Genomic DNA, 72089 nt, shown 5'->3' on the forward strand with positions numbered 1-72089 from the left:
TTACCTTTTATGTTTGTTCATAAAACCAGGTTCGTAGGCTTTTATAATGTCATATTTTGCATCATTCAGATTGAGTAATTTAAGACTCTCCAGATATTTTTGTTTGAGCTCATCTGTCTCATGTCTGTCTTCTCCAGTAATGGCATATTTCCCAGGGTTTTGGTGAGTGTCGTCATATCTCTTCTGAAGCCGGAGTATTTGTGTGTAAGTTTAGCTTAACGTTAAAAAAAAACACATATGGAATCACAATTACAATGCTATATCGTATAATCAGAAATTTATGGTTGTTTTTGTTGACCCTGACACAAACTGTTTTCTCTAGTGATATTTAATGAATATAGGAATGATTGAGTTGGAAAGACTTGCAACCACTAAAATACATATAACATCTTCCGAGCACTTGTGGTGTAAATTGAAACAAGATATTGCAAGGGTGCATGAATTTATAAGTCATTGAAAATATTGTTAAAATTGTAGTCAAACGAGACAAAACCACTCATCAAACTAACACTGAAATGCAGATTACATAACACTTCAAATTACAAGAGTAGTTCTTCCAATCAAAGACCAATGACAATACAATGCTTTTATGTGTGGATGATAATATCAAGGACTCTGAGTAAAAAGACACAGATGTACCTAAATTATACATATAAATGCAGACCTAAACACCTAATATTTTAATGCACAAAATTATATTCCATGAATGTACAGAGAAAGGGGTCAATTTTAGTGGTAAAATACACCAAACTGTGCATTCTAGATGCATGTAGATAGATTACAGTGGTTTGCCCATTAATCCAGTCTAGTTTTCTCATCATGTGATAGATTAGAAGAGATGAAAATTGTGTCATGGATTAGAAGAAATGAAGATTATGTCTAACTATAAAATAAGAGACCACAGTAGTTTTATCCTTATCTCATAGTCAAGGACAATTTAGTGAAATGCCACTTTTACCTTATGCACCTAAAGCAATACTACTACAGCAGAGCTTATGAAGTAGGGCTGTGTAACTACATAAATATAAAATTTGCAGATATTTTTATAGACAGCCTTAATTGTAGATACTGCTATAAAACAGACCGAGAAATGTACATCATTTTTTACTTTCTCGAGCAGCTTCACTGCCTCTTGTTTGACATCCTCTGGGTTGTTGCTTGTGGCCAAAACAACAGCATGACAGAGGCTGAACATTCCTCTGAGAAGCGACGTCCATGATTGTCACACACAATTAATCAGATTCCTTTCCCCTGGATCAGACTGCTTTTTGTGAGGACATAAATGTCAAAAGCTGTGGCTGGGTGGTTTATGTTGCTAATGTCCTCAAAGTAACTCTTCAGCTCCTTCTCCTCTGACTCTGACAGAGTCTTATCTTTCTTGTGACTAGCTGATTTCATGTTGTGCTTATGCCTCTGATCAACAAAAAAGCTTTGTGTTTTATATCTGTCCAGAACATCTTCCATAGCTTTTCCAGTAGCTTTGTTCAACTTTCCTTTACATGTTTTTGTCACAGTCTTAGTCATATGCCTGGAGCAAGATTCAATAAATGCTTGGGAAACTTTTCCAGCAATGATGCTTAGGAGATCATCTTTCAGGTATTTCACTTCTGATAGATTGCATCTTCCATCCTGTCTGGACACACCCATCTCCTCCTGCAACTCGTTAATGTTCTTCAATAATTTTGAAGCAAATCTCTCATCAGCAAACACCGGTAACTGACTCTCAATGTATTTCTTCAAAAATGATGGGATCACAATGAATTTTTGGGTTTCATCTTTGGAAGTACTAGAGTACTTGATTTTTTTTTGAGCTCATCAACTGCTTGACTGATTTTTCAGACATGATTTCACAAGCTTGCCCATTTTCAAGGAGCAACATTGAGATTTTAACATCACTGTCCTCCTTCTGTGTTCCAAAGAGTCGGGCCTTGTTGTTCTCTACTGAATAGCACTCAAATGACACCTTGTTCTCCATGACTGATTCAAATACCATCAGAAGGTTGTACTGTTGTGAAACCCCAATTTTGCTCATTATGCTCTCAATTGCTTTCCATTTGTCATCCTGGAAGTCTGAAGCCTCGTCTTTTGTCTCTTCCTTGTTTTCAGCTTGTTTTAACATGTCAATGTCCTCTTCTGCATAGAACCCCAACTGTAAACCAGGAAGCAAAATATCATATGCTGAAAATTGTCCTGATGTTTCAGACCCTAAAAAAGCCGCCATGGTAGCTTTGTGAAAGTGCTGCAGCCTGGTTACCCGTTTAATCTTCCTGTTTCCAGCATTTCAATTCACTGACCAAATACTTGCCAGGACTTGTTCCACATGCCTCAGGCCACTGGAATCATGAGACAGAAATGTTACTTGAACTCCATTATCCAGAGTCATGTAGTCCACTTCATCTACTTTTACCAACTCAAATGTCCTGTTGCCTTAAGCAGTTTGTGTAGAAGGATAGAAATACAAGCAGTTCATAAAGCAAAACATGTTTGGAAAATGTATGCAAGATAAAAAGCAATTATCTAGAAAAAAAGCCATTCCAATTTTTAAAATTTATTTTATTTCATTAAAATAAGAAGTGAATTTAAATTCTTTAGTGTTTGCTGGGTTCTTGCTGTTCAAACAGACCACTAGATGGCGCTTTGCCTTGGGGGGAGTTAAGATACCTGTTTGAGGCACGTACCGAAGAATAAATCCTGCGGTAAAGCCAAACGCAAGTTCATGTTGTGTGCCTCTTCTGTTTATAACTACAGTCAGGAAAGTAACATTTGCTTCTCAAACTCTTGTTTAAATATGTCTGCTGCGAAGGCTCCAACGGTACCATATACTATTTGTTTATTGTATGCTTGCTGTAGCAAGCTTTCACATTCCTCTGGAGTGTTGGCTTTTGAAAAGGGTGGAGGCACAACAGATGATGTAACACCAAACATATCTGTGGTAGGGTGAAGCCGAACAAGGGTTGCCCAAAACGCACCAAAAACAAACAAAAAAAATGGCTCCGCCGCAAATAGCACGTAAGTGCAAGATGTTTTATTTACAGTGCAAAAAAATGGTCTCAACCAAAGTGAAGAAAAGTGAAAAAAATGTCCAAAATAGCAAATATTTACAGTGAAAGAATATGTATATATATATTTACAAGAAAAAAAAAACAAACAAAAAAATAAACAAATAAACAAATAAACAAATTGCTACTATCAATTTCTCAAAACCAATTCAATTCACTACACCACAGCTACACTCTGTTCACCTGACTCCCTCAACCTACAATGATGAAAAACCCCCTTTTGTACTGTAAGCACCTCCCCTTGGAACATACCAGCTTCCTTTTGTAGACTTAAAATAAGATGGCAATTAATTATCCACTCCAATACATACACATAATCACAAACACAAATATACACTCTACATGAAAAGGAGGGTGACTGAGAGTGCAGTGTGAGGTGTGCTGCTCCCTGTGTCACTGTGCCTTTGCACTGTTTCAGGGACCTTGCTGTCACCGTGGGGTGTCGGTCAGAACACAATCCAAGCATCCAATTTGGGTTTTTTATATTTATTAAAACGCACAGCACGACATGAGCACACTTGAATTACAAAAAGGGGGTTTGGTTGATATGGTCAGGTTTGGGTGTAGGTATGTGGATGTATGTGTGTGTGTGGAATCGTCACTGACGCACACCCCATAAACGTAAACTGTCCAGGTTCTGACTTTTTCTCGCCAGAGTTGGGGTTGATCTGACCATCGGGGAGGGTGCGAGTCTTATATATGCTGACCTGTATCTTTAACCCTATTGGTCGTAAGGTCAGAGGGCAGCCTGGATGGACAGGTCAGCTGGCTAATCCTGACCTGGACGAGAAGTTTATGGGTGCGGCCTTTGGTGTACGTGCAACTTGTTGACTTTAGGGTGCATCGGGGGGAGGGGGAGCTCTGCCAGCCTGATGGAAAAACACAGAACTTGCACAGTGCATTGGTTATCTAACATGTTGAAACTGGTAGTGTGAAATGATTAAACTGACTGAAAGGACTTGTGTTTAATATGAAAAATACTGAGAGGGTTAACTGACTAAATATAGATGGTGATGTTAAATGATTACTTTATGAAATTATGTAAGTGTATGTAAATCTGAGTTATACTTCCTTGGACAACCATTTAAGCACTGTCTTCTGAGGCAGAGATTCCCAACTGATGGCCCTTTTATACACTACAGTAATGTTTTAACTTGTACCATTTGTGGCTAGTAACAGCCGATCATTACATTTTAGCGTAAAAACCCCTTTTTCCTGGAGTGGCCCCTTCCCCGTGTGCATCACGCAGGCGCCACTCCAGCTAAACCAAATAAATGAACTCGCGTTCCTGCGGTTCTGTTTGGTCCTCCCCTGCACCGGTAGTCCCATACTACTGTAACCAAACAGATAACCAAACAGACGGACAAACAGAGAAAACAGAGGGAGACACGACAATCCAACAAACACTACAACGCAATACGAACATTCAAACAAAGCGATATGTATATAAAGACGGGACAAACATTTAACTGGGTAATTGTGTGTGAGTGTAACATGATAGGGACGATAACGGTAAAACAAACAGTAAAGACGCTAACAAACATTTAAGTGTAATTGGGGGTGTTTGTGGGGTGTTTTAAACTGTAAGATTGTGAACGTGAATTGGAAATGTTTGTGTGTATGAAACCGGGTAACCTGCTGTGTGCTTCGAGTGTGCACCCTCGAAGCTAACGCAATATGTTATTGGAATATGTGCATTATAGATATGTATGAATGACGTACACGTAACAGGACACAAACACGAACTAACACTGTACAATTACGGAAAAGTGGTTAGTTTGGGGGGGAAAAGGCGCCGCTCGCGGCCTGAGACAGAGCCCTCTGTCACATTACCTCCCTCCTCTTCTGGATTGCCGAAGGTCGGCAATCTGGAAAGGTAATCAGCCATTAGATTTTGCTTTCCTGCCTTATGCCTGATGACGAATTTGTAGGGCTGCAGTGCCAGGTACGATCTAGTCACCCATGCATTATGATCTTTCATGGTCTGGATCCAAGTCAGTGCTCGGTGGTCTGTGTCTAGGTCAAACTCCCTCCCCAGCAGATAATAACGGAGGCTGTCTAGGGCCCACTTTATGGCAAGGCACTCCTTTTCAATGGTAGAATACCTCTGCTCTCTGGGCAGCAGCTTCCGGCTGAGGTATAGGACGGGACGCTCTTCTCCTGGCTTGCCCTGTGCCAGAACTGCCCCAACGCCCACAGCTGAGGCATCCACCCGCACCAGGAACCGCTTACCAAAGTCTGGACTCTGGAGCACTGGGGACGCACACAATTGTCTCTTTAGGGTACCAAATGCCACCTCACACTCCTCTGTCCATTTGACTGGGTTCTTGGCTGTCTTACTGGTGAGATTGGTCAGGGGTGCAGCAATTGTGGAGAAATTGGGAATGAACCGTCGGTACCAACCTACAAGACCCAGGAATGACCTGACCTGTTTTCTGGTGCGGGGACGAGGGCTGTACTGGATCGCCTCAACCTTATCCACTTGAGGCTGGACTGCTCCTCTGCCCACCAGGTACCCCAGGTATTTGGTTTCCGGCCTTGCCCGCTCACACTTCTGCACATTCAGGGTGAGTCCTGCTTCCTGAATGCGCTGTAGAACCTTGTGGAGGTGCCGGAGATGGTCATCCCAAGAACTACTAAAGATGACCACATCGTCCAAGTAAGCTGCACAGCAGTCTTCACAGTTCCGCAGCACACGGTCCATCAGTCGCTGGAAGATGGCCGGCGCTCCATAGGCGCTTTCGCACCGAACAGTTCTAGGGTCTAATTCGATAGGAACTACCCCCTGTGGAGCTTCCCCTAGAACTACATTCGTTCTAGGGCCTTTTTTCTGTTTGCTTTCGCACCGCCAGTAGGAACGCTGAAGTGACGTAAGCCGGCCGATGGTATAGCAGCTAAGAGCTGTTGTTTACGACTAACCAGGATAGCTGCACATTTTGAAGTACAAATTTAATGACTTTTAAGACCTTTTAAATACCTCCAAAAGGAAAAAAAGAACCATTACTGCGGCAAAAGAAATCGACAAACTAGACTACAGTATACGCAGTTTATTGAGTTTTATTGAATTTGAATGACAGAAATATTGATTGCACATTAGATAACCTATAACTGCCTTCTCATTAACGAAAATGAAACTGTATGGCGATAGACCCAGTCCAATGGAGAAAATAATTTCCCAATGCATTTATGCATTTACCACCGCAGTAGCAGTGAATGACTTGATGGGCATAGTACTTTTCGGGTGCTAGCACAGCGCTTGTGCCTGACCCTTGCTCGCGGCATCGTGTTTTTTTTTTTCCCCCTTTTTCCCCGCCGCAGCCCTAAAATCGTAAGCTGGATAAACACATTCTTATTTTAGGTTAAAATGCGGATCACAGCCACACAAGCGGACACACAAGCACCTACCGAAGCGGAGTGTACGCTACCTCTTCAATGTACAAATATACATTGGATGTTGCAAAATGGTCATTGTTGGGGGATATAAAATACCGGTAAAATAAAACATAAAAACTATGTGCCCCCTCCTACAATTCCAGACATTTTGAGACATTAACATCAAAAGCTAAATGAAATACGTTCTAAGACTTTATATTTTGCACGGATCTTTAAAAATGGCGGTTGCAATCATCGTATACCTGCGTCTGGACCAATGGCTGTACACCAACGTCACAAGGTTCCTATTGTGCTGCAAAAGTACCTACCCTGGAGTAGGGGCTAAAAAAGCCCCTCAAAACGGCGTTCTTAGAACTAAAATCGTTCTAAGTTCCTGCGGTGCGAACACGCCAAAAAGGGGGTACTTTCTCCAATAGTTCTAAGAACTATGAAAAGTTCCTCCGGTGCGAAAGTGCCTCATGTAACCCAAACGGCATCACCGTGAACTGGAACAGGCCCATGGGGGTCCTGAAGGCAGTGTACTCCCGTGACTTCTTTTCCAGTGGCACCTGCCAGTACCCTTTACAGAGGTCCAGGGTGGTAATAAACCTGGCCTTACCAATCTTCTCTAGAAGGTCGTCAACCTGTGGCATTGGATAAGCATCAAACTGGGACACGGCATTCAACGAATGTCATCTCTTTTCACTAATCCACAGTGTTATGCAGCCTGTGCATCACTTGCTGCCGGTCCGATATCCCCCAGGTCTGGAGTCGGTAACACAAGCTGTGAAAGGTGCAGCAAAATACCCAAACCAAAACCAAAGTGAATCAACTGCATTATCACTGCACAATTTTGCCTTGATTTGTTAGTTGTCAATTAATAATTATTTTAATAGGGAAAGAAAGATAAAATTTGAATGTAAATGTACTATAAAAGCATCAATTTTGATTTGAATTTGTAAAAGCATCAATTTCGATTTGAATTTGAACTGGGCTTCAACATGATGATAAGAATGTTTTGTTCTGAAACTGGCTCAGGGTGTTTTTTTTCTGTCAGAGGATCTGTATGTTCCCTAGTTTGACAGTTACAGTCTTTGTCAAAAGCTGTATCCACAGTGATTGTTCTGATGTGGACCAAAAGTGTAAGATTATAATAATGAGACCAAGTCTGAAAGCAGCATTGGTAAGGACATTCAGTTCCACTTCATAGTTTCTGTCTCTAATACCTGTCTTATCTACATAATTAAGTTAGATGAAACTACTATAAAGTGTACGCTAATCTATAAGAATTATAGTTCAAGAGATGGTTAAAATAATGTTGAATAAATAATAAGAGGTTGGGCTGTGCTTCTCAAGAAAAACTGCTTAAGGACACAGAGCTCAAGGACCTTTATTGGTCAGTATAGTCACATGACACATCTTTTGACTTTGAGGCCTCACGTGAGTTAATCTAAAAGTCAAAATTTATAATCAGCAATTTTCTTTCAGCTGGACAAGTAGTAAAACCATTCTCAAAATGCACCCACGTTGCACCTCATCTCTCTCAACTGCAGCCGCGTCGTCCTCTATGACCTGATGAAGGCTATGTATATGCTGATGGTGACGCTCCTGGCCTTTATAACTGTTTCTGTCTCAGCTTCTCCCTTGCTTTAGATAGCTTCTCTCTGGAGATATCACTCTCTCTGCTGATTGCCTTCTGGATCCTTCTCCTTCACTGAAGTTTTTCAAAGTGCCTCTTCTTCTTGTTGTCCACGCTGTTCCTCTTGTCAACGTCGCTCCTGTTCCCTTTGGTCATCCTCTTCAATTTTTCCTGTTTCAAAGATCAAAGACAAAGGACCTTGTCTGTGAGGTGGTGTGTGTGTGTGTATGTGTGTGTTGATGCATGAATACGAATGTAGATTCGTAGCTGGTGCCTCAGTTGTTTAAATTGAGAACTGAGATAAAAGACTATTGAACTCTATTAATAAAAAAATAAATAGAAAAAAAAATTATAGGACGTACCATGGTTGGGGCACTGAGCAACATTGTTCTCCGTACTACAGTGAAGCTGAATCAGAGAGCGGTCAAAACTTTCTCTTAAAGTAAAGACAATGTTGCCACTTTTGAAAGAGTTGAATTCATAACCAAACGAATTTGAGTCGTGATATTGATATCTCAGATAGATATGGCAAATGATTGCTTTACTTTGCTTGTATTCAGCATTGGAGTGGGGATTAACAGGCTGAAATCCCTGAGGAACAACAGAGGAACAGAAAACTTTCATTATGTGCATTTAAGCTTTCTTTTCACAGCAAGTGGAAATATTTCCCACCATCCTCAAATTTGCTTAAATGTAGAAAAATGCATGGGTATCTTGACAACTTAAAATATGCAGAATAAAAGAGCTGGTTTAAAAAACTCAATTTTCACATTTATGTATAACTAACTTCTGCAGTTTATCAACCTTTTTCCGTGTCTACGGAACCATCTTCCTCACCATGTGTGGATATACATGTAGCCTCTATTAGGCAAGCATATTACTGTTCTGAAGGTCATAAGCCTCTTAATGTTCTATGTGGCTTTTTAAAGCCTTCATTACCGATTCATGAAGGTTATCAGCCATATGTCTCATTTCATGAGTGAATTCCTTTCCAGTTTCCTTAGTGATAGCTGAAATATGGATTTTCCATTTCTGTTTTGTATAACCCAGTGAAAAGGAAGTCACAAAACGCTCCCTTAAGACTATGGGTTAAACTGTAATTTGGAAGGTGGTGAAGCTCTTGACCATGAATCAGGAAGGTGGGTAGAGGATGCATGAATAGGCAGCTTATGTCAAAAAAGCTTCCAGAGGAGTGCCTAGGAAGAGCTTTAGACATACTTTAATCTGAATGATCCCAGAGGAGCGCCTAGGAAGAGCTTTAGACAGAGTTTAATCTGAGTGATCCCAGAGGAGCGCCTAGGAAGAGCTTTAGACTGAGTTTCATCTAAAAGATCTGAATTGTTCCTGCTTTGTGTTCCCTATCGGGACAAACTGTGTAATTTGTTGTTCACTTGAGAAAGTTCATCTATTTAATCCTTTTCAGTGAGTTCCATGAGACATGGTGTCTTTGCAAACAGAGCAATTCTGCTTAAGATTTGCTGTATACATAAATGGATGGGTTTCCTTAAAGTTCTCGTAATGAGAAAGACTCTACCCACTGGTAAAATTATTTTCTGTGGCTTTTGAGCTCTAAGTTGTGCTGCTGCTATGGCCTGTGCAGCTGTTCTGATTTTGAGCTGTTCAACCTGAAAACAAACTTAAAGTTTATAGCAGATATTAGACCCAGTTCCACATACCATATCCCATAATTAAATTTGAAATATGTTTGTATTTGGGTCATTCCAGAATTGGAAGACATTTTCTGTCCCACTCATGAAAATTCAAGTAATCCATGCACAAATCACTAAAATATGCACTTGTTGTGTAAATAATACTTGTCCTGAGACAAAATGTTTATAGTCATAGAAAAAAGTGGTTTATTTAAAATACCAAATAGCTCTTGACCACCCCCTAAAATGGCATTTTTCTCTTGTCCCACCTTCTTGATGACCAACTTGCATATCAAATATAACAGTTAAAATAAGTTTTAAATCCACATTTTGGCATGATTTTGTTGATATATGTATCTTGTTATTGTTTAAACAATTTGTTTAATCATCAACATATGTTAAATCATAATAGTTATGCACTAAAGTTGTGTCCCACAACATGCGCGTAACCCTGTTACTGAAACCTATTTAGCCTGGCAGAGGAAGAGAAAAAACAGGGAGTTACATGACACGGAGGAAATGTCATCATCAAGCTATTTGCTAACACTATGGGTAGACCAAAGGTAAGTCCTCTCCTCTATTTCTCATATTTTTCCAATCTTTTCAGCCTTGACTGAGTGTGTCACTTTAACTGATGCAACCCTGTTACTAAAATGATCAGAATAAGACAAAGTTTTCTTTCTTTATTTATATAACTAAGCTTGTCCTTGACCTTCACAGTAATGTTTAGTGGTGTAACGGTACACAGAAGTCACACCACGGTTTGGACATTATGGTTCGGTACGAGTGCAGTACAACAGGAAAAAAACAAAAAAACAAAAAAAGCATATGGCTAGGTTTCTTTCATTTATTTTGAACAGACAGTAGTGCAAGTTACAGTTTGTTCCACCTTATGTTGTGTAGTCCCCCCGAGATACTTGGTAGAGCCTGTTGTGCGTTATAGGTGCCACAGAATGGAAATCACGATTTTCCGTGCCCTTTTGAATTCACTGAGATGAATGTGCTATGGAAACATTGTCAAAGTATGAAAACATGCATTTTCCTCCTACAGCCATATGATCTATGTGCAAAAAAAAACAAGCTTTTCTATAGCCCGTTCTGAATTCCACGTTTGTGACGTCACAACTGCACATGGTCGCCTACAGCTGCGTTGTAGCCATCATAGGCTATTGACAGCCAGCACTGCTATCTATTATTCATTAGGAAATGCAGTCTACTCCTTACAACAATGTACTGGTAAACAAGGACATAAGGTCCTTGTAAACTTTTGTTGTCAATTGTTTGCACCACAGTCAGATCCCAAATCTTAGAGAGAACAGATCTAACCAACAAGAGAGTGAAATGAGTGACTCGCACTAGTGAAATTTGGTTCATCAAACCTTGCACACAGGCTTTGCGTATTCTTCGTACAACTGCATGTGTCGAACCGTAACGCAACCCTGTTATTTTAACTTGCAACCCTGTTACTGTTACCCTTGCATTCCTAATGATCCCTCAGAGATACATAAGATATTATTAAAAACATTCATGTGGTCCTGAGTATTTATTTGTCACATTTATTTCACGATGTACACTCAAGTAATGTATCTATTCAATTGTTTTACTTTGCGCAACCCTGTTACTCCAATTTCAACCCTGTTACCATATCATTTTTATTAAAATAATCTTAAATGATTTTCTCAGCTCATGCAGGTTTAACCTATTAACCCATCCTTTTAATAGTTTGAATGATTATATGCATAATGTATCTGAGCAAATATTTGAAAATAAATACTGAAATTATTAAAAAAAAAACCCACACACATTAGCACACAACAAATACTCTAACAAATACTCTCAAATAAAACATCTCATAAAAAGTGTACCTTTGATGTCTGAGCTGGACAAAGCAAATTATTTGACAGTTTATGACCTGTTTTTCTCAAATACATAACAGAAAATGATAAAATGAAAGGTCAATTTTTTGAAAGGTTTGATGCCTAAATTGTACTCCAATTTGGAATGACCCATTTGCAGTACAGATCAAGTCATTTGAAATATCTTAAACTCACATATTACTTGTATAATGCATTTTGATTTTATTTATCCAATTGGTTTACTCTCTGCAATCACTACAAAAATATCTTTGAAAATAATCAGTCAGCAACCTTCTTTTTGGTGTCTTTTTCTCCTCTGTATCTATGTCTATAAGATACACTGAGGTGAAATCGTCAATGAGTTCATATGAGTTATCTACAGAGATTTTGGCTCTTTCCAAGCACCATAAACTAACATTGCTCATACCAAACCAAACTAGCTAGTAAGCTCCATATAATAACCACATAATTTGATGTATTGACTGGAACAACACGAAAGACAAGTTAAAGATAGGACTATCGCATGCATTATTAAGTGTTCAGTATCTGAATTAAGTTTGCAACTTTAGAAATGGGCTTAATAACTAAGCCAAAGGATGATGTTTGATCTTGCACATACCAAACCAACTAGCTAGCAAGCTGTATATAATTTGATAACACTTTTTTAATATTGTGAGTGGTAAGATAAAAATAAGATTACCACATTTATTATTAGGTTTTGGTAGGTGATGAGTAAACTCTCCTTGCCAGCACATTTTAAATGAACTGAATCTATTTGAAATTTGTGAGTTTGCTCATGTATGCTCCTCCTTGCATTTCATGCTTTCTCAATTACTATGAGCAATGACCTTAACTGCCTCTGACACAGCTGAAGATGCCTCTTAAATTTTCAGTGAAACACTAAAAATTGTGAAAACTGTGAATATGGTTTATGGGCAGCAAGTAAAACTGTTCTATTATTATTATAATTACATTACATTATCACAGAACTGTCTTTTTGAACTCACAACACATGTTAGTCTTCATAGTGACAGAAACCCTGGCGAGTAGCAGCAGCATGTACCCTGTAATATTCACATTAGTTTTGAAATGGCCCTCTTACCTTTGAGCTAGACTTTGAGTAGTACCAGGTATAGGGAGTCTCATTCCTTACTGAAACTGTTGAGCCCATGGTTCAGGATCTGTTCAAAAGATGTTAAAGTAAATTAACTAATGTTAAGATGTTCATGTAGTGTCTATCTAGGTAAAAGAAAGGTAAAAAAAGAAAAAATGTTTTTCCCATTAATGGACGTGGTCAAGATAGAACTTTTCACATCCTCTGTGTGAACTATTCCATGACCTTTTGCCCTTTCATTTTGGCTATCAATGTCCATTTTGAGAGAAATCCCAAGTTACCATTAAATTCACTCACTGACCTCTCCCTTCTCCTCACCAAGGGAGAAACCTTCAGCTGACTAGTCGTCAGCCCTTTTCAGGTCAAAGACATAGTGCTATTCCAAGTTCACTAGCCTACATTGGCCACTTGAGCGCTCAAGCTAAATTGTAGTTGGAGATATTAGTCTCAAAACGTTACATCACTACTTGACGTCACGGTGGAACAATGTGATCATGTTTTTTGATGTATTCTTCTCATTTCACGAATAAATTGCATATTCTTCTAATATCAGTGATATAATATATATCATTCCTCAGTCCAGCATGGAGCTGAAGCTCTAAGTGCTGTTAAACAGGAAATTTGAAAATGAGACACATTCACATTGCAGTGTCCCCTGGAAAGACCACTCTTCTGATCTACTGTGCTGATAAAGACCGATGTCCCCCAAGTCAAATATAAGTGGACAGTTGTGAGTCTTCTCTTTAATCACTCATTTTAGTGCACGAGATGTTTGTGAAACAGCTATGCTGAGAATAAATAATCCGAGAAGAAATGCTTGATGAAACATGGTACTAGATCCATTCCTTAAAATTTGAAGCCTCAAAATTACCTGAAAGAAAATCTGGACCTAGTTTCTCAAAAAAGAAAGGAATCTTCCACACAACAGCAGTAAATGTCACCTTATTATTATTATTATTATTATTATTATTATTATTATTATTACTATTGCAGACAATTGCAAATGCGTTCAGTTTCTTTCTTTCTTCCTTTCTGTCTTTCTTCCTTTCTTTCTTTTGTTCGTTCTTTCTTTCTAACTATCTTAAGAGCTTCAATTCAAAAGAGGATATAGTTCATCAGGGTGTAATGCAGGGACGCTGCTAGACATAAAGCTCTACTGGGGCACAGCCCCCCCCCCCCCATTACTCAAATCACACAATTTTTTTTTCTTGAATGCCTGCTGTGTTTATGAAATGTGCTGTACAATGCGCTATATGAACTTTCCTTGCTTAGCCCACTTTTAAGGTCACTGCTATACTGTTGCTGCTGAAACTGAAACAACTGCTGGTAAAGGTAAAAATATAGAGATACTAATCTTTATGAAAATATTTATTTAAACATACATTATGAACATTCTCAACATGTTTTTAGGCATAAAAGTCATACCCTGCATATGCAAATAATAACAACAAAACCCAACAACATGACTTGAGTCAACCATAAAGTATATATATATATTAGGGGTGGAGCCAAATCCATATCTGTTATTCAGCAAGGCACAAATAGTGGCTTTATCTATTTCATACAAATATTTTAAAAATTGTTTGTTTTTGGGAAGAAAAAAAAAGTCAGATAGCTGGTGTTCCTCATTACGATGAAGTATTAGGGCCGCAGCATTGAGGGGAAAAATTCTGAGATTTTGAGAATAAGGTTGTAATATTATGAGAATAAAGTCGTGACTTCTGAAGAGGATCAGAGGAACAGTCTGCTGCGATGCTGTGCTGATGTGCCAAAAGATTAAACAGGCCTATTTCGTTATTTGTGAAACCTAAAGCATAACTTAACAAGATCCTCCACGTTCTTCATTTTTAATGTAGACGGCAGGCTGCTCTTCTGATATTTCCCCTCTGAAACACGTAGTCTAAAATTACGACCTATTCTCGGAATATTATGACCTTTTCTCCTAAAATTATGACTCTACTCTTGTAATATTCTGACTTTTTTCTTGTAAAATTACGACTTTATTCTTGTGGCAATTTCCTCCAGGTCTGTGTGGTTCTTTCTTCAGAATAGACACATTTTCTTGCACAAGTCCTGATACGTATGATAATGTGGTGCTGATGTGCCAAAAGATTAAGTTATTTGTGAATCCTGTACTAAAGTGTAACTTCACAAGATGCTCCACGTAGGAGATTAGCCTATGTTAGCTCTGGCAGTGTAGTTACTAGCTAGTTCACCTACACGCTGTGCTCACTGCTCAGTCAGCCTGCGTGTCACATGGTTGCGTCCTCCAGTTAGAGCGGATGGTGCCAGGGTTCACAATGTTCATGTAGGCATTTATTAGTTTAGTGTTTAGTTTACTGGCTTGTACAACATTGTGTGGATTATGAACTGAATGCTACTTTTAAAATTATATTCTTTTCAGAGGTTTATGGTTATACATGTTTATTGCTGGGTTTATGAAAACCATAAACCAATAATACATTTAAGTTTTCATAATTATTATAATAGTTTCTTGAAGAACTCTTATATTAACACTTTAATGGCCAAAAATTGGAAGTGTAATGTCCACTTTTATTCGACTACAAATAATAATACAAATACTGGGCTCTCTGACCTATATATATATATATATATATATATATATATATATATATATACACATATTGTGACGAACTCAGCTGCGGGTGTCAGGGTCTGGGAGACACCGGCTCGTCCCTGCTCCGCCTCGCCGAACTGTCAGGGTGGTGTGTGGTGCATCACTGATACGGACGCATTTTGGGGAATAGCTCAACAGATATTTTATTGGGCACGGCTGACAAGCGCACAAAACAAAAAGGAACTCAATGCCGTCTCTCTTCCACACACAAGTAACCCGCGCTTTTCAGGGCGCTTTTTAGTCACATGCTCCCCCTACGTAATATGACTCGTTACAATATATATATATAAGAGGTGTACAGAGACATCATTATCTGTATCTGTATCTGTATTTCTGTATTCAGATAGTAGACTGGAAGTGGGCGTGGTTTATAGCAGAAGTCACGTAATTTGGGCAAATGTTGTATTTTCTTACCTGATATTCATTGGCAATGCAATTTTTGTGCCTTAAAAGCATTAAATTGATATAATATTGGCATATAATTAATTATGAACTATATTTCCACATCCTCATACTGTACTTTTCATCTCTCTCTCTCTCTTTGTGTTTTAATTTCTAACTAGACTAAGTTTTATGAACTGTCTGAGCCACCCCACCCCCCCACCATCCCTTTAACTGGGGGACATTGAATAATCAGAAACTGAAAAAAAAGTATTATAGATCGAAAGATTCAGAAAGGTCCATCGCATTATTCATGCTTTTCCGAATCAATAATGTATTCGGATTTGGGTACATCCGAATATACATCATATATATATATATATATATATATATATATATACACATACATATATATATAAAATCTAAAAGCCAACAAAGTGTTCCTCAACAGTTTGGGAGTGCCTCTCATGTCCAACACCAAGTCCAAACTGAGTTGGTTCATTGTTTGAGCATTAAACAATACCGTCCATTTCACATTTTGGCAAAGTGGTAAATGACTGTGACTCAACTTGCAAACCTCTTCCTTCCCAACTGATAAGACAGCAAGATGAAGCCTGTCTTGTCCTATTGTGCAGCTCAGTGTGGAACTGTCTCAGCACACTGAATGTCCATTCACAACTGTAGCTGTTAACAGGGACTGTCAGAGAGATCTGAATGACCTGTATCAAGGTTAGGAACATGACTTTATCAAGCAAGTTAAAACACATTGCATATCTTTAATTAGAAGGCTTTTCTTGTTGCAGGCCAATTAAAAGTTAAGTGATGAAAAATGCTGGTCCATCTCAGCAACCATCATGTCATGGCAAAGTAGAAACAGGTTTATTTTTAGCTGCTCTTCATCACTGAGGTCACTCACTGCTCCACAAGTGGTGTCCACTACATAAATCTCCATGCGTCTCTGCTTCTGCCTTTGTCTGGTAGCAGCACATGGCTCTGGGATCTGATTTGCTACACTAAAGCTCCTTGCTGTATCACACAGCTTAGCAGCCTTCTCATCTGTGCACATTTGCTTTAGAGTGTCACACACAGCTCCTTTGTACTCTGCAGCTACAGCAGGGTCTATTGTTTCACCTTGCAGATATTTGTACAGGTTCTCGATTATAGACAAAAGACTTGCAAATCATCAACAGGTATACTGTGGAGAATCTACTGAGTTTTACATGGAGTCTTACTGCCATGGAGCTGTTGATGCTGGAGAGGCATTGAAGGACTGCAGAGAGATCCTCTAAAATTGCATTTATAGATCGCAACTGGTATTACCAGCAGGTCTTTGAGAGCTGCACAAGCTCAGTTGGATGTAACCCCAGCTGATTTTAAACATCTTTGAAGATGTGATGGTTCACATGCGACACAGTACTAAAGTACCGTGACAAAGTACTAAGTTCCGTTGATGTGCATAGCAGTGCACATAAATGGCCTGTGGATAATTTACTTTAAATCTGGCATGGACGCTTCCAACTGCCCCACTCATTACTGCTGCACCATCATAAGCCTGTGCAACACACTAAAGGTATTCAATGCCATTATAAGCCAGCTGTTCTTCAATTGCAGCAGTTATGCATTCTGCATAAAATTCTTTCAATTCTGTAATGGCCACTAAACACTCCTTTACTCTATCTACAGTGACATAACAGACACATATAGCCATCTGCTCAGTGTTTCCATCTCTGGCTTCATCTGCTGTAACTGAAAACATTCCTGCATCTTTTACTTCACTGACAATAGTTGCTGTTACCGCTTAATCACAGCACTCAATTGTCTCATTTTGAGATGAAGGTGATAAATATGTACTGTGTGATAGGGCTGAGTATGACTGCAGAAGTGGATCAAACTTTTTTAGGAGTTTTATACACTCAAACAAATTTCCCTGACTGTGGCTGGAGATTCCCTCATTGTGGCCACGGAATGGAATGTTTTGTTTAGCAAAGAATTATGTGACCGACACAATAAGACTGATGTACTCCCGTCCCTCTTTGATTTCTGCTTCATCTGCTGAGTGTAACTGTTCAACAACACTACCATCAGCAGCACTGGCCTCAATGCTGTGCCAGGAAAGCAATGCTTGCTTTATGGGCAGGTTTTTTTTCATGCTCTCTAAAGATCCACAGCTTTTTTTCTAATATGTCCGACCTGTTTTTACAAAAGTGTCATGCTTCATGTGTTTACCAAACATCCTACATGAAAAACAAAAAGCTGCATCTCTGGATGTGGACTATTCTAACCATGGAAAGCTTCCAAACCAGTTAGAGTTAAAGCATCGCTTTTTTAACCCAAGGTTGTGCTGGGGACATTGGGACAACTTCACTTGGTTTGGGCCACAATGCTTATCCCCTAGGTGACTAATGTTACCTTCTACATTTTGGACACTGATTTTTCTCCTTGGCCCCAGTCTGATGTTCTCTGCTACTGTGGCAACTGTTCCCTCACTTTCATCTCTAGAGTGTCTCTCCTGTCTTTCACCTGTCTCTCTCCTCTGTCTCGCTTTGCCCCAACTGTTCATTCAGCTCCATCTCTCCTCCTCCTCTTCCTCCTCCTGCACTCTGCTCCTCTCTCTGGTGCAACGTCCCAAAAACTGAATCTGATCAACTATAGCCTCCCCAAATTCATATTGTTGAAACTCGTACTGGATGAAGGACTGTATGGGAGTGTTCGAGTATTGTGGTGTCGCCCTGGTGTGTCGGTAACTGTACGTTCACACTGAGCGCGGCGAGAGCGTCAAAGTGACCGGAAGTCATTCATTTTCAATGAGAGCCAGCGTCTTTAAGCGGCGAAGAGCGTCGCGGCAAAGGGCGTCGCGGCGAGGGTGGTTTGGGCGTCAAAATACAGTTGAAGTTCGGTTAACTTTATGGTAATGAGATATGACGCTGTTGGGCGGCAACCAATAGAAACTTGGAAGTGCTCCGCTCTAGAGAATTGTAGAGAACACGACAGTATAAACTATTGTTCCCACAAAACTTTTGGTCCTAAGCAAAATGGAGGAGAAACTGATTATATCGGTGGTGGGTTTCCCCATGTTGTACTGTAATGTAGGTCATGCACAAACGTTAGTGTTAATTAAAGACCAAGGCTAGTAAACGTGTCCTATAAACTCCATGCTGGAATTTGACCTAGCCTATCATTAACACAAAAGACACACAACAACAAAAAGCTTTTAAGTAGTGTTTTTCATTAGTTAATTTTGTTACGAAATATGTAATTAGCATTGTTTATTTATTTCTGTCACGTTCACACTGAGAGCGGCGAGAGCGTCAAGAGTCGCCCAAACCTCCCTGCCAACGACGCTGTTGAACACTGTGGACGCTCTGCCGTTGATGAAACAGGCGGGTACAAGTTCCTTCGGAAAGCTTGGTTATGCAAATGTTTTTAAAGGGGTTATAAAGCAAACAAACAGGTCGAGCGGTATCTTTGTGCTGACTGACCACCAGTAGGCTATAAGTTAACCTTATGAGATATTTTAAATTAGAAGGTGTGAAATCGACCGATGACAGAAATAAATTAACACTTCTATAAATAAACTATGCAAATTATGTCACACACAAATGCTATCTGATCTCCTTGGTGTTTGAGCTTTATTTTGTGAAAACATTTTGGATATTCAGCGCTTATAGGTCCAGATTATATATTCATGAAAACAGGATGACCCAAGTCTCTCCAGTATGTGAGTACAGTACAGTCTGTGTGTGTGTGTGTGTGTGTATGTGTGGGTGAGGAAGAAACTGAGCTGCAGTTCTGAAGTAGAGAAACCGGCTATTTATAGTATGTTAAAGAATTCTAGTGAAGTAACCCTAGTGGACTACACTGTCTGCCACATTGAAGAACTCTGGGTTAAATGAATGATCACGTCTACCTCTAACCAGCAAGCATAGGATTCATTCACGCTCCATAGATGCCAGGTTAGAGTTACACACTAATTTTCTGTCATGGTCTATGGACCCCCTGAAATAGCCTTGGCCACCCCATGTATAAAACTCTAGCTCCACTCCTGGTTAGGGGGTACAGTTGTTCATATGCCCAGGAGTGCCGTGGGGGTGGGGGTGGGGGCGTAGTTAGGATGATTCCAAGGGCCCAGCACTGACAGGCGGCCCTCAAAGTACACTATTATTATTATTATTATTATTATTATTATTATCATAAGTAAGTAAGAATTCTTTCATAGTGCCCAAAATTTCTAGTGGTGCCCTATTAAATGTCTCTTCCTGAGCACAGGAGGATGTTTGATATGAGGATATTTAACTGGTAGATGTTTTATTTTGCTTTTTAAGCAAAATCAGTAATGCCACGTCTGCTTGACTAAGTGTTTAAACTCAGTTTGTGAGGGGTACTCTTAGGTGATGTGACCATGCAGATATTTGACTTACATAAATATTGCTTCTTATCCAAACATGACTATTCAGTGACTGCCCGTCTGGGGTCTTGGTCATGGAGGTAACAGACACTACTGTTCTTAATATGCTGAACTCAGCAGTGGATTTCTGGAAGTGATATAGGAGCTGTACTGCAGTGCGGCACACACTCACACACACACACACACACACACACACACACACACACACACACACACACACACACACAGGCAGGAGTTCACAAAGACAAATTCATATATGCAAGCACTCACACAGATACACATACAGACAGGCACACATGCACACATACCCGTGTACACACACACATACACACACATACACAAACACACATGCATATGTGCACACAGACACACACTCCAAATTCATTCTAGACATTCCAAATTCAGAAAAATCTTGCCTCGTGGCCAATGCAATACATAGAAACATATATGTTTTGTATGAAATGTTCTTTCATGTACATGTTCAGTACACAATGGTAGCTCTTGCAAAACCATTACAAACCACAGGAGACATTTTGTTGGCTTAAACATGTCTGAATTACATGTTTTTATGTGGGATATGACCCATGCTCTCAGCAGGACTGCCTTGTGCAGTACATATATCTCCAGCGCCGATCCCTGAGGAAACACTCACACACACACACACACACACACACACACACACACACACACAGGGACCCTTTCATTATTAATTACTGTGTTATCAGAAAGCGGTAGGGGACAGTTTCACTGAGATGAAGATTTGCTTCTAATACACAACTTCAAATTATCCTGAAAAAAGTACAAAGTACTTCACAAGATTAATGCTAATACTATGACTACCACAACTTCTGTTACTACTACTACTAGTACTACTACTAATAATGATAGTAATAATAATAATTCCGTCTGGTTAAGGGATATTATGTTGTCTGAATACAATAAGTGAGCACTCTTAGCCTTTCACTGAAATATCATTCACTCTGTCAGTATTTTGATTGACTGTGAACTATTTGATTAATGATTGTGTGGCTGGTAATCTGATATGGTTAATATATCTAGAAATAGGGGCCAGCAATATTTTCAATTCTTAATAGCAAGCAGGATAGGATGGCATGCTTACTCTTTACTGTTTAAATGGTAGCTGCCAGTCCCACTAAGTAATTCAGTGTTGGCACACTCCAAGAGAAAGGTTAATCAAAGTAGTTTATGTAGGTGGTCCACTGACACACCACATTGCACTGATTGTAGCCCAGGCAGCAATGGAAACGCCATCTGTGTGGGAATTCACTTAAAAACTCCACAGCTCATTAGAATTAGAATTTGAATTAGAATCTCTGTGATCGCACACACTTTGAGCAGTGAGTAGTGAATTTAAGCTCTGTATTTATTCCATCCTATACATGCTGGTAGCAAGCACACATAAGCCCCTTTCACACATGCACTGCAACCCTAAAATAATCGGGATTCTAACCGGGGGGGCTGTATGCGTAAACAAAAATGTCCAAATCAGTCGACTCGGATTCTAAACAGACTTTATTTTAGTAGTCCCCTAGTACAAACTCTGTTTTCTCTTCGTTTGGGTCCATGTGTGAATAGAGCGGGTTATAGTCCGGAGTATGCACAGCGAGCAAGTGGACGTATTGATGCCGTTTCTAATATGCGACTGGCGCGAAACCGGAAGAATACAAACATCCGAGGGTGAAGAAGAAGGGTCATTTACATGAAGACGCCAACGAAAATGTCTAACTGGAGAGACGATGAGATTCGGGAACTTCTGTCAGTCAGGGCCGACGCTGAAATCGTCAGACAAAAGTCGGTAGCCTTGTCTGTTTTTGTTGTAAACAAAACACTGTGATTTTCTCAGAGTACGTTTTGCGTCATGTCCTGCCTCCTGCAAGCTCTACCCAGGCGCCACCCCCCTTCTAAACCAAACGGAGTATTTCGAGTATGTGTGAAAGCGTCTGACTCGGACTATCTGCTTCTGTGTGCTGCATGAGTGAAAGGGCAACTTCAGACATAATGCGAACCTAATTCTGTGGTTATAGTCCGTAGTGCACATGTGAAAACGGCTATACACAGCAGGAGCAGGAGCAGTGGGCATCACACCTGCACCCAGGGGGCAGTTGGGGGTTACATGCAGTGGATATTGTGAGGGGGGGGGTCACCAACTCCCCTGCCCATATTTTTCCCTGCAGGTCCCGGGATTGAGCCCACATCTCTAACCATTAGGCCACGGCTGTCCCAAACAATGTGAATATAACAATATGAATCAGAGAGCTCAGTGTTTCTACACTAATTATCGATTCTCCAAATATTGAACGAATAAATATCACTTTGTAATAGGGGTTGCACAGAGTACTCCAGCATTCGAGTACTCGAGCAGTTACATTAGTTCTCGAATGTCTACATTATCGTCGAGTACTCCCTAATCACGTGATGCTAGATCTTGCGCGCCCTCAGTTCCCAGTTCGAGTCCTTGGTAAACAAGAGGAATGATGGCGACAGCATAAAAGCGTGAATCGATTGTTTGTTTGCTTTATTGTTGTATTTCACGGTGCAGATTTTCTTTCTCAACTGTCGTTGTGATGAAATCAATGTACAACATTTGTGAGTTGTGGATGGATTTCTCAAGGATTGGTCTAACATCGAGTCTGTCATATAATAGACTAGGCTTCTAACGCGGCTAAAAAAATTTATGTTGTTAAAAGATAGATGCAAGCAAATATGACTAATTCCATTTTTAAGTCCGTTAGGCTTACTAATGATGACCAGGCAAAAACCAGCCCCTATATCTAAACACAATAAGAACATTTAAAGGAGAAATAATGGTGCGTTTTCCAATTTACCCGGGTTTAACCCACTATTATGCACACAAAATTTTCTGAGTGAGCTTTCTGTCTTGGGCTACTGTAGAATGTTGGTAACAATAACGTTAAATTATTGGCGGTATCATCCATGCTTCACCATTGTGTAAGGTAATACCAAGTGTTATCTTCATATCGTATCATTAATTTTATGCTTTGCCCTATGCGCTGGGATCAACTGCATCATAGTTGCATAGTCTTTTAATTGATCCAGTAGCACCGCCCCCGTACCGAGTACTCAAGCTTTTCAGGAAATAAGTACTGAAGTTATAAAATTATGTACTCGTGAAACTACTACTTTGTAATTATGATTCATCTTAACTGTATTAAAACAGATAAGAAACTTTGTCCTTTCTCATGTATTTAATATAATATATTTAGTATGCAAAATTCTCTAACAGTGCTAACTTTGCAGTGGTGCATATGGTAGCAATGGCATTCTACTCTTGCCTCTCGTTACTCTTGAAATATTGTTACCAAGTTATTCCAATCATGCCATCCATATGGAAACTTCTTTTCTAAACTCTGGAACCCTTAGGTTTGAGACCTTAACATGTGCATGATGCCCAAGTCTTTCAGCAGTGCAGTAAGTAAACTGCAAACAGTGGACAGTGTCCAGCACACTGTACTGTCTGTCCTCATGGTGGTTGTCATGGTAATTGCTCATGTCTGTTAGGACATAGTTCTTTGGACACTGAAAGGTGAAATCCTGGTCATTTACCTACTCTGACCAGAAACAGGTAGGTCCACTGCTGAAGGTGTCCTTGCAGCCAAAATCCCAGATTCTGTCTTTCCTATGGTGATTGTGCTGACTGCATTAAGAAAACATGGGTGTGAGATGATTAAAATGCAAAGTGCTAAGCTCTTCGGCCAGTGTCTACAAATGAAAGTATATGGTTTTTGGCTGTCACATTTATGGAAAAGGTGTTAGCACATTGAGTGTGGTTAATGACATTCACCTAATACCAAAAAAGAGGAAACAAAACTATGATTTGTGTACCCATAATTCTTTAGATGTACATACATACAAACAGCACAGATGTGTTACCTCTGTTACTGTGTAACCTCAGGTTTTGGAACACAGGCCTGGCCAAATAGCCTAAAGTGTGAGACTGCCTTTGCATATTGAGAAGAAAAGAAGAAAAATGTTTTGCACCAAAGACATTTTGCACCAAAAATAATTTTTGTGTTACCTGCGGTGTCCATAAATCAAGTGTGAATTGCCTTTTACACGTTTAATATTCTCTATTATTTTTCCTCTGGTTTCGTCACAAAATTAGGCACTTCAGGCTCCCCTAAAGCTGAGTTTAGTCCCAGTGGTAGTCCCAGTCTCTGCCTTTTGTCATGACATGTTTTCCAAAAAAGTCAGGGCTCGACCAAAAAAGCTGAAAATATGACAATACAAATGTTATCTATCTATCTATCTATCTATCTATCTATCTATCTATCTATCTATCTATCTATCTATCTATCTATCTATCATCTATCTATCTATTTATCTATCTATCTGTCTATCTATCTCTATCTGCCCACCTGCCCGTCCGTCCGTCCGTCCATCCGTCAGATAACACAGCGTTGGCTGCAGTTCTTATATAGAGTACCTGCCTCAGTGAAACACAAGGCTGTGTCTGTGTAAACCAGTGAGTGTGCTCCAATTATAGTTATATCACACTGCTCAGCCTCCCTGGGATTGTCGAACCTTGGATCCAGGAGGAACAATGTGGATTCCGTCCTGGCCGTAGAACAGTGGACCCACTGCTCACCCTTGTACAGATACTGGAAGGATCATGGGAGTTTGCCAGTCCAGTCTACATGTGTTTTGTGGATCTGGAGAAGGTTTACGACCATGTTCCCTGGGGTGTCCTGTGGGAGGTGCTGCGGGAGTATGGGGTGCCAGGTTGGCTGCTGCAAGCCGATTGATCTGTGTATAACCGCAGTGAGAACTGTGTCTGTATTTTCAGCACGTTGGACTCTGTGAGTATTGGACTCTGTCAGGGCTGTACCTTGTCTTCAATGTTGTTCTTGATTTTCATAAACAAGATTTCAAGGCACAGTCGGGGTGAAGAGGATGTCCAGTATGATGGCCTGAGGAGCGGGAGATCGACAGGTAGATCAGGGTGCCAGTCATTCAGTTGTTGTACCTGATCGTCGTGGTGAAGAGGGAGTTGAGCCAGAGGGCAAAGCTCTCAATTTACTAGTCGATCTTTGTCCCAACCCTCACCTATGGTAATGAGCTCTAGGTAGTGACCGAAAAAATGAGATCGCGGATAAAAGCAGCGGAAATGAGTTTCGTCCGCAGGGTGGCTGGGTGCACGCTTAGGGATAGGGTGAGGAGCTTAGACACCTAGAAGGAGCTCGGAGTAGAGCCGCTGCTCGTCCACATTGAAAGGAGCCAGTTTAGGTGGTTCGGGCACCTAGTCATGATGCCTTGGCCCCTCCCTGTGGAGGTGTTCTTGGCACGATGAACTGGGAGGAGACTCTGGGGCAGATCCAGGACACATTGGGAGAATTATATGTCTTGGCCTGGGAATGCCTTGGGATTCAACAGGAGAAGCTGGTGGATGTAATCTGGGAAAGGGATATCTGAGCTACCCTCCTCAGCCTGCTGCCACTGTGACCTGGTCTCGGATAAGCGGCAGACAATGATGATGATGATGTTTGTACAAGTGCCAAGTATGGTCTGCGTTATGTCAATACTGCTATTAATTAACTATTAAATGATTAATTATTTCCTTTTAATCACTTACTAAGTCTGTCTTCCAATTCTCATTGAAAAGTTCATTTAGTACAGAGAGAGGTATTCGTGGCTAACACATGTTCCCTGGAAAAATAGCCAAGTTTTCTTTTGTCCATGTATCGATTTAATTGATTTATAATTCTGTATCAATAATGTAGGGGTCGTCAGGCCGTAAACCATATTACCCTTAATTCCCTGCTTGACCGCATGGGTAATCTGTACCCATCTTCTCAGGTTTCACTGTAACGGTATTGGTTACAGCAATGGAGCAGATACAGTGATGACGCAATTTTCGCCATAAAACCGCGGAAAATTCCTCTCTTTCCAGCTTTTTTCCGTTCTTTTCCACCTCTTTCCAGCCCCGCAATGCTGCAACTCAGCGGGTGTCTCTTTTCTCTGCCGAAGAAAAGGACAGCGTAACAAAGAAGCGAGACATTTGTACAACCAAAGTTTAATTTACTTTCTCTCGCGCAGTTGCAACTTTAACTTCTACCGGCAAGTTACACTGTAACGCACACAGTAATCGACGGAAGAAAAGGCGACCGGATCCCTTTCTACTTCTTTAAATGTCGACGAACTAAATCAAGAACCCTTAAAGATCATCGAACGAGTAACGGAGCCCCGAAGATCTTCAAGTGACAAGGAAAGGAACTTCTCTCTGGACCTGCGAATCGCACTGCTCATCAGACTACCAAAGACGTACCTTCGGTCGCCACGCAATGAGCTATTCAAAGTAAGGCTGGCATCTGGGCATACTTTAGTATTAAGATCATACGCACTTAACGTGAAGAAAGTGTTATCATTTGAATTCTTTTATGATTTTAATGTACACGCTGTATTTCATGTACGATGCGTTTTTTAGCCGTTTATTATTTTCTTGTGAAGGATAGATCTGGCATGCGTTCTCTCTCTCTCTAACTCCCTTTTCCTGATTGCACACTTCCAACATTGGGATTGCAGCGTGACTTAAGGGTTGGGTAGAGTTGTTGAGTTTAGGGCCTACTTACTTGAGACTAGCTCTCAAGTTAGACATTCTTTGGTCTCTCGCACACATGCGATTCTCGTTGCCACCCCCACTCTAGTTGGTGCCTAGCACACACCCTTGCGCACTAAATCCTCATACCACGCATACCTCTTGCTGTACACATGCGCACAGCCTCTCTCCCTCGCTCCTCCTCCTCTCTTCTGTGCGCCTGCGCAGAGCCTCTCTCCAAAGAACTCCTCCCTCTCTCTTCAGTGCGCAGCTGGGCACACGCCCACATACACGCACGTGCTCTCTCTCTCTCTCTCGCTCTCTCTCACACACACACACACACACACACACACACACTCACTCATCTCTGGTCTAACACTCATTCAGTTCTACACTGAATGCCTGTACATAGACTCATCACCATTTTGTTACCCTTTGATCATTCTATTTGCTGCTGATTATTGATTGTACCATATCAGTATTGGTTTGCCAAGTAGTATTGATTATGTTAATAAATAGTATCATTGAAATAAACTGTTGTCCTGTCTGTTTCTGCCGCAGTATCTACTGAATGCCAACCTCTGCCATCAAAGCACTCCCAATTACCTTCAACCTGGTTGTTCATGAGTGTTATGGGTTTAGTAGTGTAATTGCAATACATTAGTACTGCAATACTCTCTAAGACTGTAGCACAGTGTTACAGCTAGCTTATCCCATTAATCTTAGTTGTTTAATTAATAAAATATTGAACATCGAAATTAATGGTTAATAAATTTTATGAGACTGATTTATGAGACTGATTTATAAATCCTACCACACCTACATCTTTTGGTGTCTCTGTGTTAGGATTGCAATTGCACCTACAATAATAAAACAGATATTATGACATAATCACCATGTCCTCTTGTGTGTGTTTGTGTGCGTGCATGCGCTTACAGTGCCACATACATGGGTAGAGGGTAAAATCAGGTGGGGGTGAAATGTAAAAAAAAATAAAAAGGCTTGTGTATGTGTAGGTGTGTATTTGTCTGTGAGAGAGAGAGAGAGAGAGTGTGTGTGCGCATGCGTGTTCATGCTTTGTGAAATGTGCACCTGGTGCTTTAGCTGTGCTTCTTTATGCACTGTGGGAGAAATTTTTACACAACACACTGGCCTAATGACACATTCCTTTCACACAAATGCCACTAATGAATTCATTAATGTTATTAAAAACAAGACAAAGGAAATGACGTATGCATTGGTGCTTCGAGTTAGAAAGTACAGGGACAGTAAGAAGCTTTCAAAATCCTGACAAATTTTTCATTTGCTTATTCATTCTTTATTAACTTCCATTGCAGCGAATTTCACCTCGTTCTCATTCATCAGGTTGTAGGGGGCGAAACTCGTACTGATTGGGCAAAATTGGAGCAAATCCAGTCAAGCAAGTGAAATCCCCAACTTCATGCAAATGAGAACCACTCGAGAACCAATCATTTCAGCGTGTGATGTGTTTGATACTTGACATTCTCTAGAGAGGTGGAGTAACAAAAAAAGTTAGACTAAGGCTAAAGTCTACATGTAACATGTATATGATTAAAAGATGTATGGGCAACCATTTGTGTTGACATCAACATTGTGTGATTTGCTGGGGGAAGGGGGGGGGGGGGGCTGCCTCTGCTGAATTATTTTTAACCCCGATGGGCAGAGGTGAGTAGTAATGCATTATGTTTACTCTGGTACACGTACTTAGGTAACCTTTTCCAATAAATTGTACTTATAGGAGTACTTCTACTGCATAATACTTTTCACTCTTACTCAAGTACATTTACGATTTAAAAAATGTACTTATACTCCGTTACATTAGACTACACACCTCTCGCTACTTTTATTCATTAAATTATTTTATCTACATGCGCACAGCTTCTACAATGTTGACTGCTTTGACACACGTTTATATGACTGTGTTTGGCTCACTGTTTTAAATAAACCACACCCATCCGCTGGTATACAGTACTTACACACATTGTTAACACAGTAGCATTACAAGCTAGGGAGAGAGCATGGAGATAGCTAGGGTCAGCAAACTGAGCTTCATAAAACAGATAACAGTGTTGCTACGGTGCTCATTTCAACAACGGAGAAGAGATTTCGGACAGCGCTCCAAACTTTCAGTAAGCTCTCTCACCTGCATCCTCTGGGCCCTGTTTCAGGAAGCGGGTTTAGTGAAAACTCAGAGTTAGTTAACTCAGAGTAAGTAGTAAACTTCTTAATAGAAGAGCCCTATGGCTTCATTCTCCTAGCAAAACAAAGCCATATAGTGTAGACAACAATAAGGTTAGAAATGGACTATCACTGTCAGCGCTCACGACAATAGAGATGACACTGTAGCTACAGTGCACAAATACCAAGCACAAATAGTCTATTTCAGTGCAAAAACTGCAACTAGTGTATGAGTGAAAATGTCATGCTAGGCTACTTGATTAATACAATGTAAAAATGGATTAAAGTAGTCCTGCAAATGCAGTGTTTAAGTCCAAGATCCAAAACTGGTTTATTAAAGTACTGTATATAGGTCCACTGTGATTCATGATTTTATTTGAGAATAAAAACGCCAAGCAAAAAGTGATAGGGCGAAATTCATGTGGTGTTTCGCTGTGTGCAAGTCTAGCGTTACGATGATGTGGTCACTGTGCTGAAACCATGCTGTCCTTTGAAACAATGATGTGATCCACTGGTCAGTGCAAAGCACCCACTACCACCACTACAGAAAATTATTATACTGTACTGTTTACACAGTTTAAAGCAATTTAAAGTATAAATAGTTACATAATTATTAAATGAATACAGTTTGAGGCAGGAATTATTAAAAACCTAGTGTACTTTTTGTATGCAAGTAAATTAAATCATTTTGCTTGTTAATGTTTCCTTGCATCCCTTTATTGAGGAAAAGCACACTTTTGGATAAATTTTCATTGTGCCCCTAAAGTTCTTGAGGAGCACATGTGCTCCTTGGGGAAAAAGTAAGTGTAAAGCCCCGGTTCATTTGTCCTATCATTAGTCGCACCTGAGTATGTTAATTAAGCCTGTTCTCTGTATAAAGATCCCTAGGTTTCCTTAGTTTCTTTTGTGAGGTCTTTGTCTTGTTTGACATGACTTGATGTACCTGAGCAAGTTTAAGAGTTATTTTGGAATCCTGCCTTGTTATTGTTTTTCTATATCTCTGTTATCTGCTTTGTTAAATGCTGGTTCTGCCCATGCATCCAAGCTCACCTCCAGTTAATGGCAATGCTATTGTGTCTGTATATATAAAGAAAGAAAACACAGATATTGATAATATGCTGTTTGTTTATTGTTTGAACTAGGTAAGACTAAATCTCATGTTTTCAGATTGTTGGCAATAACACATAATGGTTGTAAGCTTTTCTTTCAGCCATTTGTGAAACCTCCAATGAAGCTTAAATATGATTGTTGCATAAACATTTCCAGAACATGAAGAAATCGGCTGTCACATTACAAATTAAATTACAGATTGTTTTTGATCATATGCGGATGACTTTCATGATTAATGCATGATTGATTCAGTTTGTGCAGTTGAAATAATTTTCATTGGTGATTATCTGTTTCAGCAACTGTGTGCTTAAATGTTTTCAAACATGGTCAATGAAATTAAAACAGTCAACAATACACTGAATATGATTTCAAGAAATATGCCCTAAAAAGCTATGCAGGAAACACAGGGCAACAGTGCAGGTAAACTGCTCTGCTCCTCCTCAAACAGACAAGAGATACAATATCCCTCTATCCCTATGACCGCAGAAGAGGCTTTCAGCTAATGTTTTCTAATCATTTTTTCTAATTTTTTTCAGGATTTCTTGATACTCAGGAGTTTCATTGCTCAAATATTTGTCTTGATGCACCCATGCTGATAGTCGTTCTTTCTGGTTCTGATCGATGACACCCCGTTCAAAGTATATTTCCACTACTGAAGTGTACCCTATTTTGTAGTATTTCTGAGTAGTCATTATATGTTGTTGTGGTTTGAGAGTGACCCCTGGGGGTAAAATAAGAGAATATAATGGTTCAATGGAAATATTCAAAGGTTTTGTCATGAATACAATCTGAAACAAGCATACAATACAGTACAGTTCTATGTAAAAAATAAATTGTTTTTGTTTCAACACACAGTTTTCACTATATTAATCTTTTTTTTTTTTACATGATGTCATGCAACATAGCTCATACCAATAGCTAAGAAGAAAAAGTGTTATGTTGTTATTAATTTGATTATCTTAATAAACAATAATAAAACAGTAATAAACATTAATTTGATCTCAATAGTTATATATTGTAATAATGTTTTGTTCTGCTCATAACAGAACAACTATTTACCTAAAAGCAATGGTAGAGATGCATAATTTTAGTGAGATTAATCTATATATATATACTAGTTGCAAATATTTTTTCTGAATAATACCAGGCATTTTAAAAGCTTGTTCTTTATTATTCTTTGATTGTGAATTTGCTCTAGAGTAATCAACTCTCTTGAAGCTTTACTGAATAGGATTATACCTGCATCCCTTTTGAGTTGCTGTGACATTTGTGGATTGGCCAAAATCAGAGAATGCTTCAGCATTTTCTCTGTGTCTCCACCGACAAGACTTTCAGTAATCAGTTCTCTATGAAGCAAATGGAAAATGCACTGATGTGAGAAACGCTGCTGAAAAACAAACCGCAGTGGGTCTTTTAGTTCTAATTTTGTTTTTGTTGTTAAGTTATAAATTAATGGCCAATAATTGAGTCCTAGATCATTTTCCAAGAACCAGCCCTTTTAGGACTGAAAGAGGTAAAGATATGATGACAGTCTAACATAGGAACTAAGACTGGACCATCACCACCATGGTAAAGGAGGTCAGAATTAGCAGTGAAGTAAAGAGATGTCAGATATTCTTAAGTCAGAAATATAACTGCATTGAAAGGCTACAACTAACCTGCACAGTGTAGACTCTTTGCTTCTTCCAGTGGTTAAGGCTTGCATGTGATGTGATTTGAAAACCTCCATGGCAAGCTGGTCATTCTCAGAACTCTGTAACATGTTGTAAAGTCCTGGATTTTGTGTCTTGAGCTCTTCTCTCCTCTCAGGGTTAGCTTGTATGCATTGCCAGGCCATTTTAATGGAATTTTTTGGTGGAATATGGTCTGCATTCACTGTCCTTTTCCTGTTATTATTGCCGTTGTTTTCACTGGTATTACGAACATGTGTCACACTTATGAGACATACAGAAAACACAATGTCCGTTAAATACAATATGGCAATGCCAATATGTCTATCAGTGTAGTAAATCAATTGTAAATAAACATAATTCACCTTCAACCAGATTACCACAGGGTTCTCCCCTCACTTCCTCTCTCTTTACATGTGGCCTCTAGATCCTTTTATGGGTTCTCATACTGCTCATATGCCGTTGATACCCAGGCTTTCCCTCCATGGACATTCTGGACATTCTGGTAACCTCTCACATATGTCTCACTGATATCTGCACCTGGGTATCTGACAACCATCTCAAGCTTAACCTGAACAAGAATGAATTACTTTTCCCTGCAGACTTGAACTTTCTGCTCTGGGATTTTGATCGCGATGAACAGCACAAAAAACTTCTCCCTCTGATGCCAACATAAATGATGGATTGACCATGCACAATCAAGTGTCTCTTGGTGCACACACCTCATTGACTGCCTGATTTTGCTGGTGTGTAGTCCACAATAACTGCAGAATTCAACCCGTTGTCACCACTGATGAGCTCTTGTCATTTTCAGTCTGGCCCTAAATAGGATCTCCCTTTCGGCTGGCCTTGTGCCATTAGACCCTTGCAAGTTGTCCAGAATATGGAGGCAAACCTGTTGATCTCCCAAAATTGTCCAGGGCCATTGTGCTCTTCCACATGCTCCACTGGGTTACTGTGGTTGTGTGTGTTCAGTTCAAGACCCTGGTGGCATCAGTGGAACAGTAACTACTTTAAGGCCATTGTCTGTTGCTAGACTTCAGCTGGATCTCTGTGCTTGTCCTCGGATGCCTGATTCATCATGTGTTCTGGACCTTTCTGCCCCAGAACTGAACAGTTCTTTCAGATATGAGAACTGTTATCACACTCCCTATTTTCTGCTTCTGCCATTTTCTTTTCAGATTTTTCCTTAACTCAGACTATACTTAACCACTAAAAAATGAGCTGAAACGAATGAAAGTACAGGTAGCATGGTCTTCACGAATCATTATTCGCACTTGTTCATGGACAGGTTTTATACTTGAAGGATGCATGTTGTTAGCTCTCTTCTACTCAACATGAATGCACTTAATGTTCTTGTTAGACACTTAGTGTAAGAGCACCTAATAAATGAACAAAATTGTACATTTACATTGTACATTCTTTCTTTTTCGTATAATGTATAAGCAAAACAAGACAATATGTTATATGATTAGTGTTTCATTGTTTAACTGTGTGAAATGATGATAGACTTATGAGTGCAGAGGAACACGAAATCAAATTCAAAATCACTCTTGTTATGCATGCAGAATGTTGTCTTACCATTTATAGTTATCCACATAACCAAGGTTGTAGGCTTTGATAATCTCATATTCCTCCTTGCTCAAATGAAAAGACTTCAGAGTCTCCTGATGTTTTTTTCTGGCCTCCTTTGCTTTGTCTCTCTCCTGTCTGATTCCTCCAGTAATGGCATATTTCCCAGGGTTTTTGTGAGTCTCATCATATCCCTTCTGAAGCCTGAGCATTTGTGTATATGACTTAAAGTTTAGCTTAACCTTTAAGAAAACATTCAGAGTCAATTCAATCATGTTATATAGTGAGATAAAAAAATGATCATTTTTTAATTTCATTTCCTTTTGTTTCATTCTACATGGAATAAACATTATTTAATATGTCATATGGGAGAGATGTTCTGAGAGGGTCTGACAACCTCCACAAAATAAAACAAAATATTGCAAAATAAAAAGAACAAAAAAAGAAAGAAAAACAACAACAAACAAACAAACAAAAAACAACCAAAACAGATTACATAAATTGTCAGATTATAGGAGCTGTTTTTCCAGTGAAAGAGCATTTCAGGGTGAATTCAAATATTTCATTTTTACTGTGTGAATGATAATAACTTCTCTTCACTGTGTAATCTTAATGAGTAATATACATAAACATGTATAGCTGACGTGGTATTGCCCTAAAAGAATGTCCATAAACTTGCAGATTAAGTGGTGTATATTAACATATCTGGAGATTTCCAGTGATTTGCCCAGTGATTCTATTTGGTTGCCTCATTATGGTCAGAAGATTTATTTTACATGCCTATGTTTTCTATTTACCTATACAAAAAGACAGACTACTATTTAATTACAAAATCAGAGATTGTTTTGTTTCAGGTCCCATCTCATCATCAAGAATCACTGTAAGGTACAAGCGAAATTCCTTTTGAAAATGATGGACCATAAGAAATTCTAACTTCAACACAGCATCATAAGTATCATTTGATGATTTGAAATAAAGATTAGAAATATGTTTATGCCAAACATAAACTGTAGATACTGCTGTCAGAGAAACATTAACAAGCTTACTTCATTTTTTACTTTCTCACGAAGCCTCACTGCCTCTTGTTTGACATCTTCTGGGTTGTTGCTTGTGGCCAAAACAATGGCATGATAGAGGCAGTTCTGTTTGTCAGATTTCACTTGGATTACTTTTCCATTTGCTTGAATTATGTCAAAATGTCCAAGGTATGGTTCTCTCTCTCCAAGAACTCTTTTTTTAATCCAAGAATATATTCCCTTTTTCCTGGAAAATCACATTAAACATCCTTATTAGTCAGGAGAGCAAAAAGCTTTAACAATTTGAGTTGTCATACAAATAAATCCATATCTGAAATTTTGTTGCAATGAGAGCATTTTTAAACCAATCAAATATTTTGTAGACAAAGAGAAGATGATAATGATCACGATGATTGTTGCTGTTTTTACTGTTGTTGTTGTTGTTGTTCTTGTTATGCAGTATACCTGGAGTGTATTTTTAAAATTTTCTATTCATGAAATTGGATAACTGGAGTCCTAAATCCTTAGTAATATTAATATCCATTGTGAGGATGTCGGGTAATTGCATTTTTTTCTGTACTGGATCGAGGATTCACTTACTGTGTAGTCACTGGCTGTTTTGTTAACCTGAGCGTTATTTCTCCAGCTGAGTTATCCATGCCAGGGTAACATTCCTCTGAGAGGCGACGTCCATGTTTGTCACACACAATTAATCGGATTCCTTTGCCCTGGATCAGATCGCTTTTTGTGAGGACATAAATGTCAAAAGCTGTGGCTGCGTGGTTTACGTTGCTAATGTCCTCTAAGTAACTCTTCAGCTCCTTCTCCTCTGACTCTGACAGAGTCTTATCTTTCTTGTGACTAGCTGATTTCATGTTGTGCTTATGCCTCTGATCATCAAAAAAACTTTGAGTTTTATATTTGCCTAGTACATTTCCAACAGCTTTTCCAGTAGCTTTGTTCAACTTTCTTTTAAATGATTTTGTCATGATATTGGTTATATGCCCAGAGCAAGATTCGATAAATGCTTGGGAAACTTTTTCAGCAATGTTGCAAAGGAGATCATCTTTCAGGCGTTTCACATCTGGTAGATTGCGTCTTTCATCCTGACTGGACTCACCCATTTCTAGTTGTACCTCATTAATCTTTTCTAATAATTTTGGAACTAATGTCTCATCAATGATTTTCTTTGTAGGGACAGATGACAAACATTCAACAAAGCGGGAGGTGTAGTCAGCTGCCTCCAATAATTTCACAAGTCTTTTTGTAACACCTGGGAGCCTTGCTTGTTCCATAATGTCGGTTGCTTTTTCACACACATCAGTGAGTTTATTAATAACATCATGAGCTGTTGTGCAGTCTATCATGAGGTCAGAAATGACAATGTCAGTCATAGTATCCACAGTTTCTTGAATCACCGTCTCATATTTCTTGTTTATCTTAAAATCATTTGGCTCTTTCTCCAAGGCAGCTTTTGGAACGCTTGAACTAATGAAGTCAGTGAGAGCAAGAGCCAGCTGATCATTCTGTTTAACTGCAGAGGTGACTGTATCTTTGAAAGATGATTGCAAAATAGTTTTAAAAAATGCTTGAACTCCTTCATCAATCAGATAGTTCAATGCACTGTTCGCAGCTTCCTTTCCAAGTTCTTGAAGAGCATATCTTGAAGCGTGTTTGAAATTTTGTTTAACTGCCGTAGATGATGATAATTTCTTCACTGTACTTCCGAAAGCTTGTTTACTGAATGAGGATGTGGTTTGTTTTGCTGCTCCTTTTAAGGACAGGAAGAGTTTCTTTCCTGACTGCAGAACATCGTCTGCAAGAGATGAGAAGGACTTCGTGCCAGTGAGAAGACCTTTCGTGACCTTAAATCCCGTTGTGACCACTTTCTTAATAGTGCTGAATCCAGCACTAAGCAAGGCCATCCCAATGCTGATGCTTTTGGATATAGCCCATGAGGCCCAGTCAAAAGTCCCTTTAATCATCCCCTCAATTCCATTAATCATATCTGACACTCCCTCAGAGATCAAACCAAGACCAAACTGACTGGCTGTGCCAAATGACAGGGCACAAACAAGAATGCCAGCAATTACTTGGATCACCCCAAGGATAAAACAGATCAAGGCATCGAAACAGAACCGAGGCTTCTTTTTCACTTCAAAAACAATGCCAAGGCCATATTCATAGAGTGCCACCAGCTCATTCATAACAATGAAATTCTTATCTTCAGAGAGTGCGTAAACGGATGAATCTTCTGCAACTGCATCATCATTGCTTTTCTCAAGCTCGTCAAGTTTCTTAATGGCACGTTGAATGTATTCCTTCCAGGATTTGAATATATTCATTCTGGCCTCCATTTGTGCCTGGAAATTATTGGCATCCTTATTGTGTGGCTCAAAGTTACTTGTTGAAGATATGTGGACAGATACCTGTGTATTGGTAGTTTCTGAGACATGAACATCCAGAGCATTCTCAGCGTCCTTTAGATATCTTCTTGCTTTAGCTTTGTAGTCTCCTTCGGAAAGGTTGATTGTAATGTATGCCTGATTATACAAAGCTACAGCATTGTAAAATGGGTCAGATTCTGCAACATCTTGCCAATAAGACAATGCTCCATAGTCACATTTGGATTTGTTTCGACAGTGCAGGTCAGTTCTAATTATTGCCTGCTTGATGTAATCATAGAAATTATTGCTTTTCCCATTCAGTAGCATGTCACCTGTATTCTCCATTTCTCTTAGGAGATCTGCTTCCAGTGTTTCAATATCGTCATGGTTACTGATCTGTTCTTCATGAAGTGTCAGCCACAAAGCCCATGACTCTTTCAGAGCATTAAGTGCTGGCTGATAATCAAACTTTGGGTGATGGCTTTGGTAAATCTTTGGTATTTTACCCAGCTCCATTGTTGAGATATCTTTTTTCTCTTCCACCTCATAACGATTGTCAAAGTCATCAAGGAATCTACAAAACTTGGAAAACAACTTCTCCTTCATTTCGATTTCAAGCAATTCATCATTCTCCATGTCACGAATACGTTTGACCTCATACTCCTCTCGAAGGTGACGCATGGTTTCGACAGACTGACCTTGGTAAGCAGGCGCTAAATAGTCAGAGTTGAGAATCATCTGCACCATGCCTGGGTTTCCTTTTCGTCCTGTTCGCCCAAAGATCTGTCTTTCCACACGCCGGTTTTGTGGGAAGTATGTGAGGAGCACAAAGAGACCACCACACTGATTGACCTCTCTCTCAACCTTTACGTCCGTTCCACGTCCTCCAAGGTTTGTGGCAATAATGATACTTCCACCATGAAATGTTTTCTTCTCAATATTGTGTCTTTCACTAATTGTATACATTGTAATTGGATGGGACAGACATATTTCTTCATCTTGCAGTTTCTTCTGTAGCACATCTGCTGTCCTGACATCCTCACAGATGACCAGGACAACTTGTCCCTTGTTTGCTACATTCAAGACTGTCTCACAGAGTGTCTGGATCCAGAGGTCACTGCCTCCTTTCACTTGAACTGCTGGCAGCTCAACCACTTTTTTATGGCGATGAGATGGTATTGCATAAGTCTCAGTCTGGTATTGCTTTTTAAGAAAGGCTTTGTCAGCATCCCCTCCCAGCGTCCCAGAAACTCCAAATATTCCATTTCCCTTCAGGTATCTTTTGAAGTAATGGAAATTTGACATGTAATTTGTCACATTGGATAACTGAGATATTGCCAACTGGTGCTTCATCTCCAAAAACTGCTGTAAGCCATTTCCCCACCTTTTGTTTTTCTCCAGTACTCCACTGGATTTGAAGTCCACAGGAATTATGGCATGGCTGTGATGTTTATCAGTATCAATTACATTAGCTCTTTGGGCAGAAGGTGAAATGTCAATCATGTATTCTCTACCTTGAGTCATCTGAATAGCCTTAAGTGCATTCTCAACAAACACCGGTAACTGACTCTCAATGTATTTCTTCAAAAATGATGGGATCACAATGAATTTTTGGGTTTCATCTTTGGAAGGACAGTAAGTAGAGTACTTGATTTTTTTTTGAAGCTCACCAACTGTTGCTTCGATGATTGATTTTTCAGACATGATTTCACAAGCTTGCCCATTTTCAAGGAGCAACATTGAGATTTTAACATCACTGTCCTCCTTCTGTGTTCCAAAGAGTCGGGCCTTGTTGTTCTCTACTGAATAGCACTCAAATGACACCTTGTTCTCCATGACTGATTCAAATAATGTCAGAAGGTCGTACTGTTGTGAAACCCCAATTTTGCTTATTATGCTCTCAATTGCTTTCCATTTGTCACCTTGGAAGTCTGAGGCCTCGTCTTCTGTCTCTTCTTTGTTTTCCGCTTGTTTTAACATCTCAATGTCCTCCTCTGCATAGAACCCCAACTGTAAACCAGGAAGCAAAATATCATATGCTGAAAAGTGTTCTGATGTTTCAGACCCCAAAAAAGCAGCCATGGTAGCTTTGTGAAAGTGCTGCAGCCTTGTCACCCATTTAATCTCCCCTGTTTCCAGCATTTCGATTGGCCGACAAGCCGACGTCATGGTCCAAATACTTGCCAGGACTTGCTCCATATGCCTCAGGCCACTGGAATCATGAGACAGAAATGTTACTTGAACTCCATGATCCAAAGTCATGTAGTCCACTTCATCCACTATTACCAACTCAAAGTTTCTGTGGCCTCTAGTAGTTTTCTTCTCAAACTCTTGTTTCAATATGTCTGCTGCAAAGGCTCCAACGGTACCATATACTATTTGTTTATTGTATGCTTGCTGTAGCAAGTTTTCACATTTCTCTGGAGTGTTGGCTTCTGAAAAGGGTGGAGGCACAACAGATGATGTAACACCAAACATGTCAAACAGTTTTCTCCATTCTTCTTCATCTCGACGTGCCAGGACTGGAGAACTTGTTACTATGTCCACTTTTGTTCCACGAATCGCATGGATCACAGCGAACATTGCTAAGATACAAGACTTTCCTTCACCCGTACCAATTTCGAGGAGACAGCCTTTCTCTCCAGCTAACTGTGGAAGTAGGAGCATGAGTAATCCTGCTAACTGAGTAAGTCTTGGGAAATAGCCTTGTATTTTTTCCTCCTCACTTCCATTTGTTATGGTTATAGTTGAGCAGTCTTGAACAGCGACAGACATGGTAATAAGAACTTTCTTGAGAATGTTTATGTCAGGGTTTGCAAAATCAAGTGACTTGATCATTCTCTTGCCGTTTTCTATATCTTCCTGGCTTAGGTCCAATAATGCATATTCTGGAAGCTCTATCTCCAAATAGCTAAGGACATCTTCAAGCACTGTCAGAATACCCTGTGGGCAGTTTGCATCTTGCATTTCCCTAACAATGGTGTTCATATCCTTGTCGGTCTCATTTTCTACTCCCTGTTGTAGGTACTCAACAGGGTTATCATTGCTCAATGCAGAAAGAACGAGGAGGCACTCTAATCCATATGTTTGCACCATATGGAGGACTGGTGGAATTTGTTTGTTGTTAATACCAGAGATTCTATGGAGGAAGAGCAGTACCTCTTTAGAGGTCCAGATATTGCTGAATAGAATTTGACTCAGTGACTCCCTAGTTTGTGGTAGCAACTCTGAAACTGCATCGAGAGTTTTCAGTAAAATATGCCTAGCCAGTGTTGGATTTGTGATCTGTAGTTGCTCCACCAAATGAAAGAGAAAATCATACTTCTTGTCCCACTCAAGTGCATTGTCATCTTCATTGCCCACCACAGCTAACCGCACAACTGCCTCCAGAATAGAAAGTCTCTCGGTCAAAGATAGTTCCTCATAGCCAACCACCTGGTCGAATGTAAACTGAGACAAAATGGATAGTTTGTTCTCCTTGCAGTATGTGAGTGTTAACTCATTATGAAGTGTCTTCATTCTGTCTTCAAGTTTGTTGGGTGGTAAGTCATCTTTTTCGATGATATGATATTTTGACATAAGTTCTTTGAATTTCTGTTCCACATCTACAAACTGTGAAAGGTGAAGTAAAAAGCAAAGAAAATACAAAGTAAATCGACTGCATCACCAAAGCACTTTTTTTGCCTAAGTTTAATTATCAATTAATGATTATTTTCATAAGAAAGAAAGAAAGAAAGAAAGAATGATAGAAAGAGGAAAAGACAGAAAAGATTTTAATGTGAATGTACTGTAATAGCATATTTTCAGTAGCGTAAGTTTGAGTTTGTATTTGAACCGGGCTTCAACATCATGATAAGAAATTTTGTGTGCCTTTTTTCTGTCAGAAAATCTGTTTTATGCATCCTAGTTGAACGGTTAGAATTTTTGTCAAAATCTGTGTCTGCAGTAATTTTTCTGATCTGAACCAGAACTGTAGGATTACATTGGTCAAGACCTTCAGCTCCACTTCATCGTGTCTCCAATACTATCCACATAATTAAGTTAGTTGAAACTACTTTAAAGAAAACACAAATATATAAGAATTATTGTTCATGAGATGGCTTAAATGTTGAATAAATAAGAGGTTGGGCTGTGCCTCTCATGTAGAAACTGCTTAAGGAGACAGGACTTAAGGACCTTTATTGGTCAATATAGTCACATAACACATCTTTTGACTCTGAAGCCTTACATTAGTCAATCTTGGATTTTTTCATCCAGTCATTATCAAACCAGTTTAGCTCTAAAATCCAACATTTATAATGTCATCTGGACAAGTCATAAAATCATTCTGAAATTGCACCCTTGTTGTACCTCATCTCTCTCAACTGCAGCCGCGTCATCCTCTATGACCTGATGAAGGCTATGTATACGCTGATGGTGACGCTCCTGGCCTTTATAGCTCTGTTTCTGCCTCAGCTTCTCCTTTGCTTTAGATAGCTTCTCTCTGGAGATGTCACTCTCTCTGTCGATTTCCTCCTGGATCCTTCTCTCTCGCTCCAGGCGTTCCAGGCGCCTCTTTTCTTCTTCTTGCTGTCTACGCCGTTCCTCTTGTCGACGTCGCTCCTGTTCCCTTTCCTGTTCTCTCCTATCCTCTTCAATTTTTCCTGTTTCAAAGATCAAAGATGAAAAGTACCCTGTCTTTGGGGCGGTGTGTGTGTGTGTGTGTGTGTACATGAATACAAATGTAGATTTGTCGCTGGTGCCTCAGTTGTTTAAACTGAGGACCGAGATAAAAGACAATTGAACTCTATTAATGAAAATATAAATATAAAAAACTGAGTGAACTTACCATAGTTAGTACACAAAGGAACATTGTTCTCCGTATCACAGTGAAGCTGAATCTGAGAGCGGTCACAGCTCTCTTTTAAAGTAAAGACAATGTTATATTTGCCTTTGTGAGAGTTGAATTCATATTCAAATGAATTAAAAGAGTGACCTTCATATCTCAAATAGATATAGCAATGTATTGCTAAATGTTCACTGTATTCAGCCCTGGAGTCGGGATAAACAGACTGAAATCCCTGAGGAACAAAAGCACAGAAAACTTTTATTATGCGCATTTAAGCTTTCTTTTCATTTAGCAAACACACCATGTGAAATGTTTTCCACCATCCTTAAATTTGTTTAATGTAGAAAAGTGCGCGGGTATCTCCACAACTTAAAAAAAACAACACTGGAAAATAGGGCACTGAATCAGGGTGGTGGAAGACATTCAGTTTTTTACATTTATGTATAACTAACTTCTGTATGTCTCCAACCCATTTCTTTGTAATCTTCCTCACAATTCTCCATATTTTTTCTTTTAGTTAAAAAAAAACTTAATTTAGCTTTATGCTTTTCAAAAAATTCCAACAGACATGGTGTCTTTGTCAACAGAACAATTCAGCTCATGGTTTGCTGCATACATAAATGGATGAGTTTCCTTAAATTTCTAGTAATGAGAAATGCTCTACCCATTGTTAAAATTATTTTCTGTGGCTTTTGAGCTCTAAGTTGTGCTGCTGCTATGGCCTGTGCCGCTGTTCTGATTTTGAGCTGTTCAACCTGAAAACAAACTCAAAGTTTATAGCAGATATTAGACCCAGTTCCACATACCATACCCCATAATTAGATTAGATAGATTAGATTCAACTTTATTGTCATTGTGCAGAGTACAGGTACAAAGCCAATGAAATGCAGTAAAACAAGCTTCATGCATTGGCTGAGAATCGAACCCAGGCCTCCCCCGTGGCAGGAGAGAATTCTACCACTGAACCACCAATGCAACTAATTAACAGAACTAAAATAAAAAAATGGAAATTTATATTGGCAGTACAGGCCTAGTCATTTAATGTATCTCAAACTCATATATTACTTATATAAGACATTTTGATTTAATTTACCTAACTGGTTTACTCTCTGCAATCACCACACACATACCCTTGAAAATAATCAGTCAGCAACCTTCTTTTTAGTTTCTTTTTCCTCCTCTCTATCCATGTCTGTAAGATACACTGAGGTGGAGTCATCAATGAGTTTATATGAATTATCTACAGAAATTTTGGCTCATTCTGTACACCACAAACTAACATTGCTCATACCAAACCAAACTAGCTAGCAAGCTCCATCGGTGCATAATTTGATATATTGACTAGAACAACACAAGGACAAGTTAAAGATAGGACTATCACATTCATTCTTAAGTGTTCAGTATCTGAATTAAGTTTGCAAGTTTAGAAATGGGCTTAATTACTAACTCAAAGGATGATGTTTGATCTTGTACATACCAAACCAAATAGCTAGCAAGCTCAGTTTGCTCATAATTTGATAACATTTCTTTTTATATTTTGAGTGGTAAGTTAAAAATAAGATTACTACATTTATTTTAGGTTTGGGTAGGTGGACAGTAAACTGTCCTTGCCAGCACATTTTAAATGAACTGAATCTATTCAAAATTTGAGTGAATTTGCTCATGTGTGCTCCTCCTTGCATTTCATGCTTTCTCAATTACTATGAGCAATGACCTTAACAGCCTCTGACACAGCTGAAATATGACTGGCTCTTTTTCTGTGACACAGCAACTGTAAATACAGTTCAGGCTGCAAGTAAAACTGTTCTATTACTGTTATAAATTGTGAATTTGAGTGTGTGTGTGTGTGTGTGTGTGTGTGTGTGTGTGTGTGTGTGTGTGATTGGTTTTGAAATGGCCTTCTTACCTCTGAACTGGACCTTGAGTAATACCAGGTATAGGGAGTCTCATTCTTTACTGAAACGGTTGCACCCATGGTTCAGGGTCTGTTCAAAAGACATTAAAATAGCTAAACTAATGTTAAGATGTTAATGTAGTGTAAAAAAAGATAAGAAAAAAAAAACAAAACAGAGATCAGTACAAACCTTCAGTGTATTTAAACAGCTATCAAAAAAGTGAAGTATCATGTCTGGTTACTGCACTATCTCTCTCTCTTTCTTTCTCTCTCTCTCTGTTTTTCCTGTTAATCGACGATGTTCATTCAACTGTAAGATTATAGTGACATCTGAACAGACATGGTTCATGATAGGAGAACTGTTTAACCTGATGGTCTTATTACCATAGATACAAAGAAAACTTCACACCTTTGGTGCCGCATTACTGTTGGAGCCAAGAGCAACTGATTAAGGCAAAATACAACCCGTAATGGGCAAATGGCAGCCATCACAGACAAAAGGGGACTTTAGCATGAACACCTAGATTCTGATTTGCATCAAGCAACGTTGTCTGCTTCATGGTATAGAAGGCTGATCATGGTAACAGTTCTCTGAGTTAAGCTGCTGCACAAGCAGACTTGCTGCCGGATTCCACCACCACCGAATAAAGCTTTTCTCCAAGCGCGCTTTTGCTCCGGTTCGTTTACTTGTAAAATCACAAGAAAATCCAACACAACCTTTATTTAATTGTCGGGGATATATTGAGGGTAACCCTCAGTGATGCTGAGATTACAAATACAACTGAAACATAATAAATAAAACAACAAAACATAGTCAACATATAGCAAACAAACTAAAACAATAAATTACCGTCAAAAGACAAATAAAATTTCCAGCTAAAATCCAGCTAAAATCAGTTAAAACAGTTATGAATGAAGGCAGGAAGGTTCATGATCATGGATTTGTCTGTAAGAGGAAAGAGAACTGATTTTTAGAGTGTGTTGAAGATCATTCCAGGAGGTCGGCGCATTTAAATAAAAGGCTGATTTTCCAGTTATTTCAGCGGGTTTGATAAGGTCTAGAATTCCAGATCATCATTCTTGAGATGTAAGGTGGTAACTTTCCGACAACAGCCTCGTAAATAAGCAGAAACCAATGATCATTTTGCCTTTCTGTCAAAAATGACCAACCCACTTTAGCATAAAGGACACAACTGTGATTACCACAACTATCACCAATAATAAATCTAAGGGCAGAATGATAGACTGTATCCAGGGGTTTGAGGGTGGAAGGAACAGCATTTCTATGAATTACATCTCCATGATCCAACACCGACAAGAAAACTGCTTCAACAATCCTTTTCCCACTGATCATAGGGAGACTGGTTCTTTTTTCTGTAAAAGAAGACTATTTTTGTCGCTGTTTACTGACAAGATTGTTTATATGGTGGTTAAATGTAACTGTCTTGTCAAGCTAGATGTCAAGATATTTATATTCAGTGACTCTGTCAATGTTAGATCCATTTGCATTGGATAAATGCAAACTGTTATAATCAATATTTCTAGCTCTAGTAAACAAGATGAATTTTGTTTTATAGTTTGCATGTAGTTTTATAGCTAGGTGAACAGAGTCAGCAGTACAATACACAATAGTGCTCTATCCCTCTGCTTTTGGTCTATTCCACTCCTTAGTGTGTACTCTTTATTTATTTAAATCCCTACTGTACTTTTATTCTACGACCAGTGTGCTCTATTGCTGAGTTGACCTGTTTCTCTTGTCTCACACATTTCATTGTACCGTTGACCCTGTGTTAACCTACATACGACAACTAAACTCTTAAACTAAACTGAAGCTAGTGTCATCAGCATAAAGATTTACATGACGAACACTCAATGAAGAGACAATGTCATTAACTGAAATGGTGAGGAGGACAGGACCCAAAATTGATCCTTGTGGAACACCCTTACTTACCGGCAAGAACTCAGACTGGACATTTACCAGCTGTACATACTGATACCTCTCAGACAGATCTGAAACCAATCAAAAGCCTTTCCATCCAAACCAATATTATATAATCTTTATAAGAGCAAAGGATGATCAACTGCGTCAAATGCTTTTGACAAATCCACAAAAAGGGCAGCACAGTATTTCTTTTTGTCTAAAGCAGGTACTATATTGTTTGTAACTAATGTAATAGCTTAGGTAGTACTGTGATTAGCTCTGAATCCAGAGTGGTGCGGACTTAATACTGAGTGACTTGAGAGGAATGACTTGAGTTGATTGTTAACCAAAGATTCCAAAATCTTTGCTAAGGAGGGTAACTTGGGGATTGGGTGGTAATTGTTTAAATCATTGCTATCACCTCCTTTATGAGAAAGAGTCACATGGGCTAATTTCCAAACACTAGGAAATATGGTGGTCAAGATAGAAAGATTAAATATATGTGTCAATTGCTCTGTAATGATTGGAGTGGACAGTCTCAGAAAAAAGGGTCTAATTTATCCTCTCCAAATGAACTCCTGGTATCACTGGTTTGCAATGCCTGAGATACATCATTAGGAGAGAATGGGTAAAAAGTAAACTGAGCGTGACCGGGTGAGGAGGAGGAGGCCAGTGTAGAAGAATAGGTAAAAGGGCACCCCCCTGGGACAACGTATGTACTGACAACGCCACTTTGGGAATTTCGCCCAAAGAAATAGTTTTATACCTAATCCTTTGGTAAGCAGTAAATATTGCACAGGTCCTTTATTGTAAAGCAAGAGCAGAGATGTGGTTTTCAAGTATCAGAGTAAATTTATTTCAAATTGCTGTAGTGGAAGGAAAGAGCTGCAAGAGAATTCATGCAAGGAGAAACAACTTTATTCAAATACTAAAGAAGTTAATTTACTGTTTAATAAACCAATAAAAAGATTTAAACAAAGTGTTTGTCTAAAACTGTCACTAAGGTTACCAGAATGCTATAAAAGAGGGGCACCAAAAACAGGCTAAGCCGGCTGCTGAGGGGACTAATGGTGGAGTTACCTGGTTGGAGAAGGATCTACTTACAACCGCCACACGTGATCGTGAACATGCACACACTCACACACACACACACAGAGCAAAGAAGGTGCAAACAGAGGTTAGGTGCAAGAAAAGCACATCAATTAAGCATGCAGTGGCAAGGGTTAATAGTGGGGGACCCAATGATAAAAACTTCCCCTCAGCTCGACCGCCAGACACTGAACACTTGCATTCGTCAGAAAAAACGAACTAAATACTAAAGAGCAGCTGGTTTACAAAATAAGCAAAAAAACTCAAAGTAACGCAGGAAACGGTAACTCATGCAAAGCACAGTAAAGCAGGCAAAACAATGAAATAGTAAAATAAACAGAGACGTAAATCCAAACAAGCAAAACAATAAACAATAAAGCAAGCAAGCAAAACAAACAGTAAAGCCAGCGACACAATCAAGTACAAAAAAAGGCAGAACAATAAGTAAAGCAAAAACAATAAATAAAGCAAAACAGCAGTGGCTGTAACCCTAAAAGACAACGAAACTGTTTAAAACTTAAGTCCATCCCAATAAAATAAACACTGATAGATGGTTCAATACCATTTACCTTGGTGCCGCAGAGTAGTGCTACGCTGTCGTGAGCAACCGCTCTATAAAACTTGGCTGGCTAAAATGAAACCATGATAAGGAACAAGTTGGCAAACATGAGGTACTCAGTTAACCTTAAAATGTACCTCCTCAAACAGGACTACCAGTGAACCACGAGGTGAGCAGAATCATGGATCCTGCAAAACATTAGTCGTTAGCTAACGCAATAAACCCCATTCAGATGAACAATGGCTACACAGCACCTACCTATGGTAGAACTTGCTCGACCAAAACCACGATGTTACTTAATAAAACTTCTGGCAACCCGACTGTTCATAAAAACAACCACCATCCGCAGCACCGGAAACCCAAGAAAATGTTCCATAAACCGGATGAGATGTGTTTATTTATAAAGTGGAATTAAAATTGGGTAATTGAGTGGGTGTTCCTAAGGTAAAAGTATTGACAAACAGAACTTGCCATTAGGAGGAAACCTTCTCCCCATTACATGAGTAACATGGTTTGTGGTGCACACACAATCATCATCAATAGTGTGGTCAAGATAGAACTTTTCACATCCTCTGTGTGAACTATTCCTCGACCTTTTGCCCTTTCAGTTTGACTATTGATGTCTCGAGTTGGCATTGAAAATTAATTACAAATCTCAATACATGATTTTCCCCCCTCAGATGATTGATGTCAGCGATCCCTTCTCTCTCTACACCAGATCACTCGGTCAAGTTATCTCCACCCATGGCCTCTCCTACCACTGCTATGCTGATGACACACAGCTGTTCTTCTCCTTCCCCCCCTCTGACTCCCAGGTTCAACCTCGCATCGCAGCCTGCTTAGCAGACATCGCCTCATGGATGTCTGCTAACCATCTCAAACTCAACCCAGAGAAAACGGAGCTCCTGTTTTTTCCTGCTAAGAACTCCCCAGCGATCGACACTGCAATCACCATCGAGGGATCTGTGGTTTTCCCCACCACAGCAGCCAAAAACCTCGGCGTAACCCTGGACAACCAGCTGACCTACTCCGATCACATCGCGGCAGTCACTCAATCCTGCAGATTCTCCCTATACAACATCAGGAGAATCCGCCCATTCCTAACACAACAGGCGACCCAGCTCCTGGTCCAAGCGCTTGTCATCTCCCGCCTGGACTACTGCAACGTGCTACTGGCTGGCTTGCCGGCCTGCGCCATCAGGCCGCTCCAGCTCGTGCAGAATGCCGCTGCACGCCTGGTATTCAACCTCCCTAAACACTCTCATGTCACTCCACTGCTTACTGCACTCCACTGGCTTCTGGTAGCAGCCCGCATCCAGTTCAAGACACTGGTGATGGCCTACCAGGCCACTAGAGGCTCTGCCCCATCATACCTTCAGGCTCTTATAACTCCATACACCCCAACTAGGACCCTCCGCTCCATGACGTCTGGACAACTGACGGTCCCCTCACTTCGTGAACCTGGCAACCGCTCCTCCCGACCACGCCTTTTCTCCGCCATTACCCCGAGGTGGTGGAATGACCTCCCCCATGCAGTCAAGACTGCGGAATCTCTTACCATCTTCCACAGGAAACTGAAAACCCACCTCTTTAGAACCCACCTGTCCCCCAATGCCTAACCTCCCTTTCCCAAAAAAAAAAAAAAAAAAAAACCTTTGTCTTGTATCTGCGTTTGTCAAAGTATTCCAGGGGCGCAATACGAAGGGGCAATTTTACGCTCGGTCTTATTGTGATCTCTGCTCACAAGGTATTAGAAATCTGACTCTGACTGATGCACTGATTGTAAGTCGCTTTGGTAAAAAGCGTCTGCCAAATAACTAAATTGTAAATTGTAAATTGTATATTGTGTTAGGTACAGCAGTACATTCTGCTCAATATTGAATTGATAGAGAAATGAGAACACACAACTTTGCATATTGCAAAGAAAAGAAGAAAAATGTTGAGAGCAACAGTGTCCATCAAAGTGATGAATTGTACCATTAATAAAATTTAAGAGTTTAGGCAATGTGATGACTGCCTTTTAAATGTTTAAAAGTTTCTTTTTTAATTTTCCTTCTGCTTTTGTCACAAAAGTAGGCACTTCAGGTTCCTCTAAAGCTGAGTTTTTATTGTAGTGGTAGTCTCAGCCTCTGCCTTTTGTCATGATATATTTCCTAAAAATATCTGTCTGTCCGTCTGTCCATCTGTCTGTCTGTCTGTCTGTCTGTCTATTCATTTCCCATTCTTAAACTTAATGTATAGCATGGCAATAAAATCACAAAACAGTTTATCAACAGTTTATTAACAGTTTATATTGCATGTTTATAATTCCTCCAAAATACAATAAAATATTGTACATTTCCCAGCTAAACAAGATCAGAAATTTAAATTACTTTTTAAACTATAGGCCTATTTGCAGGAAAATTGCCTTAATAATGTAACTCTTCAAATGTGGAGAGTAGAAAAAAATCAGCAAGGTGAGGGGCAGACAGATGTTTTTCATTTTTCTCAGTAGTTTTAAAACAGATAGTATTAACTTAAATACGTATCAATAAATCAGAAATATAGTCTCACGTTTTCAAATGTCTGCACGCTAAAATTCGACGCTCTAAAATTCGGTGCTTTTCCATTACATACAGTGTTATACACTGTCCAGTGACACACCGTCGAGGAGGTTGCAAGCAATGTTCTCTTAACGTATTATAAAAGTTGCATTCACAAGAAATTCCGGACATTTCGGAGAAGAAAAGCACAAATGTAAAAACTGAAAATAGGTCCGTTTCCAAATATTGTTCATTATTAGTGCTGACTGCGTTTCCTATACGACTGTGTTTGGCGTTAGAGGGGAGAGGAGAAAAAGGAGAGTTAAGGTGTAAGAGTCACTGGCGAAGCCAGAAATTTATTTTCGGACGGGCCTCGGCAAGGTAGGTGGCACAACTTTCACTCACGGTCCATCACTAGCCTACGCATTCTTTATAACCTATTGCTGAGCTGAATGACAGATCAGACACCCCGTACCCTGTAGAGCCCCTCTTTCTTTCTTTCTTTCTTTCTTTTGTTTCAAGAGCAACGCATTTAATGTGGCTGTGGCTCTTGTAGGCTATTGCTATATTCGCAACGGGACTCAAATTCAAAGTCACATTTATTATTACCAACCTGTTCTTTTTGAGAGTCCGTTCGAAGGCTCCAATTCAAAAGAGGATATAGTTTATCAGGGCCTGATTTGAATTATAAATATGCATTACAATGCAACATTGGCCTCAAGCACGAGGAAAAAAGGACATAATTTCAAAAGCTGCTCCTATGGTTTTTGAATGTCCGTTTCGCACTTTAAATATGTAACCACATTTCATGCTTTACGGTCAGGCATGTTGGTTCCGCTCAAAGCTGTGATTTTGTTGCGACACGCTAATTTACACTGGCTGCCAACAAAATCTGATAAAAATAGGGTCGTTTGTGGTCGCGATTCATGACTATGACATGCACCTTACTATCAAAATGCTTTCTTTTTGATGTCTAATTATTCAGCGTAAACTGGTTTATGTTAAATGAAACTTGACTTTTCGCGGAACTACCACATGTTCAAGTCGATACAAAAAAATCGAGGTGATAGATTCTACAGATGCTTTAACTATATTGCAGCCAATCTCAGAGCGTTCCTCTGCAACACCTGCCTCAATGTGTTTTTGCTTTGTAATGTTTCAGCGTCCCCCCCAACCCACTGAACGTTTCAGCGTTCCCCATTACATTGAACATTAACTCGTGGATAATCTGTTAAGTGTTTACTGTATGAACTTAAATCGAAGAAGCCGAAAACAAAATTGTAATTTGCTCGAAATATATTTCATATAGGCTACGTTTCTTGCACAGATACACAGATCATAGAGTGAATCAAAAAGACAAACTTTGTTCATTTGTTACATTTATATTGTTCAAGCCATAGTTCAAGTGATACATCTCTTGCCTACCTCTGTTCGTGTTCTGTCCACAGTACCTCTCTTTGTTGCTTATCTTGGGGCTGCTCCAGTTCTTAATATACTACACAGCTTTCATGGACATTCAACTTGGTGACGTGAAACTGTGTCAGCAGATTTTCCCTTAATTCTGCGGTTGGACATTGTTTGACATCGAAAGTTAATTAGAATAACAATGTCATGGAATAAGAATGTCATGAACTGTTTAACTTGACAAAAGTGCCCCATACTAGTGCCAGATTTAGCACAAAAAAGCACAGTAATGGGAAGAGCTTCGCTAATTAAGCATATTTTTAGAGCACGTTTTAGCATATGTTTATCCAGTCAGAATAATTTTTAGTAGCCTAATCGTGAATGAAAAAAAGAGAAAAAAGTTGAGAGCAAGTTTTAGGTAATTTAAGACGCTTTGCACCAAACATATGCTATGTGTTAAGTTATAACAGCTCCCGTCAGCCAAGTGGAAAATTATACCATTTATAAAATTTAAGCAATTTAGGCAATATAATGACTGCATTTTGTGTGAATGTTTAGGTTTCTTTATTACTTTTATTACTTTTGCCTCTGCTTTTGTCTTACATTTGAGGCAGTTCAGGTTCCTGTAATGCTGAGTTTTTGCTGTGGTGGCAGTCTCAGCATGTGCCTTTTGTCATGACATGTTTTCCATAACATTTGGGGTCCAGTCTATCTATCTATCTATCTATCTATCTATCTATCTATCTATCTATCTATCTATCTATCTATCTATGCTGAGATGCTCATGATTATGTAAAGGTTACAGCAGGTTTAAACGTTACAACAGATCAATAATACTTCTTCTTCTGGGCTTGCAGGCACATTCCTGCTCACACTCAACTGTCACATTCTTGCATAACTTCCTCTTTGTTTTTTTCCACTGTTCGACCTAAAATGACACTTAGTATTGCAGCTTAGAAACTTAGTCAACAGAGCAGGATAGTTTGCACAATCTTAATGCTTTAAAATATTTTCCACAGGGGTCCATTGGCACACTGCATTGCACTAACTGTAGACCAGACAGCAATGGAAACGGCATCTGTGTGGGAATTTTGACAACACACTGAGAATTCAAGTAAAAACTGTGCAGCTCATTAACAATATGAATCAGACATTTCAGTGTTTCTACATTAATTATCAATTTTCCAAAGTTTGAATGAATAAATATCGCTTTGTCATTATTGTTCATCTTAAATGTTTTAAAACAGATAAGAAACTTAGGACTGGCTTTCTGATGTATTTAATATAGTATATTTAGTATGTAAAATTCTCTAACAGTGCTGAGATTGTAGTGGTGCGTATGGAAGCGATGGCATTTTGCTCTTGGTTCTCTTGGCATATCGCTATTCCGTTACACCATCAATATGGAAACCTATTCTCTAAACTCTGGAAACTGAGGAATGCCACAATGTACAAAGCTGAGGTTTGAGGCCTTAACATGTGCATAACACTCAATTCTTTCAATGATCCAGTGAGTAAAGGCAGTACACTGTATCTTCTGCAGGGCTTCAGACTGCGACCATTTTTTGACAAAGTCACATTCGTGCAAGTGCAGGATGATCATTAGGCTGTTTTGGTGCCCCTGGGAACTGTGTTAGCCATTACGGTTGAAAGTAGTACTTTTTCTTCTTCACTGGCTCAGTTGGTCTTTCCCTACCTGCACTCTCCCCGCCTACACTTTTATCATCAGTGTGCATGTACACAACGCGTGAAACAATCCTTTTATCTGTTACCGTGTTCCAAAGATGAAGTGGTCTATTTCTGATTATGTTTATTTTAAAAAAACAAAATGAAGAGAGAGAGGAGGAGGCTGGTGGAGAGCAGACGAGAGGTCCTGACTCAGATACAACTGCTGATGAGAATGTAATCTGCAGGGAGAGTGCGGGTGCAGGCAGGGAGAGACCAAGTGAGCCAGTGAGGAAGAAAAAGCACTACTTTCAACCACAAGGGCTAATGCAGTAACCATGGTTGTGGTAAGGGGAATGTGTGCCTGTATTGTAGACAACGTGGCCTGTCCATTGCAGGCTACCCTCAACTTGTTAATAGGTCAACACAGTTTAAGCTTGAAACTTTGAAGTTGCCCAACGGCAGCAAGAAACACAAAGCCTGCAGGGACCGATGCATCACCCGGAACACTGAGCCCCTCCCCACTTCTTTTCAGTACCTAGATGAGAGTAATGGAGGAGAATGAAATGGTCATCATGATCAACAGTGCCTATAACATAGTGAAAGAGGCACTCCCATTCACGAAATTCAAATCCCAGATCACATTGATTAAGAAGAATGGATTGGATGTGACTCCAACCTGTGTCAACGACATGGCCTGTCCCTGGCTGACTGATAGTATTCGTGCTGACAGAGCCAAACTTCGCGTGGCTGAACGGAGATGGCGGAAATTGAGATCCCTCAATGACCTATCTTACTACCACTCTCTTCTTTCTTCTTTCTCCTCTACCCTGTCCTCTGCCAAATCTGCCTTCTTCCACTCCAGGATCAACTCTGCCTCTTCTAACACCCGCAAACTCTTCTCCACCTTCTCCTCCCTCCTCTCTCCTCCTCTTCCACCTCCTCCTCCTCACTCATCCCTATCTGCTGATGACTTTGTCTCCTTCGAGAAGAAGATCAAAGATGTCTGCGACTCCTTCCCCTCATCCACTCCCACCTCGGATCCTGCCCCCCCCCCCACTATCTTTTCCCCCTTCTCCCCTCTATCTGACTCTGAAGCTCTCCTACTTATCAAATCCCATCGTCCTACTACCTGTCCTCTAGACCCCATCCCCTCCCCTCTCTTTCAGTCCATCTCGGACTACGTTCTGCCCTTCATCTTACCCTTGATCAACAGCTCCCTGTCTACTGGCACAGTTCCTTCTGCCCTGAAGAGGGAACGGGTCAAGCCACTGCTTAAGAAGCCCACTCTAGACCCAGCTGATGTCAGTAGCTACCATCCAGTCTCTCTCCTACCGTTTCTCTCCAAAATCCTGGAACGTGCAGTATATAACCAACTCTCTCCATATCTTCTCCAGAACAATCTCATGGATCAGAATCAATCTGGATTCAAAGCCGTCCTCATACTCCTAGACCTCTCTGCAGCATTTGACATGGTCAACCACCAGATTCTCCTCTCATCCCTTGCTGGGCTAGGCCTTGCGGGCTCTGCACTCGCATGGTTCAAGTCCTATCTGTCTGACCGTTCCTACCAGGTCTCCTGGAGGGAATCGGTCTCCTCCCCCCGCCCTTTCCACACTGGAGTCCCACAGGGTTCTGTACTTGGTCCACTCCTCTTCTCTCTCTACACCAGATGACTCGGTCAAGTTATCTCCGCCCATGGTCTCTCTTACCACTGCTACGCTGATGACACACAGCTGTTCTTCTCCTTCCCCCCCTCTGATCCTCAGGTTCAGCCTCGTGTCGCAGCCCGCTTAGCTGACATTGCCTCCTGGATGTCCGCTAACCACCTCAAACTCAACCTGGAGAAAATGGAGCTTCTGTTTTTTCCCGCTAACAACTCCCCAACGACCAACACTGCAATCACCATCGAGGGATCTGTGGTTTTCCCCACCACAACAGCCAAAAACCTTTGCGTGACCCTCGACAACCAGCTGACCTACGCCGGTCACATCGCGGCAGTCACTCGATCCTGCAGATTCACCCTATGCAACATCAGGAGAATCCGCCCATTCCTCACGCAACAGGCGACCCAGCTCCTGGCCCAAGCACTTGTCATCTCCCGCCTGGACTACTGCAACGTTCTACTAGCTGGCTTACCGACCTGCTCCATCAGGCCGCTCCAGCTCATGCAGAACACCGCTGCACGCCTGGTATTCAACCTCCCTGAGCACTCTCATGTCACTCCACTGCTTACTGCACTCCACTGGCTTCTGGTAGCTGCCCGCATCCAGTTCAAGACACTGGTGCTGGCCTACCAGGCCACAAGAGGCTCTGCCCCATCATACCTTCAATCCCTAATGACTCCATATACCCCTACTAGAACCCTCCGCTCTATGACCTCTGGTCAGCTGATGGTCCCTTCACTTTGGGAACCCGGCAGCTGCTCCTCCCGACCACGCCTCTTCTCCACCATTACCCCGCGGTGGTGGAACGACCTCCCTCATACAGTTAGGACTGCAGAATCCCTTACCATCTTCCGCAAGAAACTGATAACCCACCTCTTCAGAACCCACCTGTCCCCAATGCCTAACCTCCCTTCCTTACAAAAAAAATAAATAAATAAAACCTTGTCTTGTATCTATGTTTGTCAAAGTATTCCAGGGGTGCAATACAAAGGGGTATATTGAAGCTCAGTCTTATTGTGATGTCTGCTTATGAGGTATTAGAAATCAGACTGATGCACTGATTGTAAGTCGCTTTGGCTAAAAGTGTCTGCCAAATGCTAAATTGTAAATTGTCCCCAAAGGGAAATTTCAGTGTTACAGGAGCTATCACATAAATGACAAAAGACACATTTAGCTGCACGCAGCAGTTAAAACAGTAATAACATGAAATCAAACACCCACGGCAATTAAATACAACATATAATAAAAAGTAAAAACATAGAAGACAAGTAAAAAACATACATGATGTTGTTATGCTTTGCTTTTATTTGATAACACTTTATGTTTTCTTTTAAAGTTATATAATAGAAGATTTGTCAGCCTGTTTTGTCAGCCACTGCTTGTGGCAGAGAAACTTAATGTTCAGATTAAAATACTTTATCAAGTATCAAGTTTTGAGTCACTGTCAACCTTTACATCAATACAAAACTAGGGTGTGCAAATTAAGACAACTATTCATCAGCATGCAAGGTCATTGATTAATATCATGCTGTACCAAGAAAAAAAGGGGGGGGGGGGGGGGGGAAGCGACCAAATCATGTGCTGGTGTGACCAACTGAGAAAGTTGGTAGCGCTAGTGCTACCAGTGTAAAAGTCAGTCTGGAGCCCTGATTCTGTATACCTTGCTGTTGCTATGGTAACTGTCCATGCCTGTCTGGGCATAGTTCTGATAGTTCTGAAAGGTGAACTCCTGGTCAAAGTCTGCATACTCTGACCAGAAACAGGTAGGTTCTCTGATGAAGGTGTCCTTGCAGCCAAAATCCCAGAATCTGTCTTCTCTATGGTTATCATGCTGACTACAATAATAATAAAAAAAACATGAATGGGAGATGATCAGAATGCACAGTGCTAAACTCTTCAGCCAGTCTACAAATATGGTGTTTGGAAATATGACACATTTATGGAAAAGGTGTTTTCCCATTCAGTGTGGTAAATGACATTCACCTAACAGAAGAAGAAGAAGAAGAAGAAGAAGAAGAAGAAGAAGAAGAAGTACTTTATTGATCCACATGGGGAAATTTGACCTCTGCTTTTAACCCATCCTATATACACACTAGGGAGCAGTGGGCAACGGCGTGCAGCACCCGGGGAACAACTCCACTTCTTTTGCTAGAACCTTGGTCAAGGGCACTGACAGGAGTATTAACCCTAACATACATGTCTTTGATGGTGGGATGAAACCAGAGCACCTGACGGAAACCCATGCAAACAAGGGGAGAACATGCAAGCACAGAAAGGACCTGGGACGGTCAGAATTTGAACCCTTCTAGCTGTGTGACAACAGTGCTAACCACAGTGAAACGCGTCTACCGACAGATAAGGAAAATGAACTGAGTCTTGAGTATTCATAATTCTATCAGATGTAAATACATATAAACAAGACAGAGATCTGTTACCTCTGTTACGGTGAGACCTGAGGTTTTGGAACACAGGCCTGCTGAAATAGGCTAAAGCGTGAGACGGCTAGGTTATTTGCCATTTGGGGAAATGAAACTTAAGTCTTTTCCTTCCACATACTCCCATCGACGAACAGCAGTTTTCACACTGTAAACTCACATTTGTGCTTCCGTTTCAATGCAATCTCCAATATTTACATCTGAATTGCAGACGAAGACAGAGCAAGTCTCACGGAAACAGTTCAGCCAACTAATTAATAGACAACTGACTGACTGTTGGACTGTTGTCTGACCAAGTACTGTAAACGAATAAAAAATGAATTCTTCAAATTTCCCTTACCATGCAAATCGTAAGGTAACATACGATAACGTTTTTATCATTTGTTCCCTCTATTCTCTTGAGCAAATAAGCAAAATTATCCAGGACGTACTTTAAGTTTTGCCTGAATGAATTTTTCAAAAATCGTAAAAGATAACAGACACCCCCACTGTCTAGATTTAGTTACATTAACAGAGGATCAGGATCATCTAAATCAATTTAAATTGAATTACATTAAATGAAATCAGGATACTTTTGTAACTATTCTGCCAATGCGGGTCTGAAAAACAAAGACCCAAGCCCGAGATGGTTACAGTTCTTATATAGACTCCCTGCCTCAGTGAAACACACGGCTGTGTCTGTGTAAACTGCCACATATGTAAACTACCATATCCAAATTTGAACAGATGGTGGTCTAAATTTAAATTGGGCTGATCTAATGTTGAAAAAGTACAGGTATGTAAACTAAAATATTTCTAGCCCATTTACATATATTTTGTTCACAAGCTGTATTTCAGGAATAAAACAATAGTCCTTTCAGTATGTGTGTGCGTGTTGTTGTTGTATGTGTCTGAGTCAGTGAGCACATGGTCATGTGTGTGTGCATGCTTGTGTGTGTGTGTGTGTGTGTGTGTGTGTGTGTGTGTGTGTGCGTGCAAGCCTGCCACGTACATTTGTTAAATAAGTATTTGAACAGGTGGTGGTCTACATTTAAATTGATCTACACTCTCTAAAAGTTTCTTGTCCTTATAATCTCTCTATCTCTCTCTCTCTCTCTCTCTCTCTCTCTCTCTCTCACACACACTCACTCAATGATTATGATTTCACTGAATCTTAGGCAAACAATGCAGGTAAACTTCTGTGAAGGTAAGCATTTCGTATCTCTGTATAAACACAGACACCAAAGCACTATCTTCCATTTTTCTTTTCAGAATTGCCCGACACTCAAGAGTTTCAGTACTCATATCATCTTGATCAACCCAACCCATCCTAACAGCCACTCCTTTTGATTCTAATTGATGATTCAGTATATGTTTTCACTATAGCTGTGTAGCCTATTTTGAAGTACTTTTGAGTGGTGTCCTCAGATATTACATGTTGTTGGGGTGAGAGAGTCAGTCCAGGGAGTAACACAGGAGAACACAGTGTGTAAGGGAAATGTTCAAATTTTTCATTATGAAAGTATTAGAGATGAGCAGATGATGCCATTTCAGTTAAATGTCTCTTAAACATTAGTTAGAAATAATTTTGAGAAATGATACCAGGGCATTGTTAAAACTTTTTAATCTGTACGATTATAAGTTTGCTCTGGAGTTTCTGAATAGATTCATACTTGAATAGATTCATACTTGTATCTTTCCTGTTATTTTTGTTCCTTTCTTGGTCTCATGATTGAGTCCAAAAATTGAACCTGGATCATTTTTAAAGATAACAGCTCAACACAGGATATAAGAGAGGATGACTGTCATCATGGTAAATGTCAGCATTGGTGGTTGGATTGTGACATTCAACTGGTGATTGAAGAAGTGAGGACTTCCTGGCACTTGTGTAACTCCATACAAATACAGGCACATCCTGAGACTCTGTTCTTTCAGTAAACTACACAAAAAGGAATTTGAAAACAAACGAAACATTCAGAGTCAGCGTAAAGTGTAATAGTAGTTCCCAATTTACCAACCAGTTTGATTTAGTTAGGATTTAAAGTAAGGTCTTTACTGTCCTATTTAGAAAGTCTGTAGCAGAAGTAATATCCACAAACTGGATATCCAGTAACTATTATCACTGCTTTAAATATAATACTGTTAGATAATATGATAAAATTCTTTTTTGTCCTTCCAGTGAAATTGTTGAACAGACATTGAAATGTTTTACTACTGATATTATTACTGATTTTTTTTATTCTTGATTTTTTACTGTTTGTCTCACATATGATTAGCATTACACTGTGCTCCTAGGTCTTAACTGGTTTAACCTAGAAAATCATACAGACGTTGCATTTTATGAGGTAACTATAAAAATATATTACTGATAAGGTTAAAGGTTAGAGAAGCGGGCTTGAGGCCGAAAGGTCACCAGTTCAATCCCCTGGACAGGCAGGAAAAAAATGTGAGCAACTGAGGTGTCCCTGAGCAAGGCGCTTAACCCCCAACTGCTCCCCGGGCACCGCCCATGGCTGGGAACAGCCTCAACACCCCTCCTCAACACCCATGGCTGAAATGCCCTTGAGCAAGGCACTTAACCCAAAACTGCTCCCTGAGCGCTGCCAATGGCTGCCCACTGCTCCTGGGGTGTGTGCGCTCACTGCTCCTAATGTGTGTGTGCTTATTGCTTACAGCTCCTAGTGTGTATGATGTCAAGGATGGTTTAAATGCAGAGACTGAATTTGCCACAGTGATCAATATAGCAGCACGCCCCTGAGTTCAGTGGCTACTTCAGGTCCAGGATGGTGGCGCACGTGAAGTGCCGCGGCTACTTATCATGATTCTCAGGACACGCATGTAGCCTCAGGGCCATTTAATATGCCCCTTTTCAACTGGTCTCTTGTCTACCACGAGTTTCATGTTTGTTCTGCTCAGAAGAAATGTGTTGTTCAGAATGAATATATTTTGATTGGCATTGACATGTTCCGTTCAACGTATTCTGTCACTTTAAATAGATTGTTTGCAGTGCACTTGGTGAACATGTGGTGAAATTAGAATACAACCTTACATTTTGGTCTTATTATATGACTGATTATTAGTCATGTCACTTTTCCTGTTTTGTGATTCGCTATTGGGCAGCAGCGAGTGAGTGAGAGAGCTGGAGAGACGGGAGAGTTTTTTGAGAGAAGCGAGCGGTAAAAAAAAAAAAAAAGAAAAAAAAGATGAAAGTACATGAGACGTAGTAATATGAGTATTGCGGTGTAAATTGTGTCGGCAAGTTATATTGCTATACAAACTAGAGCATAAGACTGCAATCTAGCGAAACGCTGGATTTTTACACCTTGAGTAGCTTAGTAAAACTTCGACGCAGTAGCTGATATTGTGTAATTAGTCCTCCTAGTTACCTAGTCTAGCTTGCTGCCCACGAGGGACATTTCGAACTGCTAAGATAGCGCGCTATGGCGTTATTGTGCTGTCTTTATTATGAGAGCGCACACAGAATAGAAACAAGCACAGGGGCAGGAATCGAGCGTTTAAAAACAGAACCCGAGGGGTGAAAAATAATGTGGCGTCTAAAGCCCTATCACGAGCGTACACAAGTTGCGACTGAGCACAGACATGTGGATTTGTGGATTAGCCATAATCAGAGATTGCTTCAGCATTTTCTCTGTGTCTCCACCTGCAAGACTTTCAGTAATCAGTTTTCTATGAAGCAAAAAGCAAAAGCCCAGTTGAAAAAGAGACTGCATTATGTCTTAGCTGAGCTAATTTTAATTTTAAGACTGGCTAATTTAAATTTCTGTTTAATTATGAATTGTTGAAAGTATTATGAAATTATGGATCAATCTAAAAAATCCAGCCCCTTTAGAAATGAAATAGCTCAAGATATGATGACAGCTCACTATAGGATCTAAGACAGGACTATCACCACATTGGTAAAGGAGGTCAGAATTAGCAGTGAAACAAAGAGATGTCAGACATGCAGTATGTAAATCAAGGACATCATTGTATTAAAGAGCTAAAACTAACCTGGACACCCCAGAGTGTGCTGTTTCAAGTGGTCAAGGCTTGCTTTGGATGTGACAGGAGAACTTGCATGGTGAAGAAGGCGTCCCCTTGTTTGTCATTCTCAGAACTTTTGTGTTTCTTGAGCTCCTCTCTCCTCTCAGGGTCAGCTTGCATGCACTGCCATGCCATTTTATTGGAATCTTCTGGCGGAATATGGTCTGCCTCCACTCTCATTGGCTCACTGGTCACTGCGTGAAAAGAGGTGTATTCGGCCTGGAATACTCCTGTATATTCCCGGATACTCCACAGATTATCGGCTGTATCTGGCAGTTTGCAGCTCTGTTACGCGGCATGGAATACTCCTGAATATGTACCGTGTTTTGGGGTCTGCCTAGAGCCTTTAGTTGCCATGGTGAATAATCCCTTGGGGGTGCTTGGAAGGGAACATTTGCACTTCACACCTTGGGCCACCAGGTATCCTGCAATTGGTCAAAAGTCTTTCTTTGGATTGGTGGAGCAATGTCTTGCCCCTCCTCTAAAACCCTTCCCCATTGGACCATTGTGGGTCCCCAGACATGAATTCATATGGTTTATATAATAATAATAATTATTATTATTATTATTATTAATAATATTATTATTATTATTGGTGGTGGTGTTGTTTTATGTTCATAGGTAGATTGTATAGATAGTCTGGCAAACAAAAATGAATTACACAAGTTTTATTATAAATAAAGCAAATACAGTATAATATAAGGCATATAAATTGACAATTTGATATATATATATATATATATATAAAATCAATGTACAATATATAACAGAATAGAATACATTAGAACAGAATATACTGTAATATCATAGTATATAATACAAATGCTTTTTGGGAGCATAAATGAAACTCTAAATGTTGAGCATTCCCAAGAACAACCCAGCTTCCGTGGTCTCTATTCTGTAGCACCCCACACAGTGCAGACAACTCTGTGCTAGGCGGGAGGACCCACGCTGGCCTTCCATCCAAGATGGTGGCGTCCCCTTCAGAAATTATATCTACTGATGCGGTCCTCCATATGGCAGCCTCTTCCTCAGTTTAAAGAACACTAGCTCTGGCCTTGAGCAGATGCAAAACACAGTGAAAACAGAAATTAGATCACTGAAAATAGCAAATGGAGAAAAAGTCTAAGAACTACTAGGGAAATGATGTTTTGACTTACTCTTCTCCTCCCTTGCCTCGTTCGAGTGGCGATCCTGCCCCCCTCTTTGTTCTCTGGATTCACCCGGTAACTCTTTCGAATAGTCTCAATCGGTCTTTCAGGATGCTAGAGAGAAAAAAACGGAGAAGAAAGGAAGATTGAATAAAAGTTCGTTTAGAATTCCAAGCACTGCTATGAAACAATCGCGACGATATAGTCTACCAACAAAACACGCTGTCCTACCTTGTCCGTGGATCATATCTGTGCGTATTGTTTTCAGCATTATGCATTATCCGCACAGCTTCCTGTAGAAGCAAAATTAATACAAGAGTTAAATTTAACCACATTAAGGGATAAAGCAGATAAAGAAATGTGAACGTATCAGGATGCGCGGCAGCCAAAGACGAAAGCCAGAAGGCTACAGAAATAAACCTACCGAAACAGAGTTATTCCCCGCTCGTCTTCTTTTCTCGGGCAGACTCCTCTTGCGCCTCTTTGATGGGACTCCATCCTGTCCAACCGCCGAATAACATTCTCCATGAACGTTTACTGCCGTTCAGACATCTTCTTAAAAATGCATTTAACGGGGACACCAGTTGTTTGTTTTCGTTCGGACTCGGCGTTGGAAAAATTGGATATTCCCGACGCACGAGTAGCCTCTCCACTCCGCTGTCCGTTCGAAAACTCAAGTGTTCTTTTGCAAGCCATCTTCAAAATGCACACTATCGACAGAATACGGAGTACAACTTCTGTAATCCTTCAGTGACTCCCTTCTCCTTACCTTACTACAGGTAACCCCTTCCCCAAAGCAAATTTCGCGCTGCAGTTGCACACAATGCTATTGGTTACTGTCACCCTACGCCATGCACGCACAGAAAACTGATTGGACAGGACTCAACCTTACATTCTAAGTGGGTGGTTTGAAAACGGGGCGCGTCCTCGTACTGAGGAGAAACATTCCGAACAAGCAAGCGAGAATCAACAACAAAAACTCCTATGCCCTGTAAACTTTTTTTTTTTTTTTAAAGTCCTGTATCCTTTGTCCCGCATCCCTCATACTGAGATAATGTCCCGCATTTTCGCTGGTCGTTTGGTTTTTAACTGTCAGAAATAAAAAATATATGGATCCATTATTTTACCCGCCCGCACATGAGCATAGTTTCTAATCTATTTAATAGCGCTATGTCAAAAGCAGTAAAAATGCAACATAGGCGAGTTTTTTTTAAAAGCCTTGCTTTCACCAAATGGCTGAGAGGAGAGCGTTGAGGGCGGTCATCAAGAGTCTGTGGCGGCCGTCAATCAAACTGTGCAGCTGTGGGGCCGACGAATTTCTTTGCTACGTCACAAAAACCAAACTTAGTAAAACTTTACAGATATGAAGATAAACGCTGTCAGCCGACGTCATGGTCAAAAAGAAAGGAAAAAGTTCTTTTATCCCTTCTGACCATGCTTCTCATCCAATAGAGATTTTGGCTTGATATAAAGATTTGCATTGAAATTGTTTTATTTTATGTAATATTTTATTTTGAGCCTTATTTATTCTTATAGTTGGATTTGGTCAGGGGTTTAACTTGAAAGACTTGAGCTGTATGATGCCTGCTGCTTTGCTTAAGTACAGTTGCCTTTGATAGGCCTGTAATGGCCAATGCATGTTGGATGTCTATCAATACAAGTGTATACAAGTGTTTCTTATACAGTTAGACTGACATTATATCTAAGTTTTACATCATCTCTCAGCATTAGTAACATGTCCCATATTGTCCCATACAAACTTACTATTTGTCCCCCATTTGGTCTGTTTGCATCTGGTCACCCTGTACCTTTGACCCCAAGTAAAGGACAGTTGCATAACCATCAAATATGTAATTAATGAACATTTAGATTTTTTTTTAAATTATGTTTTCAGTGTGTTTTTGTATGCTCCATTTGAAGTGTCCATTAAGCTGCACAACAGAGCAATGACATTAAAGGCTATATGGGCCTACCACTGCTATATTATACACCATGCAACACCTAACAAGTTTGTGTGGTTATCAAAATATCGGCTAAATATTACATATAGGCTAACTGATAGAAAGTTACAGTGAGGAAGGGGGGCAGGCTTCTATACCCAGTCCCACCTAGACCACTGACTGTTATTAGCATTTGAAAGGCCAAGCCATCAGCTAACGACTGTGGTCACGCGGATGCCCGAAAACTGCCGTCTAACAGCTGTATTCGGACATTTGTGGGAGTTTTCAGGTGCGCATGACAAAGTTCTGCGGGCATCCGAATACCTCCGGAAAACAGCAGGTTTAGCGGAAGTTTACTTTGTCCAGATATTTCCGAATACACCACTTTTCACGCAGTGGGTATTATCACTGTTGTTATCTTTGGTCTCTTGAACATTTTTCAAGGTAAGGATGAAAACAGAGAACCTATAGTGTGCATGAAATATAATGTGACATTATATCAATCAATAGCAATAAATGTACTGACAGTAGGCTTTGATGATGTCATATTCACCATCATTCAATTGCAGTATGTGAGGGTTAACACATTATGAAGTGTCCTTATCCTGTCTTCAAGCTTGTAGGACAGTAAGTCATCATTTTCATTGATGACATAAATTCTTTGAATTTCTGTTCCACATCTGCAAGCTGTGAAAAGTGAAGCAAAGAAAAAAACCCTTGAGTAAAAGCAACTGAGTTCAAGAAGAGATATCAGCAGACTTTAGCAGGAGCAAAACAGACTGCTTTGTGCATAAGAATATAGTTATTACCAAACCACTGTTTTACACTTGGGTTGGAGTTACATGAGCTTTCATATCATGACAATTAAAGTATCTGAAGTCAATGGCCTCAATTTCAATTTTAATTTCAATTGGACAACATTGTACACAATTCTAGTTTGACTGTGTAATTTTCACAGTCTTTGTCCACCGCTGTATCAGCCAAGGATTTTCAGATTTGGATGAAAAGCACAGCATTACATAAATAGGACAAAGTGAAGTGGACAGCAGCCAGCAGGGCTAGTCAGAATTTTTGTTCCTACTTTACGGTCAGTGTCTCTAATACTGTACATGTACCATAACAAGTCAGCTACAAAATCCATTTCAGTGTAGCTATTTTGTAAATATACATTAATATATAAGAATTATAGTTTAAAGTAAAGTTGAATAAATAAAAAGGGAATGGTATGTGCTTTTTGTGCAAAACAGCTTAAAGACATCAGTTTAAAGAAGTTGTTTAAGGACACAAACCATATACCAAATAAGAGATGAAGTACAGCTGGCAGATGAGATATGATTAAATAAAACAGACTATTTGTTTTATTTAATTATTAATACAGCATAGACTCCAGAAAATAATATTGTTTGATTGCATGTGTATTTGATGTGATGGTGGTTAAGCAGTATGCAATTTAAGACTTATTTCATATCATGCACCTTTACCCATAAAAATTATATTACCGATTCTAATAGCAAGAAATTTCATTGGCAGCATACAAGATCAGTTCTGTCAGATTCAGGATTCTACACAATGGATTCTGGAATCTACTGCAAAGGCTTAATGGCACAACAAATGAACCAAGATTGCTATTTAAGCTTATGATATTTCATTCTCTCACAGGATTGACAAGCAGACAAGCCCTTTTCCGCTAGTGATGATAAATAAATAGATAAATAAATAAATGTATTTTGTAAATGTGACTTAACATTTCTGATTTAATGTCTTCAGAATTCTTACTGAACATCTTGCAGTTGTATTTTAATTTCTTATAACTGTGACATAGTAAGCTACCGTTATAACTTCCCATATGTATGCACTTAATATTGTACTATTACAAATTAAAATCTCATTAAGATCCAATGTTTTATAACGCATCTCATAATGTCTCTTAATGACTGCATAACAGTAACAATTACGGTAAGACAAGCATGGATGTAGAGAACCTTGCTCCAGAGCACTTTGATAAGTGAATGTATGCTGCTTGTTGCAAAGAAAGAGAAAGACATTGGTATCAAGTCAATGTACAGGCTCCAAATTACATTTCACTCATTCAATTACCACTACACCAGTTATCTCTGATCCTTGTAAATCAGACTGACCCATTTCCAACCACTCCTTGTCAGAATGGTCAAACAACACATCTTCTGACTGTGAAGTCTTCCATGAGCGCATCTTGGATCATTTTATCCAATTATTATCAAAGTGTAGCTCCTGCTCCCAGCAGTGGAAGTAAAGCCAGATTAACCAAGAGCAAGGAACAGCAGCCTATCAGAGAGGACACTTTAGAGATTACCACAGGAGGTGGTACAACAAATGTGATAGGATCAAGCCAAATCCGTTAGAATAAATTTTCAGGGACTTAGTCACCTTACAGTTACCAATTCTCTTCACTAATTTCAGTTTTACGTATAACTAACTCCTTAGGTTTGACAATGAGTTTGTCGCTAAGTTTATTATTTTTTGATCATAGAGAGCACCGAGGGCTAATTGTTTCAGCAGTAATTGTTCTTTTTCTGACCAGTTAACTTCACAATCACTTGAAATGCTGGTTGTGGAACTCCTTCTTCTTCTGCAATGTTACCTAATGGTTAGTCTCTGATGATGCCATCCTGATTTTGATCGTGGAGCCCTCACTGAGTACATTTTCATGTACAATTACATTTTGTCTGACTTTGCAAGATATTTCGTCAGAATTTTGTGATATTTTTAGGTGAAACTGTGAGATATTAAGCTGTAATTGTGAGAAACAAAAACAGGGCCAGGAAAAAAATAGGTTACTCTCTATGGCCCCTCCCTTGTTCCTCATTGGCAGAGTTGGGCTTCTATAGACAATAGCATCACACCTTGTCCAGATAGTTAATTTCAGTCACTATTTCTCTGGTTCTAAAATTAACAATGAAAAACTATCAGACACCCAGATATTTTAGTTGGACCTCATGTAAAGATTTCAAATATGGGCATTAAATATCTTATGTCTTGGTACTTTCATCTCAGCTCAATATACTGACCTGACCAAATTGAATAGGGGACATTTCAGTTATTGACATGACCATTTAGCCAAAATGTATTAGCCTGGAAGTATATTGTCAAATAGTGCTCAATTGCACTGTAGGTAGCTGTTTATTTCTTTTTCAATTATTTTAAACTTATAATGTCAGGTATCATGAACAGGTACCTTACATCCATTGCATAATCATTCTGAAATTGTACCCTTGTTGTACCTCATCTCTCTCAATTGCAGCTGCGTCGTCCTCTATGACCTGCACTGCGTGAAAAGAGGTGTATTCGGCCTGGAATACATCTGTATATTCCCGGATACTCCACAGATTATCGGCTGTATCCGGCAGTTTGCAGCTCTGTTACGCGGCATGGAATACTCCTGAATATGTACCGTGTTTTGGGGTCTGCCTAGAGCCCTTAGTTGCCATGGTGAATAATCCCTTGGGGTGCTTGGAAGGGAACATTTGCACTTCACACCTTGGACCACCAGGTATCCTGCAATTGGTCAAAAGTCTTTCTTTGGATTGGTGGAGCAATGTCTTGCCCCTCCTCTAAAACCCTTCCCCATTGGTCCATTGTGGGTCCCCAAACATGAATTCATATGGTTTATATAATAATAATAATAATAATTATTATTATTATTATTAATATTATTATTATTGGTGGTGGTGTTGTTTTATGTTCATAGGTAGATTGTATAGATAGTCTGGCAAACAAAAATGAATTACACAAATTTTATTATAAATAAAGCAAATACAGTATAATATAAGGCATATAAATTGACAATTTTATATATATATATCTCTATATATATATATATATATCTCAATGTACAATATATAACAGAATAGAATACATTAGAACAGAATATACTGTAATATCATAGTATATAATACAAATGCTTTTGGGAGCATAAATGAAACTCTAAATGTTGAGCATTCCCAAGAACAACCCAGCTTCCGTGGTCTCTATTCTGTAGCACCCCACACAGTGCAGACAACTCTGTGCTAGGCGGGAGGACCCACGCTGGCCTTCCATCCAAGATGGCGGCGTCCTCTTCAGAAATTCTATCTACTGATGCGGTCCTCCATATGGCAGCCTCTTCCTCAGTTTAAAGAACACTAGCTCTGGCCTTGAGCAGATGCAAAACACAATGAAAAGAGAAATTAGATCACTGAAAATAGCAAAGGGAGAAAAAGTCTAAGAACTACTAGGGAAATGATGTTTTGACTTACTCTTCTCCTCCTTTGCCTCGTTCGAGTGGCGATCCTGCCCCCCTCTTTGTTCTCTGGATTCACCCGGTAACTCTTTCGAATAGTCTCAGTAGGTCTTTCAGGATGCTAGAGAGAAAAAAAACGGAGGAGAAAGGAAGATTGATTAAAAGTTCGTTTAGAATTCCAAGCACTGCTATGAAACAATCGCGACGATATAGTCTACCAACAAAACATGTTGTCTTACCTTGTCCGTGGATCATATCTGTGCGCGTTGTTTTCAGCATTATGCATTATCCGCACAGCTTCCTGTAGAAGCAAAATTAATACAAGAGTTAAATTCAACCACATTAAGGGATAAAGCAGATAAAGAAATGTGAACGTATCAGAATGCGCGGCAGTCAAAGACGAAAGCCAGAAGGCTACAGAAATAAACTTACCGAAACAGAGTTATTTCCCACTCGTCTTCTTTTCTCGGGCAGACTCCTCTTGCGCCTCTTTGATGGGACTCCATCCTGTCCAACCGCCGAATAACATTCTCCATGAACGTTTACTGCTGTTCAGACATCTTCTTAAAAATGCATTTAACGGGGACACCAGTTGTTTGTTTTCGTTTGGACTCGCCGTTGGAAAAATTGGATATTCCCGGCGCACGCTGTTCGTTCGAAAACTTAAGTGTTCTTTTGCAAGCCATCTCCAAAATGCACACTATCGACAGAATACGGAGTAAAACTTCTGTAATCCTTCAGTGACTCGCTTCTCCTTACCTTACCACAGGTAACCCCTTCCCCAAAGCAAATTTCGCGCTGCAGTTGCACACAATGCTATTGGTTCCTGTCACCCTACGCCATGCACGCACAGAAAACTGATTGGACAGGACTCAACCTTAGGTTCTAAGTGGGTGGTTTGAAAACGGGGCGCGTCCTCATACTGAGGAGAAACATTCCGAACAAACAAGCGAGAATCAACAACAAAAACTCCTATGCCCTGTAAACTTTTTTTTTTTTTTTTAAAGTCCTGTATCCTTTGTCCCGCATCCCTCATACTGAGATAATGTCCCGCATTTTCGCTGGTCGTTTGGTTTTTAACTGTCAGAAATAAAAAATATATGGATCCATTATTTTACCCGCCCGCACATGAGCATAGTTTCTAATCTATTTAATAGCGCTATGTCAAAAGCAGTAAAAATGCAACATAGGCGAGTTTTTTTAAAAGCCTTGCTTTCACCAAATGGCTGAGAGGAGAGCGTTGAGGGCGGTCATCAAGAGTCTGTGGCGACCGTCAATCAAACTGTGCAGCTGTGGGGCCGACGAATTTCTTTGCTACGTCACAGAAACCAAACTTAGTGAAACTTTACAGATATGAAGATAAACGCTGTCAGCCGACGTCATGGTCAAAAAGTTCTTTTATCCCTTCTGACCATGCTTCTCATCCAATAGAGATTTTGGCTTGATATAAAGATTTGCATTGAAATTGTTTTATTTTATGTAATATTTTATTTTGAGCCTTATTTATTCTTATAGTTGAATTTGGTCAGGGGTTTAACTTGAAAGACTTGAGCTGTATGATGCCTGCTGCTTTGCTTAAGTACAGTTGCCTTTGATGGGCCTGTAATGGCCAATGCATGTTGGATGTCTATCAATACAAGTGTATACAAGTGTTTCTTATACAGTTAGACTGACATTATATCTAAGTTTTACATCATCTCTCAGCATTAGTAACATGTCCCTCATTGTCCCACACAAACTTACTACTTGTCCCCCATTTGGTCTGTTTGCATCTGGTCACCCTGTATCTTTGACCCCAAGTAAAGGACAGTTGCATAACCATCAAATATGTAATTAATGAACCTCTCATTTAGACTTTTTTTAAATTATGTTTTCAGTGTGTTTTTGTATGCTCCATTTGAAGTGTCCATTGTAATTTAGCTGCACGACAGAGCAATGACATTAAAGGCTACATGGGCCTACCACTGCTGTATTATACACCATGCAACACCAAAGAAGTTTGTGAGGTTATCAAAATATCAGCTAAATATTACATATAGGCTAACTGATAGAAAGTTACAGCGAGGAAGGGGGGCAGGCTTCTATACCCAGTCCCCCCTAGACCATTGACTGTTATTAGCATTTGAAAGGCCAAGCCATCAGCTAACGACTGTGGTCACGCGGATGCCTGAAAACTGCCGTCTAACAGCTGTATTCGGACATTTGCGGGAGTTTTCAGGTCCGCGTGACAAAGTTCTGCGGGCATCCGAATACCTCCGGAAAACAGCAGGTTTAGCGGAAGTTTACTTTGTCCGGATATTTCCGAATACACCACTTTTCACGCAGTGCTGATGAAGGCTATGTATACGCTGATGGTGACGCTCCTGGCCTTTATAGCTCTGTTTCTGCCTCAGCTTCTCCCTTGCTTTAGATAGCTTCTCTCTGGAGATGTCACTCTCTCTGTCGATTTCCTCCTGGATCCTTCTCTCTTGCTCAAGGTGTTCCAGGCACCTCTTTTCTTCTTCTTGTTGTTTACACTGTTCCTCTCGCTCCTGTTCTCTTTGGTTATCTTCTTCAATTTGTCCTGTTTCAAAGATTAAAGATAATGGATCTCTCTCGACACACACACACACACACTCACACACACACATACACGCACGCATGTGGACACACACACATGTATGTGTTGTGTATACATACAAAAAAACACATATATTGCATTTGTATCTAGTGTGTGTGAGTGAGTGTGTGTGTGTGTGTGTGTGTGTGTGTGTATTGTGTATACATACATAAAAACCCATATATTTCATTTGTATCTAGTGCTTCAGTTGTCTAAAACTGACGACACACATAAAAGACCAGTGGAAAAAAAAAAACTGGTAGGACTTACTGTAGTTGGGACAACAAGAAACACTGCTTTCCGCACTACAGTCCAGCGTAAGATAAGAGGGATCAAAACTTTCTCTTAAAGTTAAAGCCTGAGAGTGGCCACCTTTGTGTGAACTGAACTCTTACGAAATGAATTAAAAGAGTGACCTTTATATCTCATGTAGAGATAGCAATGGATTGCCAACTTTTCTTTGTGTTCAGTGTTGCAATAGGGATGAACAGGCCGAAACCCCTGAGGAACAAAAGTACAGAAAACGTAGCTACATTTGTTAGCTACATTTCAGTTTTCTTCTCCTGCAAGAAACTATTTTCCACCTCCTAAATTAGCCCAAATGTAGACAAGCGCATGGCTACCTAACTTTATAATTAACTGAAGAGTACAGCTGGTACATTATACTTAATTTGACATTTACTGTATATATAATCAATTTCTGTGGTTCTTCATCCTTTGGATTTTTCTTTGCCTGTAGAACCATCTTCCTCTCACACTGTTCAGGCTCATGATTGTTGAGTCAACCTTTTACCTTTTTCTGTTCTGTTTAGCTTTTTACAGCCTTTATTGCTTAATTTTGAAAGTTATCAACCATTAGTCTCATTTCATGTGTGGTTTGTCTTCTGTCTCTCTTTGTGATAGCTGAAATATGATATCTTCATGTCTGTTTCCTCATTTCTCATACTCCAGTGAAACAGAAAGTCCACTAAGACTTATTTGAATTCATAAATAGAATGTTTGTGCAGATTTAATTTTGCTAATTGGCCAGCACTAAGGAGTAGTCTTTTTTAATTCACAATACATTTGTTAATCATCTGAACAGAGAAGCCCTGGCCAGCAGCTGCAGCCCGGAAGGGAGAAATATCCACCCTGTAACACATTACACACGTTAATTTTAAGATGGATTTCTTACATTATATTTGTCATTTGAGAAGTAGTAAAGGCAATAACCATATTAAATAACAACACAGCACAATGTACTATTACTTAGACCATAAATAATATAAATTATTATGGAGTACAAGAATCCAGATAGATGAATAAATTAGCTATTCTTGAGGCTTCTCTGCATGGGTCTTTTATTGAAATATCTGTGCAATGATCTGAAAAAGGTCAGAGAGGTCAGTTATCTTTTATTGACAAAATGGCCTTGGTCAAGTGACAGTCCTGAAATTGAGGACAGTGGAGCTCTCCTAAATGCAGCCATTATGTTGATGATGTCACCAGGTCTC

The 72089-nt window shown here is 39.8% G+C and overlaps 2 protein-coding genes and 1 non-coding gene across 3 annotated transcripts; all 3 read right to left on the bottom strand.

The window, feature by feature from the left end:
* Positions 1–30160: 30160 nt before the first annotated feature.
* On the bottom strand, positions 30161–36819 carry LOC115820499 (uncharacterized). The gene is made up of 6 exons (XM_030784110.1): positions 34855–36819; positions 34285–34501; positions 33248–33480; positions 31655–31930; positions 31236–31342; positions 30161–30717 (listed from the first exon to the last, which is right to left on the bottom strand). Exons 1-6 carry the CDS (start codon positions 36609–36611, stop codon positions 30506–30508), a joined length of 2802 nt encoding a protein of 933 aa, XP_030639970.1. The 5' UTR covers positions 36612–36819; the 3' UTR covers positions 30161–30505.
* LOC115828972 (protein translocase subunit SecA-like) lies at positions 36655–39343 on the bottom strand. Its single transcript, XM_030793118.1, has 3 exons — positions 38136–39343; positions 36808–38084; positions 36655–36700 (listed from the first exon to the last, which is right to left on the bottom strand). Exons 1-3 carry the CDS (start codon positions 39306–39308, stop codon positions 36655–36657), a joined length of 2496 nt encoding a protein of 831 aa, XP_030648978.1. The 5' UTR covers positions 39309–39343.
* A 3030-nt stretch (positions 39344–42373) lies between these two features.
* On the bottom strand, positions 42374–42444 carry trnag-gcc (transfer RNA glycine (anticodon GCC)). Its single transcript has one exon. It is a non-coding gene; the product is annotated as a tRNA-Gly (tRNA).
* Between the last annotated feature and the right edge of the window lie 29645 nt (positions 42445–72089).

This window comes from Chanos chanos, chromosome 1 (genome assembly GCF_902362185.1).
Source record: "Chanos chanos chromosome 1, fChaCha1.1, whole genome shotgun sequence".
NCBI classification, from domain to species: Eukaryota; Metazoa; Chordata; class Actinopteri; order Gonorynchiformes; family Chanidae; genus Chanos; species Chanos chanos.

What these genes read in the sequence shown, in the direction of transcription:
- LOC115820499 (XM_030784110.1), bottom strand. Translation starts at nt 36,611, where the DNA reads ATGGAGGCCAGAATGAATATATTCAAATCCTGGAAGGAATACATTCAA. An exon ending in TATGTGGATAACTATAAATG is followed by an intron (nt 31,931 to 33,247) that starts GTAAGACAACAT and finishes ATGTCTCATAAG; the next exon opens with TGTGACACATGTTCGTAATA. An exon ending in AAAGAGTCTACACTGTGCAG is followed by an intron (nt 31,343 to 31,654) that starts GTTAGTTGTAGC and finishes TTTGCTTCATAG; the next exon opens with AGAACTGATTACTGAAAGTC.
- LOC115828972 (XM_030793118.1), bottom strand. Translation starts at nt 39,308, where the DNA reads ATGCTCCTACTTCCACAGTTAGCTGGAGAGAAAGGCTGTCTCCTCGAA. An exon ending in GTAGAGAATACATGATTGAC is followed by an intron (nt 38,085 to 38,135) that starts ATTTCACCTTCT and finishes GATAAACATCAC; the next exon opens with AGCCATGCCATAATTCCTGT. An exon ending in TTTTACAATGCTGTAGCTTT is followed by an intron (nt 36,701 to 36,807) that starts GTATAATCAGGC and finishes TTCATGTCTCAG; the next exon opens with AAACTACCAATACACAGGTA.